General features: G+C 45.6%; 1 protein-coding gene across 1 annotated transcript; it reads right to left on the bottom strand.

The window, feature by feature from the left end:
- Positions 1 to 29,092: 29,092 nt before the first annotated feature.
- LOC137525495 (guanylate-binding protein 1-like) lies at positions 29,093 to 68,089 on the bottom strand. Its single transcript, XM_068246614.1, has 4 exons — positions 67,882 to 68,089; positions 62,586 to 62,688; positions 49,979 to 50,172; positions 29,093 to 30,220 (listed from the first exon to the last, which is right to left on the bottom strand). Exons 1-4 carry the CDS (start codon positions 68,056 to 68,058, stop codon positions 30,128 to 30,130), a joined length of 567 nt encoding a protein of 188 aa, XP_068102715.1. The 5' UTR covers positions 68,059 to 68,089; the 3' UTR covers positions 29,093 to 30,127.
- Positions 68,090 to 72,089: the final 4,000 nt, after the last annotated feature.

The raw sequence follows: 72,089 nt of genomic DNA, 5'->3' as shown, positions 1-72,089 counted from the left end.
ACACCAATTACTGGGTTTATACCCTTCTGGATCCACGGTACAAACACAATGTTCCAAAACTGCTTGAAGAAAGAGTCAGACAGGTCAAAATGGAAGAATACCAGCAGGCCCTTGTGGAGACTTTAGAGAGGAGATTGACATCCTCCCCCTCCTCTAGCCAGTTGTACGCCGACAGACTGACTTCCGCAAACCCAGGACGACCAGGAGGGCAGCAAACAACACAAGCCGCAGCTAGTGCCCAAAAGGGAATGGTATCGGCAGTGTCCTTGGAGTGGGAAAATTTTCTGACACCCATGCAGCAGCCCACAGAACAGCAAGCGTGCAGATCCACCTCCAACACCGATCGCCTGGAGAAGATGGTCAAGGACTACATGTCAGATGGCGTAGCTGTGTTGAACAATCCATCTGCACCCTTCAACTATTGGGTATCGAAGCTAGACACCTGGCACGAACTGGCAATGTTCGCAATAGAGGTGCTGGCTTGCCCGGCAGCCAGCGTTATTTTGGAACGCTGTTTCAGTACTGCCAGAGGCATCGTCACAGATCGGCGTATCCGTCTCTCCACAGAAAATGCAGACCGTCTGACTCAAATTAAAATGAATCAATCCTGGATTGGAAACGACTACGCAACACTCCCGGACCCCAACCAAGTAACATGAACAATGAACATCTGTGATGGGTTAGCGTTTCCGGTCCCTGTTTATTGAACCTCTCATCTGTATTACATTTATGACTGCATGGCGACAAAATGCATTGCTATTCGCACGCTTCTTGTCCTCATGCAAGGCCTGGGTTGCGCCTGAAAGCGTGGCCTTCTCCTCCTGCGCCTCCTCCAGTTCCATCACGTGTGCTGCTGCTGGGTTAGCAATACCGGTCCCTTTTCCTGGAACCTCTCATCTGTATTACATTTATGACTGCATGCCGACAAAAAGCAAATTGTTATCCGCACGCTTCTTGTCCGCATGCAAGGCCTGGGTTGTTGTATCTCAAAGCGTGGCCTTCTCCTCCTGCGCCACCCTCCTCCTGTTCCATCACGTGTGCTGCTGCTTGGTTAGCGTTACCGGTCCCTTTTCCTGGAACCTCTCATCTGTATTACATTTATGACTGCATGCCGACAAAAAGCATGTTACCTGTGCAAAGAAAACAGACATTTCCCGCATTTAAAAGACAGTTTTCCCTTTGAAACTTTAAAATCAATTTTCTCAAAATCTATAAGCTCTTTTTGCTATTTTTTTTTCCTCTTGTACCCACTCCCAAGGTGCACATACCCTGTAAATTTGGGGTATGTAGCATGTAAGGAGGCTTTAAAAAACACAAAAGTTCAGGTCCCCATTGACTTCCATTATGTTCAGAGTTCGGCCCGAACACCCAAACATCGCGGCCATGTTTGGTCTGTTCGGCCCAAACCCAAACATCAAGATGTTTGCCCAACACTAGTCCTCATCTGTACATGGCAAGGATTGATATGGCTGTATGAGATAGGGCTTGGACCAGTACAACAGAGTAACCAAGCAGCTCAGGGTGACCCAAACCACTCGGAATGTATAGGTGAATAAAAGGGACCAAAAAGACCTTCTACTAAAAAAATCAAAGCTTGGTGTAATTTTCCTTCTTAAAACAGAAGCAAATCTGCAATAATTCAGCTATAAGTGAACATTTGTTGTTACCCACAATGCACTGCTACTGAATATGCAAATTATCCCTCTTTGCCCTTGGTTTTATATGGCACTACTTCTTCTTCTTGCTTGGACCAGCCCCTTCTTATTGCTTGGACCGGCCCTGGGGGCAGGGCGCTACTTCTTCTTGTTTGAAGGTTGAGGCACTTACTCTATTATATATATAGATAGATGGGAAAGTTCGGATGTTTGGATGTTTGGATGTTTGTTACTCGATCACGCAAAAACGGCTGAACGGATTTGAATGAAATTTGGCACACACATAGTACATTACCTGGAATAAAGTATAGGATACTTTTTATTCTCATGACCAAAAAGAGACAAATACAAATTTCACTGGAAAATGTAAACTGCAGCCATTCTTACACTGTTACACTGGAGGTGTGTTTAGCTTCTAAGGGTAGAATGGTTAATTTGCATATATTCAGCAGTGATGCACTGGGAGACATCTCAAGCTCACTCCAACCTGAATTTTCGCAAATTCTTTCTGTTTTAAGAAAGCAAACTTTTGTTTTTCTTAACATCTTAGTAAGGGGGCTTTTAGGACCCTTACACACTCCAATGAGTTCTGGGTCACCATGAGCTTGCTGGTTAGTCTGTACCTCTCGGTGTTACAAGCCCAACTGCATAGAGCCAAATTAATCCATGCCATGCACTGATGAGGATCGGACAATCCGAGACAGTCTGTGGCTTCTAGGACTTTTGGCGAAGATCAGGTGGAGGATATTTACTTGGAACGAGGGGTATTCTAAGGGTCCTCCTTGTGGGGGCCCTGGATAAACGGGGAGAGGATGGCAGCTGCGTCGAGTGGAGGAGGTGGAGGAGGCATGCCAAAACTGCGGAACTCAATTCGCTTTGTCGTAAAGACGGATTGGAGGAGACATGGTCCGAAGGCGTTCATCGATAAGGTACTGGTGGAGGGGTTGAAGCTGAATAAGAGCAAGATGTTTGCAATACAAGATTTCCCAGGACAAGGGGCCAATGATATCACAATGCATAATGAGGAAGATGCGCTAAAAGTGCTGGCAGATTATAGAGAGAGCAGGGAAGATTATGTTAATTGGTTGGAGTCGGTCACGCCATTATTTAATGAAAAGGCGAGACAGATTTATGTGCATATGTACAATCCTTTCGTGGAGCCAGATGTGGTCAGGCTGTTCATGCTGCGATATTTTGAGGATGTGAGCTCTGCTGAAAAAATATACAATCACATAGGAGTATACAGAAGCAAAATGAAGTTTATTGTGAAGTTCAAGAGGCAGGAGGGGTGCTGGCATGATGTAGTTCACCCACCCCCTGTCTTCTCTATTGCCGGGGAGAGAGGTTATGTCACGTATCCTGGGCAGCCTCTCTACTGCCGGAGGTGCTATATGTTTAGGCATGGAACTGGAAGTTGTGTCTCGGAGGAGCGGTGCAGACATTGCAAGGAGCCAGTGCACCCTGGCTCCAGCTGCAAGAAGGTGAAAGTGTGTGACCTCTGTGGTGTGGGCGGCCACTTGGCCAAAGATTGTGAAAAGCGTGGTAAAACAAGGATTTACACGTATGCTGCTGCCGCTGGTTCTTATGGTAGGGACAGGAGGTGGTCACTGGCTCCCCGTGTGGAGCCCCGGGACTCTGAGGCTGTTACTGAGACCCCCCTTACTGATGCAGCTGGAGAAGGCACCAGTGTAGTCCATATGGGCCCAACCGCTGCTGAGACCCCCCCTGGCCCCCCTGTGGATGAAGTAACTGATTCCCAGATGCTGCAGGCAGAGGAGTTGCCAAAGCTGCAGCGAGTGAAGAAAAGAAAACTGGGTGAGGATGTGGATGAAAATGATGATGCTGTAGGGAGTGGGGGTGAAGAGGACGCCGTGCCTCTGTCTGCAGAGTTTCCCTCTGATGTGCAGAAGGCTGCCGGTCCTGCCTGTAAGAAGGCTGCCGCTGCCAAGTCTGCAGCGAGCAGGACAGGAGAGGCCGATGTATGTGCTGTGACTGAGGTTGCCCCGAGTCCCCCCACTGTGGAGAGTCAGGCTGGGGCTGTGCAGAGTGAGATTGTGGAGGAGACCCCCCCGGAGCAGCTCCCCGAAGATGTGCCCGGCTCTCCAGCAGAGCGGGATTCCCCTGGCGCTGGTGACGTCATCAGCTCAGTTTCTACTGAGCGGGACCCGCAGCGTGAGCCTGGAGAGTGTGCTGAGGCTTCACCGACCCCTGCCACCAGTACCGAAGCCTCCCCCGTGCTTCTCGTGAGCCAGGCAGAGGTTCCTGATGTCTGCACAGACCCCCAGCGGCCTGCCATGGACGCTAGTAGCCGCAGGTCTGCTGGGAGCAGTAGTGCCACAGTTCCTGGAGCCGGCTCAGCCGGCGAGAACAAGAAGAATGCAGGCGGGGAAACAGCTGTGCAGTCAGCTGATCCCCTGCACAATCCTAAGCCTGCCCCTTCTTCTGCTCTCTCGCAGAAGACTCTGCCAGCACATTCTAGCCCTGTGAAAAGCGCAGGGAAAAAGACAAAGACTGACACTGCTGTGGGGAGATCCCGGCAGGGGACTCCCTCACTTCCCTCCAAAAATAACAGCTCCCCAAATTCAAATAAAGGAGGGAAATCAGCCAGCATGATGTCAGAGGAGGTGGGAGGAGGTTATGCAAATGAGGAGGAGGAGTGTGAGATAGACATAACAGACCCTGGGAAGGTGGAAGGGGAGAAAGAGGTGGTGATAGAAGAGAGTGACAGTGATTATCCACTACCTTATCAAGAAAGAAAAGAGGCTGTGACAGAATCAGAGAGTGATGACACCCATGTGGCAAAAATGCGTATTGTCAGTGACATTTCTGAGGGAGAGTTAAAAGTTGACATGACGCAGTCTCCTGTACCCACTAGCTGGAAAAACACCAAACCAGCTAGGAGGATTAACCCAGAGGTGCCTGGGCCGAGTACTGCTGGAGATTCTGGTCCAGAGGACTGGAATATGGCGGAGTCAAAGAAACAAAAAAGAAAGAAAAACAGAAAAGGAAAGCAGGAGCCCGCTACAGTGGGCTTAAGGAAGAGTCCCAGGGCATCCAAGAAGTGATGATGGCTGAGTGTAGGGTGCATAACACGTGGTGTCTTTTGGTGATGGTGCTGTCCCTGCTGTCTGTAAATGTGAGGGGGATCGGCTCCTCATACCGCCGGGCTGCAGTCCTGCAGGACCTTGCAAATTTTAGGGCGGATATTTTTTGTCTGCAGGAGTGTATATTGAAGACGGTACCAGGCTCTGGGGAATGGGCAGGGGGCAATGCCATCTGGTCCCCTGCCTGCCAGAGTAGGAATGAGGGCATTGGCGTGCTGTTTAATAACCCAGGCATAAAGGTTTTGTCACATGCTGTCATCATTCCGGGAAGGATGATGGTTGTGAATTTTGATTTTTTTTTGGTTCCCAGTACCGTCTTTTTAACTGTTACGCTCCTGCAGACAAAAATGAGAGGGCGGAGTTTTTGGAGGTGCTCAAGTTCAATCTGCCAGGCCGCATTAAGACCATTGTGGCCGGCGATCTGAACTGTATAAGATCGGTTGGGGATCGAGTGGGGTCAGGAGAGACCAAGCTGGACTCCACCAGTAGGATCCTCAACCAGATTGTGACAGATTTTGGACTGCAGGATGCAGCTTTGGCGGCAGGCAGTAGGGACAGGGAATATACTTACTTTTCGGATGCGGGCACGGTTAAGTCACGCATAGATTACTTTTTACTTTCTAGGTATGTGTTGGTTTCTGCTGTCTCTTATCACCAGGTCACTTTTTCTGATCACAGAGCCATTCTTTGTTCCCTGGAAACGTCGGAGAGAGTGGTGTTTGGGAAGGGAGTCTGGAAGTTGAATGTGGAGTTGTTGGAGGATGTGGACGTACTTGAAAGATTTAGGGTAGAGTATGCAGGATGGGTGTGTAGGAAGAGAGGTTTTGTGGATTTGTTAGAATGGTGGGATTGGGCAAAGAGGAGGATTTCTGGCTTTTTCAGGAATCTGGCGTATGAGAAGAGGTGTTTGCAGAGAGAGGAGGAAGAGAAGTGGAAAGTGAGATTGCAGTATTTGGTGAAGATGAAGGAATGGGGGTATGAGGTGGAGGAAGAGTTGGAGGAGGCAAGACAGCGAATGAAGGGGATGTTGATGGAGCGTGGGAAGAGGATTGTGTATCAGGCGAAAGTGAGAGATTTGGAAGAGGGGGAGTCTTGCTCCCGGTTCTTCTTTAAGAAGGTGGTGTCCAGTAGGGATGTGTTAGAGTCAGTGGTGGTGGATGAGAAGGAAGTAGTTGGTTCTGAAGTGGTGGAAGAGGTGCAGAAGTTTTATGTGGATTTGTATGGAGGAGGGAATGTTGTGTCAGATGTGGAGATGGAAGAGTATTGTGATGAGGTGTTGGAGGAGTGTTTGGATCCGTTGGAGGTACAGCAGCTGAAAGAGTCGGTGGCCACGGTGGAGGTATGGGCGGCAGTGGGTGCCATGCAAACAGGCAAGACTCCAGGGAAGGACGGGCTCCCAGTGGAGTTTTTTAGGTGGGCCTGGCCTATCATTGGTGGGGAAGTGGTGGAGGTGGTCCAGGAGGTTTTTTCTTCTGGACGGTTGTCCCCATCAATGCGGGAGGGAGTCATCACCCTGATTTATAAGAAAGGAGACAAAAAATTGATAAAAAATTGGAGGCCGATTTCGCTGTTGAATGTGGACTACAAGATAGTGGCGAAATTGGTCGCAAACAGGTTAAGGAGTGTGATAGCATCTATGATTGGAGAGGGGCAGACCTGTGCGGTCCCCGGTCGAAGACGCGCCGATAACCTGGTTTTGTTAAGGGACATGATAAGTTTTTCACAGGAAAATAAAGTGCCGATGGTCATTGAGGGTATCGATTTGGAAAAGGCATTTGATAGAGTATCACACTCCTTCCTGTTCGGGGTGATGGCAAAATTAGGGGTCCCTGATTGTCTCCTAAAAGTTATTAGAAGTTTTTACACTGGAATTTCGAGCCAAGTCTTGGTAAATGGGGTTTTGTCCAGGTCATTCCCCGTTTTGTCCGGAGTCAGGCAGGGGTGTCCACTGTCGCCTATGGCTTTTATTTGTGTGGTGGAGCCTTTGCTGAGGTATGTCCAACGGGACAAGGTGGTGAAAGGATTTGTTGTGCCAGGTGGTGGTGGAGAGCAGGTGAAGTATTTGGCTTATATGGATGATGTGGCGTTTGTGGGTGGGTCGCAGGCTGATATTGATAGGATGAATTTGCATGTGAAGGTGTTTTGTGGAATGTCTGGAATGGCTGTGAATTGGGAGAAGTCCCAGCTGGTTTCCTTTGGGAGGCCTGTACCTTTGAATGTGGAGAAAGTGCCGGTGAGTCAGGAGATCAAAGTGTTGGGTGTGGTGTTTGATGCAGAGATGAAAGGTAGAAAGACTTTGGATGAGGTGAAAGGGAAAGTGGTAAGAAAGTTGAATTTTTGGAGGTTGCGGAAGTTGTCTTTTTCAGGGAAAGTGTTGGTGGTGAAAGCTGTGATATTGCCGTTGTTGTTGTACTTCTGTTTGGTCTTGCCTCCTGGCAAAAGATGGATGCAAGAGGTGCAGAGAATGTTGTTGGTCTTCTTCTGGGGTTCAAAGATGGAGAGGGTGGCACGGGTGACGGTTCACAAGGGTGTGTCTCTGGGTGGTTGGGATTTCCCTGATGTTGCTTCCTTTTTGTCTCTGCACTATCTGGTGTCTGTCCGTAGAGTATTGGAGTCAGAGGGGAGGGTGAAGGATTTTGTAAGATACTTGGGAGGATGGTTGTGGAACAAGTTGGGATGGGTTGCTAAGGACCTGAGCAAGCCTGTTGCATTCACAACCACGCTATGCTATCAAAAGGTCAAAGAAATTCTGTACAATTTCAATATGACAGGAGCAGGCTTGGCGGATATAAATAAACAGAACATAAAAAAATGGATCACAAGAAATGATATAATATGTTATATAAAAGGAATGACAAGTGCACAAGCAGAGACAATATGGAAAAGAATGAACATTAAAGGAACAACAAACAGACAAAAAGATGTGGTGTGGATGTCCCTGGTATCAGCACTCCCTACTAGGGTTTTTTGCAAAAGGAGGGGTATGACTCCCTCAGGAAGGTGCCCAAGAGAAGGGTGCGGAGGGGAAGAAGATGTGGATCACGTTTTTTGGGAGTGTGATTTTGCAAGGGATTTTCGGAGGAAGTTGGGGTTTTTTTTAGAGGTGGTGGTGGAGGTTAGGGGCACATCTCTTTTAATGGTGATGGGTGGAGTGTCACTGGGTGCAAAGGAAAAGGATAGAAAGAGGTGGATCGTGTTTTCTGTATTCAAGGAAGTTCTGTGGGATGCAAGGAATCTAATTGTATTCAAGAAGGAGCAGTTGTCATTGGAAGCAGTATGCAATTTTTTCTTGGCGAGATTGTATGTGGTGTATTTGGCAGATAAAAAAAGTGTTGGAGAGGAGAAGGTTCAGGAATGTTGGAAACAAAAAGAATGGAGCTCATTGATATAAAAAGTGAACAGATTTAATAAAGGCCGGTATGATGATTTAATTATGAAGGATGGGCAATATCGCTGCCAACCTGATGGAGAGATCCGCGTGATGGCTGGTTTTTAAGTGATTTTAATCTGAAAGGCCAAAAAAAAAAAAAAAAAAAAATCCTAAACAGTCTGTATGCATGTTGAGTTATCATGGCTCTGTACAAATTAACACGCTGACACATTATTGCATTCCAGCAGTTCTGGAGGTGTGTTTAGCTTTTAAGGGTAACAATGGTTCATTTGCATATATTCGACAGTGATGCATTGGGAGACATTTTAAGCTCACTCCAACCTGAATTATTGCAAATTCTTTCTGTTTTAAGAAAGCAAACTTTTGTTTTTCTTACACTGTTAATGGTTGGGTTCTCAAACTTTGCACAGTTGGTTGATTTTCAAGGGGAATATTTCTGCTATTCTTGCACTGTTAATGACACAAGCCTCAAACCTGCTATTCTTGCACTGTTAATGGCACAAGCCTCAAACCTGGTATAGTTGATCATTGGGTGACTGGGGTTCAATTTCAGAAAGGGGGTGGAGCCACAAATAGCCAATCAGATTTGTTTCATTCCAATGCAAATTATTGTTGCCAAACACCGCGAAGCTCACAAACTTGGTAATTGAGTAATTGATTAATTGTGTGTTAGGGTTAGAAAAGTGGGCACAGCCAACACCAGCCAAATACATAAGCGGGCAACGCCGGGTCATAAGTGGGCGGAGACAAATACAAATTTTACTGGGAAAATGTAAACAGCAGCCATTCTTACACTGTTAATGGTAGGATTCTCAAACTTTACACAGTTGGTTAATGGGTGACTGGGATTAATATTCAGAAAAGTGGGTGGAGCCTACAAAAAACAATCAAAAATTACCTATTGATTTTTTAGGGGAATATTTCATTGCTGCCATTCTTGCACTGTTAATGGCACAAGCCTCAAACCTGGTACAGTTGATCATTGCGTGACTGGGGTTTAAATTTATATAAGGGGGTGGAGCCCCAAACAGCCAATATGATTTGTTTCATTTGAATGCAGGTTATTGATGCCAAAGACCGCAAAGCTCACAAACTTGGTCATTGAGTAATTGTGTGTTAGGGTTAGGAAAAGTGCAGGCAATCCCAAAGGTAGAAGAGCCTGGATTAATAAAAGACCAAAAACTGTGAGAAGTCCACAACAGACACAGGCTAATGTTACCTCTTCCTGTGTCTCTGACTCAAGTGATGCATTCGAGTCGGATGGGACTTCCCAGTCTGTGGCACGTAGAGTGGCGCTATCACAACTACCCAATCAATCGAAGAAAAATGTTATAAAAAGACGGATAATGGAGAAGAGCTCCCCGGAACAGGCAGCTTTACAGGTGATTAACTTGTCCTCCATCCCTTTAACAAGCAATGAAATAAAGGTGTTGTCTAGGGGACTGTCCTTTGCACCCAATAATCAATTCGATGAATTTGAAATATTAAAAGATGTATATTTTTTCTGCAGACGACTCGCACTCAAAAAAATGTATGATCCTCGGTCCATACGAGACCAGGATATACTCGATCATGGACTGGACTTCAATGACCAACAAGTCCTTGAGGATCTTTTGGGTCTTCTAAATGAAGATGAGGAGCAGGTGAGTGATACAAATTTTAGACCCCCCTCCAAATTTCTACCCTATTTTAGTGCTGAAGTTAAGATCTTTTTTGAATTGGTTTGCAAAGATTTATGTATGATGGGTAAAAGACGAAGAATTACTGCAGATAATTTAACAAGAGAAGAACGACAAGCGATTAGATCCTTAAAAACCAGAAAGGACATACTTATTAAAGAAGCTGACAAGGGGGGCAATGTTGTCATCTGGCCTCTTGAGTTATATCTAGAGGAAGCCTACAGACAATTGGATAACCCCACCTTTTATCGCAAATTACGCAGTAACCCCATTGAGATTTTTCAGAGACAATTTAGGAGTATTTTGGACACTGCGGTTGATGAGGGAGTAATTACAGGTAAAGAATTTGGCTTTCTATGGAAAGAGAAACCAATTATGGCAACCTTTTACATGTTGCCCAAGGTCCATAAAAACCTTCAAAAGCCCCCTGGTAGACCCATAATTTCAGGCATTGGTAGCCTGACTGAACGAGCCTGCCAATTTATAGATCATTATCTTCAGTCATTTGTAGTGTCATTAGATTCCTATATCCGGGATACGGGTGATCTGCTCAATCATATTGATTGCCTAACCATACCAGAGGGTTCTTTGTTAGTCACATGTGACGTGGAATCTCTTTATTCTAACATCAGGCATGAGGATGGTATACGAGCCACAAAATATTTTTTGGAGATGGGCAACATTCCAGAAACTCGGAGATCATTCATACTCACTTTACTGGAATTTGTACTTGAACACAATGCCTTTGTATTTGATTCACGATACTACCTGCAGGTCAGGGGGGTGGCCATGGGTGCGAAATGCGCGCCTTCGGTCGCCAACCTGTTCCTTGGCTGGTGGGAGCGTGAGTGGGTATGGTCGGAGTCGATGGAGATGTTCCACCCCTACATTTTGGGGTGGTTCAGATTCATTGACGACCTGCTCATTATTTGGCAGGGGCCCCAGGACAAATGTATCCAATTTTTGAAACATTGAATCAGAATGACCTTGGAATATTTTTGACATATAACATCAGTGACAAGGAAGTGGAATTTCTGGACCTTAAAATCAGAAAAAATTTGGATGGAGAACTCTCCTCCACTACCGTCTTTCGTAAATCTACTGCTGTTAACAGCTTATTACAGTATCAATCACACCATATGGAATCAGTCAAATGTAACATACCAACGGGGCAGTTTGTGAGACTACGCAGGAATTGTTCAGATAATGGTGATTTCGAATTGGCAGCTGTGGATTTGAGAGAACGGTTTAAAGCAAGGGGTTACCCCAGAAAACACATTGAAAGGGCTATGAGGAGAGCTAGAGCCACCCCACGTGCTGAGCTATTACGTCCAAAGAAAAGGAATAAAGATGATAAGATTAGATTGACAACACCTTATAATACGGAATGGCAGGAATTACGTAAGATTATTGGAAAACATTGGAACATCTTGAAAATGGATAACGATATCAGTCCATTTCTTACAGATCACCCAAGTCTGACAGCAAAAAGGGCACCTACTCTGAAAAACATACTCTGCCATAGCCATTACGAGAGGGCGACTACTGGTGTGACAGTCAAAGGTAGCTATCCCTGTGGAATGTGTAACATGTGTAGCAATATGAGGAGGACCAGAACAGTGGTAAACCGGCACACTGGAAAAAGTTTTTATATCAATGACTTCATTAATTGTAAAACACATGCAGTAATTTATATGATGCAGTGTCCGTGTGGCTGGCAATATATAGGACAGACAAAAAATGCCTTGAAAATACGGCTCCAGAAACACTGTTCTGTAGTGAGATTAGCTGCAAGGGATAGAGAGAGAGGCAAAACTCTCACTACATTAGCAACGCATGCTTTGAATGCACATGGAGGCTCTCTTGCTGGTTGGCTATTTTGTGGTTTAGAAGCCATCAGAATGAATATGAGGGGTGGTGATGTTGTGAATAGATTATTAAGGGCTGAGTTGCGTTGGATTTACAGGCTGCAGACTAAGAGCCCGATGGGACTCAATGAGGATTCGAATTTTGGTTGTTTTTTGCCACAGTAGAAAGAGAGATATGGGACTGATGGATTCTCCCTTGGTATGTTTGTATGTGGTGTGTACTAATTAATGTTTTAATTTTGTGTCATCTACAGGACATATATATGAGAATGCTCACTGGAATCATGGGACTAGATATATACATACACTATATCCGTAGATGACAGTTCACTTGACTGCCACTAAACATATCCTGTATTGATTGACTTAGGCATTGTATAGAATTTTAGGTGAGTATATTTATTCAACTAAGAAAAATGTTTTGGGGTCACTTACTATTTCACTAGCACATGATTAGGATTGATTTCAAGTTCTTGACACTTATGAGTGGTCGTTGTAAGTACGACATAGTGTTCTTTTGCACATATTGTACATGCACTTTATTGAGCACGTATGCACTTTTGATGAGCACACATACATCCTGATGGATCCTTAGTGTGTAGGGATCACCAGTGGATTAGCTGTGTTCGAAATTGGTTCACTCCTTGAGCACTGTTTTGGTTATGTGTATGATAACACCAATATGGTTAAGAGCTCTGCCCACAGTAAGTATGGGCGATTGAGGTGATTAGTTTTCCACGTGTTGGATGGGGATTGTTTCAGAGTATGTTTTATAGTATAGGCATGCTCTTTAATTTCGATTGTTGTTTGTTTGGCATTCAGATTATGGCTAGTCTTCATATTGCACGGTCACTTTATGAGATGGAACATCATCCGCACTTTATTCACTCACTTTTGAAGAAGGACAATGACGATCACAAAGGATCAAGATTTATGAGAATGAGAATTATTTATGCACTTTATACTCACAATGATAAATATCAATTGTATATTTTGTATAGTTTTTAGTGTACTGATAAAATTCAATGTTACTATATTATGATTATTATTATCATTATCATTAGTATAAAAAACTTTTTTTTTTTTTTTTTTTTTATGATATTCACAGAGGAAGATATAGTTAAAGAATATTCAATGTCTATAGGGCCATTATTCAAGTATCCAGTAGATGTCCTCAGTATTCCTGCATCATATGAGAGCTAGAGTGCCATTTATTACTGACCATTAGGTGTCAGTATATTTATCCTAATTATAAGGATTTCTAATTTGCTTCTGTATTTATTGAATTATTATAGTCTTTATTATTATAAGAATTTGTGCATCATGAATAGTATTAGTTTATTCATTACACGCCAGCCGCCTTTCCACCTGTACGCAACCCCTTATCAAACATTATCCACGACGTGTGACGTCAGAGACGCACGATGTGGATTCGGGTAGGCGCCGTCTGCGTCATGCGTCATTATGTACGCGTGACGCGGAAGAGGCGTGGCCACGCCTCTTCAACTTGCGGCGGCGGGACATGATGTATATTTAGGCGTCTCGGTTTTTATGTTTTTATCTCCGAAGAAGCACCTAGGAGGGTGCGATACATGTGAGGTCCACACTGCCATTTGGACCAAGGGGTAACGGCGCTTCAGCTGGTAAGGCGGACATTCCTTTACATAGTCAGCACTGTATACTTTGGTGCAGCCCTCTGCATATTACTGGACATTTAGACGGATTGTCAGTTGCAGTAATTATTTGGAATAGGAGATCTTATTTATGCATGGTGACTGCAGCAGTGGTACTATCATATGAAATCACCTTTCACTTACCGGTTTGAGCATGTTAGGTTATTTATGATTGTATTTATATGCATGTATTATTGTACTCCTTCTTGCTCCTGTACCAGTTGGCAGTATAGTTGTTTTTATTGATATTGGGATACGTCCTTCAATAAATTACTCTTTTTTACCGCATTGATGCAATTGTGTCTGGTTGTGCAGATCATGGATTGCTTTTGTTGTTGAATAAGGGTTAGGAAAAGTGGGCGCAGCCAACACCAGCCAAATACATAATCGGGCAATGCCAGGACATCAGTAGGCGGAGACAAATACAAATTTCACTGAGAAAATGTAAACTGCAGCAATTCTTACACTATTAATGGTAGGGTTCTCAAACTTTGCACAATTGGTCACTGGGTGACTGAGATTAATATTCAGAAAAGTGGGTGGAGCCTACAAAAGCCAATCAAAATCCACCTATTAATCTTTAAGCGGAATATTTAATTGATGCCATTCTTGCACTGTTAATCACCTGTACCTGGTACAGTTGGCTATTGGGTGATTGGGGTTCAAATTCAGAAAATGGGTGGAGCCACAGCCAATCAGATTTATTTTATTTCAATGCAAATTGTTGATGCCAAAGACCGCAAAGCTTACAAACTTGGTCATTAAGTAATTTTGTGTTAGGGTTACAAAAAGTGGGCGGAGCCAACACCAGCCAAATACATACCTGGGCAATGCCAAGTCATCAGTGGGCGGAAACAAACACAAATTTCACTGGGAAAATGTAAACTGCAGCCATTCTTACACTATTAATTGTAGGGTTCTAAAACTTTGCACAGTTGGTCACTGGGTGACTGGGATTAATATTCAGAAAAGTGGGTGGAGCCTACAAAAACCCATCACAATTCACCTATTGATTTTCAAGGCAAATATTTAATTGCTGCCATTTTTGCACTGTTAATGGCACAAGCCTCAAACCTGGTACAGTTGACCATTGGGTGACTGGGGTTAAATATTTAGAAAAGGGGTGGGGCCACAAACAGCAAATCAGATGTGTTTCATTTCAATGAAAATTATTCATGCCAAAGACCACAAATCTTACAAACTTGGTCAATGACTATTGACAATTGTGTGTTAGGGTTAGAAAAAGTCGCCACAGCCAACAGCAGCCAACTACATACCCGGGAAACATTAGGACATCAGTGGATGGAGAAAATTACAAATTTCACTGCTAGAATGTAAACTGAAATTTGGCACACACATAGTACATTACCTGGAATAAAGTATAGGATACTTTTTATTCCCATAACCAAAAAGAGACAAATACTGGAAAATATAAACTGCAGCCATTCTTACACTGTTGCACTGGAGGTGTGTTTAGCTTCTAAGGGTAGAATGGTTAATTTGCATATATTCAGCAGTGATGCTCTGGGAGACATCTCAAGCTCACTCCAACCTGAATTATCGCAAATTCTTTCTGTTTTAAGAAAGCAAACTTTTGTTTTTCTTAACATCTTAGTAAGGGGGCTTTTAAGACCATTGTAGTCCCTTACACACTCCGATGAGTTCTCTGTCACCATGAGCTTGCTGGCTAGTCTGTACCTCTCGGTGTTACAAGCCCTATTGCATACAGCCAAATTAATCCATGCCATGTACTGATGAGGATCAAACAATCCAAAACAGTCTGTATGCATGTTGGATTATTATGGCTCTGTACAAATTAATAAACTGACACATCATTGCAGCCCAGCAGTTCTGGAGGTGTGTTTCGCTTTTAAGGGTAACAGTGATTAATTTTCATATATTCAACAGTGATGCACTGGGCGACATTTTAAACTCACTCCAACCTGAATTATCACAAATTCTTTCTGTTTTAAGAAAGCAAACTTTTGTTTTTCTTACTCTGTCAATGGCAGGTTTCTTAAACTTTGCACAGTTGGTCATTGGGTGACTGGGATTAATATTCAGAAAAGTGGGTGGAGCCTTCAAAAGCTAATCAAAATTCGCCTATTGATTTTCAAAGGAGTGGAGCCACAGCCAATTAGATTTATTTTATTTCAATGCCAATTATTGATGCCAAAGACCGCAAAGCTCACAAACTAGGTCATCCTTGAGTAATTGTGTGTTAGGATTAGAAAAAGTGGGCAGAGGTAACACTAGCCAATTACATACCCGGGCAACGCCGGGCGACCAGCTAGTCCATAATAAATGGGAAGGTTCGAATGTTTGGATGTGTGGATGTTTGTTACTCAATCACGCAAAAATGGCTGAACCGATTTGAATGAAATTTGGCACACACATAGTACATTACCTGGAATAAAGTATAGGATACTTTTTTTTCCCATAACCAAAAAGGGGGCGGAGACAAATACAAATGTCACTGGAAAATTTAAACTGCAGCCATGCTTACACTGTTAATGGTAGAGTTCTCAAAGTTTGCAAAGTTGGTAATTGGGTGACTGGGATTAATATTCAGAAAAGTGGGTGGAGCCTATAAAAGCCAATCAAATTTCACCTATTGATTTTCAAAGGGTATATGTAATTGCTGCCATTCTTGCACTGTTAATGGCACAAGCCTCAAACCTGGTACAGTTGATCATTGGGTGACTGGGGTTCAATTTCAGAAAGGGGGTGGAGCCACAAACAGCTAATCAGATTTGTTTCATTCCAATGCAAATTATTGATGTCAAACACCGCACAGCTCACAAACTTGGTAATTGAGTAATTGAGTAATTGATTAATTGTGTGTGAGGGTTAGAAAAGTGGGCACAGCCAACACCAGCCAAATACATGAGCGGGCAACAGGGGGTCATAAGTGGGCAGAGACAAATACAAATTTTACTAGCAAAATGTAAACTGTAGCCATTCTTACACTGTTAATGGTAGGTTTCTCAAACTTTGCACAGTTGGTCATTGGGTGACTGGGATTAATATTCAGAAAGGTGGGAGGAGCCTACAAAAGCCAATCATAATTCACCTATTGATTTTCAAGGAGAATATTTACATTGCTGCCATTCTTGCACTGTTAATGGCACAAGCCTCAAACCTGGTACAGTTGATCATTGGGTGACTGGGGTTTAATTTCAGAAAGGGGGTGGAGCTACAAATAGCCAATTAGATTTGTTTCATTCCAATGCAAATTATTGATGCCAGACACCGCAAAGCTCACAAACTTGGTAATTGAGTAATTGATTAATTGTGTGTGAGGATTAGAAAAGTGGGCACAGCCAACACCAGCCAAATACATAAGCGGGCAACGCTGGGTCATAAGTGGGCGGAGACAAATACAGATTTTACTGGGAAAATGTAAACTGCAGCCATTCTTACACTGTTAATTGTAGGGTTCTCAAACTTTGCACAGTTAATTACTGGGTGACTGGGGTTAATATTCAGAAATGTGGGTGGAGCCTACAAAAGCCAATCAAAAATTACCTATTGATTTTTCATGGGAATATTTCATTGCTGCTATTCTTGCACTGTTAATGGCACAAGCCTCAAACCTGATACAGTTGATCATTGGGTGACTTGGGTTTGAATTGATAAAAGGGGGTGGAGCCACAAACAGCCAATCTTATTTGTTTAATTTTAACGCAGGTTATTGATGCCAAAAACCACAAAGCTCAAAAACTTGGTCATTGAGTAATTGTGTGTTAGGGTTAGGAAAAGTGGGCACAGCCAACCCCAGCCAAATACATAATTGGGCAATACCGGGTCATCAGTGGGTGGAGACAAATACACATTTCACTGAGAAAATGTAAACTGCAGCCATTCTTACCCTGTTAATGGTAGGGTTCTCAAACTTTGCACAGTTGGTCACTAGGTGACTGGGATTAATATTCAGAAAGGTGGGTGGAGCCTGCAAAATCCAATTAAAATCTACCTATTGATTTTTAAGGGGAATATTTAATTGATGCCATTCTTGCACTGTTAATCACCTGTACCTGGTACACTTGGCCATTGGGTGATTGGGGTTCAAATTCAGAAAAGTGGTGGCGCCACAGCCAATCAGATTTATTTTATTTCAATGCAAATTATTGGTGCCAAAGACCGCAAAGCTCACAAACTTGGTCATTGAGTAATTAAGTAATTGTGTTAGGGTTAGGAAAAGTGGGCGGGGTCAACACCAGCCAAATACATACCCGGGCAACATTGGGCGTCCAGCTAGTAATCAATAAAAAATATGCTTATGCATGCAGATTTGCATAAAAAAAGCCTGCAAATGCACACAAATTTGCATACACATGCAAATCTGCAGGTGTTTTTTTCTGAGTGGATTCACTTAGGTATAGTGAAAACGGGCCCTTAGTGTATGAGCTTATCATCAATTAGAGCCTGTTTCCACTACACGCGGATTCTGGATGCAGAAAAACTGACTCCAATGAATGTCTATGGGCCTGTTTCCACTAATATGTTCATTGTATGGGAAACAATGCATGATGCAGAAATCTGCAAATCACGTTTAGTGGAAACAGGCCCATAGGCTTTCATTGGAGTCCGTTTTTCTGTATCCAGAATCCCTGTGTAGTGGAAACAGGCACTAAATAGCCACATCCAGAAATCTCGATGCAGAAAAACGGATGCAGAACTAGAGGAAATAGGCCCTAACTCATAATTGTGGATAATATATGCAACCTTTATTCAGTTATTGAATTTCTAATAAAATATTGTATTTATAATTTAACACCGTATACTGGCACAGTGGTGTAGCTAAGGAGCTGTGGGCCCCGATGCAAGTTTTACAATGCCCCCCCCCCCCCCCCCCCAAGCACTCTATACATATCAATTGATGCAGCACATGAAAACCTGCCAATGGCAGCTCCAGTGTCAGAGTTGCAAGAATGGGATTGGGAACACTTTGTTAATGATTACCACTATTCAAAGTATATATAGAAGTGACAGGGGCGTAACTAGAAATCACTGGGCCCCCCTGCACAACTTTCGATGGGGCCCCCTCCCACCAAAACAAATCTACAAATCTAAAAAAATGTATGATTCCTTATCAGTGGCTGAGCAGATGCAGTCATTAGAACAATTATGCAGAGAGCAGAAAGCTTTTTCTATCCTTTCCCTTAGTCGTCAGTCTCTCAGGATGAGGCCCCCTTGTGGTTTCTGCCCCCCCCCTGCTGCTGCATCCCTTGCAGGGTTTATTGTTACGCCCCTGAGAAGTGATTATTACCGGCACAGGACCAAGAAAGCTAATATTGTAGTTGAGGGAAGGCCCTTCAGGGCCCCTCTGTCCCAAGGGCCCCGATGCGGCCGCAACCTCTGCAACCCTTATTGCTACGCCCCTGGATACTGGTGTCTGTGGTGTGTTTTGGTGTTTGAATTTGGGCATGCCTGACAGTCAGTGATATGATTTTATAGTCCATGTAGCGCCAGGGCCGGATTTGTACTTTTTACCGCCCCAGGCCAATTAATGGTCTGTATGGTTGTTATCTCCGTGTGCCGCAATGAGAATTCTACTTACATCATTGGATGTCACAGACAATAACCATTTCAGTAATACGCGTATAAATTATAAGTTATATTTTCCTTAAGAACTTTTATGTTATGTTTGCCATCTCATTAATGATGGACCCATTGTGCCACCATGTGAGTTAGGCTGAAGTGTACCTGTAGGAAAGATCTAACAGGTCTTGCAGGGATGACACAAGTACACAGGACAGAGAGTTCAAAGGTTAAAGCTGTCCATGTAGATAGGGATGGCTGCATGGAACAGCTTTACTGTCCCTCACTGAGCCGCCCCTAAATTTCTAGTGCCCTAGGCCATGGCCTATGAGGCCTTGCCAGAAATCCGGCCCTGTGTAGCGCTGTAGAAAATGTCAGCACTATATCAATGCACAATATTACAAGTACTAGTAATACAAATTTGCTCCTGGCACTGTAAGAGTAAATACGTTTTACAAAATACGCACTACCCACATACATCAATAATAAAATAAAATAAAATACTGTGTGAAACATGCTGGATTGCGTACCAACCTGTATAAGCTATAACAGCGATGTCAGTTGCTGTACTATATAGTAAAGATTAGGGATGGGACGAATCCACAATTTCTTCGAATCCGAATCCGGATCCGAATCTAAAAAGGTTCTCGAATATCTCGAACCTTTCGAATCCCGAATCTAACGAATCCTGCACATAAGAAATGTGCGATCCATGGTATAGTTGCCCGCAGTATAGGTACCCAGGCATAGGTAGCGAGGTAAAGGTGCCTTCAGTATAGCTAGCTAGGTATGGGTGCCTTCAATATAGGTAGCTTTCAGTACAGGTAGCAAGGTATAGGGGCCTTCAGTATAGGTAGCAAGGTATAGGGGCCCTAAGTATAGGTAGCAGGGTATATGGGCCTTCAGTATAGGTAGCAGGGTATATGGGCCTTCAGTATAGGTAGCAGGGTATATGGGCCTTCAGTATAGGTAGCAGGGTATATGGGCCTTCAGTATAGGTAGCAGGGTATATGGGCCTTCAGTAAAGGTAGCAGGGTATATGGGCCTTCAGTAAAGGTAGCAGGGTATATGGGCCTTCAGTATGGGTAGTTAACTAGGTATAGGGGCCTTCAGTATAGGTAGGTAGGTAAAGGGACCTTCAGTATAGGTATATAGGGTATAGGGCCTTAAGTATAGGTAGGTATGTAGGTAGGTATAGGGGCCTTTAGGTAGGTAGGTATAGGGGCCTTTAGGTAGGTAGGTATAGGGGCCTATAGGTAGGTAGGTAAAGGGACCTTCAGTATAGGTAGCAGGGTATAGGGCCTTAAGTATAGGTAGGTATGTAGGTAGGTATAGGGGCCTTTAGGTAGGTAGGTATAGGGGCCTTTAGGTAGGTAGGTAAAGGGACCTTCAGTATAGGTAGGTATGTAGGTAGGTAGGTATAGGGGCCTTTAGGTAGGTGGGTAGGTAGGTGTAGGGGCCTGTAGGTAGGTAGGTGTAGGGGCCTTTAGGTAGGTAGGTATAGGGGCCTTTAGGTAGGTAGGTGTAGGGGCCTTTAGGTAGGTGGGTAGGTAGGTGTAGGGGCCTTTAGGTAGGTAGGTAGGTAGGTATAGGGGCCTTTAGGTAGGTAGGTATAGGGGCCTTTACGTAGGTAGGTAGGTAGGGGGGCCTGTAGGTAGGTAGATGGGTGGGTAGGTAAAGGGGCCTTTAGGTAGGTAGGTAGGTGGGTAGGTAGGTATAGGGGCCTGTAGGTGGGTAGGTAGGTATAGGGGCCTGTAGGAAGGTATACGGGCCTTTAGGTAGGTAGGTATAGGGGCCTTTAGGTAGGTAGGTATAGGGTCCTGTAGGTGGGTAGGTATAGGGGCCTGTAGGTGGGTAGGTAGGTATAGGGGCCTGTAGGTAGGTAGATGGGTAGGTAGGTATACGGGACTTTAGGTAGGTAGGTATAGGGGCCTTTAGGTAGGTAGGTAGGTATAGGGGCCTGTAGGTGGGTAGGTAGGTAGGTAGGTATAGGGGCCTGTAGGTGGGTAGCTAGGTATAGGGGCCTGTAGGTAGGTATACATTGTGATAGGGACATAATTTAAATGGTGAAATAACCGTGACAAATGGGCAATAACAATACGTGGGTTTTAATTATGGAGGCATGTATTATTTTAAAACTATAATGGCCGAAAACTGACAAATAATGAATTTTTTCATTTTTTTTCTTATTCTTCCTGTTAAAATGCATTTACAGTAAAGTGGCTCTTAGCAAAATGTACCCCCCAAAGAAAGCCTAATTGGTGGCGGAAAAAACAAGATATAGATCAGTTCATTGTGATAAGTAGTGATAAAGTTATAGGCTAATGAATGGGAGGTGAACATTGCTCGGATGCATAAGCTGAAAACGACTGAGATGTTAAGTGGTTACATAGATATTTAAAAAGTTTAGACCCTTAGGTAAATATTTATGGTTTTTTTTATTGTAATGTTTGTTTGTTTTTTTTTTGTTTTTTATTAAACATTTTATGTGGGTATTTTTGGTAGGGTGGGATGGCAATGGTATTTTTTTTTGTAAATATATGTGTATTTTTTTGTTACATTTAGATGTAGTTTTACTTTTTGGCCACAAGATGGCAGCCATGAGTTTGTTTACAATGACGTCACTCTAAGCATAACATGTACGCTTAGAGGGACGTAGGGGGATGTAGGAAGCAGAAAAAGCGAAGCTTCTGAGAGAAGCGGTCACTTTTTCTGCGGGGGAGAGGAATTAGTGATCAGGCACCATGGCCCGATTCACTGATTCCCTGGCTAACGAACCGTGGGCCGGAAGTGCGCGTGCACGTGAGCGATTGGCCGCGGGAGCACGCGGGAGCACACATGGCCTCCCGGACGTAGCTTCTATGTCCAGGAGGCGAAAGTAGTTAAAATGCATGCAAAATAAAATAATTCTTAGGGTAAAAGTACCAGCCAAAGTAAGCTGAATTTGTGACAAAAACAATATGTAGATCCCGTGTTGGGATAAGTAGCAATAAAGTTATTGGTAAATAAATAGGAGGATAGTAGCATGATGTGAAAATTTCTCTGGTTTTGAGGTAAAAAAAAAAAACTGCCATTGGGAAGTAGTTAACATACCCCTGTATCAAAGAAAGCTCAATGTGTGGCCAAAAAAACAATATTAAGATTATTAAAGACTATGACTAGGGGCAGATTATAGGCCCGATACGCGTTAGTTGATCCTGTGATTTTATTGCACCTTTTTTTGTCATGTCGAATTTTCTAATAAAGAACAAACATTTTTTCATCAAGCCAAGTCTGGTCTGCGGATCCTTCTCTCAAAACAAATGAGAGTGTATGATGTGAAAATTGTTTTGGTTTTTGAGTGGAAAAAACTGTGGGTGGGGAGTGGTTAAAGTACCCCTGGACCAGGAAAAACAAACTATTGATCGATGCCCATGGTATGCTAGATTACCTCCTCCTGAGTGTGCTTCCACTGCTTGTTTGCCTCTTGGTGGTCCCCCCTCCCCCACACACACACACACATTCCCGTATCTGGTCCCCTTATTTCTGCAGAATCTTGGAAGTTCCATCAAGTGGAGCAAAATGATTCTGACCTGTGCAGGAATGAGTTTCAAAATGTGTCTGCGCAGTGCAAGAAAGCGCTTGTGTATGAATGCTTGCTTTAGTTGCTACTTATAACAAATAACCTTATCAATGAGTCGTGTGGGGCGCAGGTGCCTTTTAGATTAATAAGGTTATTTGTTTGTATTGACCTAAGGAAGCGGGCTGAGACCCGTGAAACGCGTTGTCTACAATATAACCGTTCCATAATAAAGACTCCTTAATTCCATCTGAGTGAGTCTTCATTGCAGGTAAGATGCCTCTTTCTATATTACTGTATAGTAACTACATTGAGACCTAGTTAGAGGCGCTAGGCATACACTAGACACTTTGCTGTGTGATACTCCTACTCTTTATTGCCTGTGGAAGAAGGAATATACCTGCGAAATGCGTTGCTTGTACTTTGGAGTATGTGAATACATTTATTTTGATGAAAACTTGACAGCTTCATGTCTGCTTGGGGGAGGCGAGTCCACCGCTACCTCCTCCACAATTTTTTAACATTTTTAGTATATTTTATCCTTTTGCCACCTCTGTTCACCTTCTACGAATCCAGTGTCCACCCCGGGTGGAGGGGTGATATACCCTTATTTCCTGAACTACAGAGAGCGACATCTTAACCCTCATTGGGGACAGGTCTTAGACTCCCCACCTGCATTTACAGTGGTTGCCCAAGCGGTAACCCTGGTTTGTGAGTATTATTATTACTTATGTTCATTTTTCTCTAATTCCAATACATACTACGCTATATTGGGCTCTCGGTTCTCTTTCTTTTGTACATTGAGACCTAAAGAGGCGACCACAGCTGTGACTGCTGCAGACTTAGGCACTTTGTTATTGACCTGAGGAAGCGGGCTGGTACCCGTGCATCATCAAAAACTTTTACTCATATGGTTTGTCCGTTTATGGAATTACTCCTATACCATATGATTTAAGATAATTATATTCTGGGCGCCTCCAACAAGTTTTCTTAGTTACATTAAGACACACTATAATAGTTGTTCCAGGCACCTCCCCAAACCCTCAAACCAGTTGTTACCCACACCTCCAAAAGGGGTGCTACCACTATCCACTCGTGCACGGAGTTCACCAGTGGAAAGGGCCACAGGAGGAGAGCGACCACCCAGTTCTAGAAGGTTCCGGGATAGCGAGCGGGAACGGTTATTTTCCGCATGCCTATATGGTGGTTGCAGGACTGCAACCCATCCTTGTGAGTATAATTTACCCAAAATCCCCCACCGATTTATCTGGCTAAAGGTACTGCACAATTGGACTCCCGGTCTCCCTCTCTCTACAGGCCCAAGGATCTCCACTCCCATTGTGAAGGGATTTCTAGACCAAAACTATAGACAAATATTGCTCACCATTATGCTTTGAAAGCTATGGCATTATATATATATATATATATATATATATATATGCTTATGATTATTACTTATTCATATGGCACCAACATCTTCTGTGCTGCTGTACAGAATACAAAATAGACAATAGTGGGGATCACGGATAGTGCAGGCAAACATCTGGCAATACAAAAAGCAAACAGGGTTCATGTGCGGAGTAAAAAAGCAGCTAGAAAACACATTCAGTAGTACAGATACATGTTTATTTGGTAAAATAAGTACATCAGAAATGATAAACACTAGAGGGAGGTCCCTGGTCATCAGGGGCATAGCAATAGGGGGTGCAGAGGTTGCGACCGCATCGGGGCCCTTGGGCCAGAGGGTCCCCAAAGGGCCCTTCCTCAACTACAGTATTAGCTCTCTATTGGTCCTGTGCTCATAATAATCACTTCCATAGATACTTTGAATAGTGGTAATCATTAACAAACTGTTCCCCATCCCCTTCTTGCACCTCTGACACTGTGGTTGCTGTTGGCAGGTTTTGGTGCGCCATATCAATTGTTATGTATAGAGTGCTTGGGGGGCCCCATGTAAAACTTGCATCGGGTCCCACAGGTCCTAAGCTACACCACTGCTGGTCCTAGAAGTTTACAATCTAGAGCAGGCATGGGCAAACTTGGCCCTCCAGCTGTTACGGAACTACAAGTCCCACAATGCATTTGCCTTTATGAGTCATGACTGTGGCTGTCAGACTCCTGCAATGCATTGTGGGACTTGTAGTTCCATAACAGCTGGAGGGCCAAGTTTGCCCATGCCTGATGTAGAGGGTAGTGGGGAGGAGGCCATCATGCAGGTTTTGTTTCTTACCTTGTAAAATGTCACACTTGCCCACAGCTATTTCACTAGATAATGAAGTGGGGAATACCCAATACCTCCCATCACCCTTTCAAGGATGAACAGTGACTTTCTGATGGGAGTGAGATGTTTTTTTTCAACATACGCTTTACATTTGGGGAGGGAGGTCATTAAATTAAAGGACCACTATCGTGAAAATGTTTAAAATGTAAAATACATGTGAACACATACAAATAAGACGTATGTTCATTCCAGAGTAACATGTGCCAAAAATTACTTTCCTCCTATGTTGCTGTCACTTACAGTCGACAGTAGAAATCTGATAGAATCGACAGGTTTTGGACTAGTTCATTTCTTCATGGGGGATTCTCAGCATGGCCTTTATTGTTTATAAAGATATTCTCTGAAAAGGATGTATACAAAGATGCTGGCTATCGACCCTGCTCGCTGCAAACTTCTTTGGCAGCTGGAAAGAGCAACTGCCATTCAACAAGTGCTTTTGGAAATAAAGAAAACCCTGAGAATCTCCCATGAGGAGATGGGCTAGTCCAAAACCTGTCGGTTCTTTCAGATTTCTACTACCTACTGTAAGTGACAGCAACATAGGAGAAAAGTAATTTATGGCTCATTTTACTCTGGGAGAAAAATACTTCTTATTTGTAGGCGTTCACATGTATTTAAAATTTTTGAATTAATAGTGGTCCTTTAATGAGTGATGGACAGGGCCAGTGCACACCTAAAAGCACCAGCGTAATCGCAAACACTCAGCGCTTTTTGAAGTGATTTTTCTAGGTGATTCTAGGCATGTTCCTAGCGATTTTCTAATCATGCCTAGCGGTTTTTGGAGCATTTTGGTGTAGTGTATTTTTTTATTTTTGGTTACAGTACAGCTGGAAATGAACAGCTTCTGGAATAAAAACGCTTGGAAAATCACTCTGATCCAACCAGTGGCATGGCTAGAGATCATAGCGCCCCATAGCAAAACTTTCATGGGGCCCTCAGATGCAGGTCCTCTTAAACAATGTGATCTCTATCTATCTATGGATATGAGTTAATTGGGCAATTTACATTCTCATACAATCAACACTACAAAAAGTTCATGGGCACTGAGACAAAGTCAGTGGGTGGAGGAACACAATACATTTAATGGTGAATACATTAGGTACCACCTGGGCCCCCTTACGCTCCAGGGCCCCATTGCAGGTGCTATAGCTGCTATGGCTATTGCTACACCCCTGGATCTAGCACTTTTTAGAGCGATTTTCCATTTTCCTATACTGAACATTGAGGCTGAATCGCCCCAGAAATCACATCCCTCTGGTGTGCTCCATCCCATTCAAATACATTAGAATGGCGTTTTTAAATGTGTTCAGAAGCGCTCTTGGTGTGCACCAGCCCTTATAGCAGTTCTTCACATTAGGAAGGGAGTTATTTTGGAGAAGTGGAAGGTTTTCTGGACATAACATATATTATATTTGGAGGGGGGTGGGGGTGATATAACACAATGGGGAGATAATGTTTTGTGTGGGAAGGGAGATTATGGCTGAGCTGAGGGGCTTTTGCTGACAATACAGTGCACGGAATTGAACTGACAGTTACATTGTTAAAGAGAAACTCCAACCTAGAATTGAACTTTATCCCAATCAGTAGCTGATACCCCCTTTTACATGAGAAATAGAATGCTTTTCACAAACAGACCATCAGGGGGCGCTGTATGACTGATTTTGTGCTGAAACCCCTCCCACAAGAAGCTCTGAGTACTGCGGTACTTTTGGCAGTTTGTTACAATGTAACAAGGTTGACAGACAGGAATTAGCTGTTTACAGCTGTCTCTAACAGCCAAAACAGCTAGGAGCAGCTACATAACCTGCCCACAGTAAAAATGTCACCATGTAATAAATGTCAGAATGTAAATCGGGGAGAGGAAAGATTTTACAATGAGCAAACACTGACTAAATCATTTATACATAATTATGGTAAAAAATGAAGCACTTTTTTTCCTACATTATTTTCACTGGAGTTCCTCTTTAAGCTGTCAAAAGACAATATGGACAATATGTATAATAAGTATGCAGCTAATTAAAGGGACTCTAAAGCTAAACTAAAAAAAAAACAGTACTTACCTAAAGCGAAGGGAAGGCTCTGGGTCCTATAGAGCCTTCCTGTTCCTCTCACGGTCCCCGTTCCAGCACTGGCACCCCTAATCAAACCCCCCACTGCGGGAGGCTTCTTAAGCCTTGGGAAGCCCGAGTGCTCAGGCGGATCCTTACTGCACATGCACGAGTGCACGAGATTGCTTGCTCGCACATGCCCAGTATGAAGCATCCTGTCTTGGGAACACTTGGGCTCCCAAACACTTCTGAAGCCTCCCGCATCAGCGGAGAGCAGTCTGTGACCCATTGGTCGGAGAGTAATGGGAGACACAGCACTAGAACGAAGGGACTGTAGGAGGAACGGGAATGCTCTATAGGACCCAGAGCCTTCCCTCTCCTTAGGTGAGTATGTTTTGTTTTTTGTTTTTATTTTACTTCCCTTCAGACTCACTTTAATGGGAACCTACAGTAAAAAGGATGTGGAGATTAACATTTATTTTCTTCTAAAGAGATGAAAGTATTGAAGAAGAAAAAAAAGGCAGATATTTACCTCAGTAAGGGGAAGCCTCTGAATAGTCCAGAGGATTCCTGATCCATTCATTAGTGAATATTTCCTGCTCAGATTCTCTCTGAACATGTCTGACAAGAAGTTATATTTTCTCCTAGCCACACTCTCATCCCTGTATGAGAAAAGCCATACTGCCCATGTGCACGTATGGTCAGTGCTGGAGCAGTAGCATGAAGCCACTCATGCACTGTTTTTTCCTCTGTGCTGGTGCGGCTTTATCCTATTGTGCAGGCTTGGACCATACTCGCACCTGCACAGTATGGCTACACTCATACATGGACATGAGTGTGACTGTAAAGAAGCAGTAGAGGCTCCTGACTAGGGATAGCCCTGCTTAAGAGAACTCATGGAGAAGCATGTGATCAGCAGTGGCGGCTCAAGGATTTTTTTTTAGGGGGTGCTATGCAGGTGCTGGACCAATTCCCGGGGGAGCTGACGACCTGCGGCTCGCGAAGTGCGCCACGGGGAAAATGGGTGTGGCTACAACATATGGGCGTGGTCATGACCGGATGAGGGTGGGGCTAACTGTAATTTAAAGTGAACCCAGGGTGAGAGTGATATGGTGGCTGCCATATTTATTTCCTTTTAAACAATTCTAGTTGCCTGGCAGCCCTGCTGATCTATTTGGCTGCAGTAGTACTAGTGAACTGAATTACACCAGAAACAAGCATGCAGCTAATCTTGTCAGTTCTGACAATATTGTCAGAAACCCCTGACCTGCTGCATGCTTGTTCAGGGTCTATGGTTGAAAGAATTAGAGGCAGAGGACCAACACGGCAGCCAGGCATCTGGTATTACTTAAAAGGAGATAAATATGGCAGCCTCAATATTATTCTCACCTCGGGTTCCCTTTAAAAGTGCAACGCAGAGACAGAGGGCCCAAGTTTTGGTGACCCTTTTCCCAGAAAATTCACATAATTGTGCAGGTTTTCTCAAGAAAATACACGTAATGTGAGCAGATTTGAACAAAAAACACGTTCAATGACCCCAATATATGCACAATCGTTATCAGATATGACCCCAATATATGCACAATCGTTATCAGATATGACCCCAATATGCACAACTGTTATCAGATATGACCCCAATATGCACAACCGTTATGATATATGACCCCAATATGCACAATCTTTATCAGATATGACCCCAATATGCACAACCGTTATCAGATATGACCCCAATATGCACAACCGTTATCAGATATGACCCCAATATGCACAACCGTTATCAGATATGACCCCAATATGCACAACCGTTATCAGATATGACCCCAATATGCACAACCGTTATCAGATATGACCCCAATATGCACAACCGTTATCAGATATGACCCCAATATGCACAACCGTTATCAGGTCTGACCCCAATATGTACAATCCTTATCAGATCTGACCCCAATATGCACAATCCTTATCAGATCTGACCCCAATCAGCAGCACCACCTGAAAAAGAAAAGAAAAACCCATTTACTCACCTAGTCAGAAGACCTCCTGTTCCGACCTCCTCCTCTTCCGACCTCCTTGTGGCGCGCAGCTCAGCTCCCACGATCCTCTTCCTTCCTGGAGCAGCCTGCATCCGGCGAGCAGGGCTACGGGAAAATGGCCGCCCGAAGCCCTGCCACTGCAGACTTCAAGTCTGCAGAGCAGGGCTTCGGGTGGCCATCTTACCGTAGCCCGGGCTGCTGCTGTGAACTGACTCGGCGTCTCTTAGACGCCTGAAGTCAGTTCACGCCAGGGGGTGCTTTGCGGGTGCTTGGACAAATTTAGGGGGTGCTTGAGCACCCCCAAGCACCCCCCTGGCGCCGCCACTGGTGATCAGTTTGATCAGCTAATAGATTTGTAAGGTTCTGATTTGCTGGTCCTGATCATGTGTTAAACCAGGAAGTCATCACAGCAAATCAGGACCTTGCAAATGTATCAGCTGATCAAACTGATCACATGCTTCTCCATGAGTTCTCCTAAGCAGGGCCATCCCTAGTCCTGACCAGCAGAAGTGAGGGGGGTTGGAGGACATAGGAAGCCTCTGGCTTATCCAGAGGCTTTCCACTACTTTGGTTTTTTTTAGCTAAACTTTACTTTTCTTACTACATACAAGTTTGCCTTAAATAATACACATTTCCTGGCTGTTCTGCTGATGCTCTGACTCAAATGCTTTTAGCCATAGACCCTGAACAAGCATGCAGCAGATCAGGTGCTCTGACTGAAGTCCGGCTAAATTAGCCACATACTTGTTACAGGTGTGTGATGCAGACACTACTGATGCTAGAAAGATCAACAGGACATCCAAGCAATTGGCATTGTTTAAAATGAAATATATGTATGACAGTCCCCATATACCTCTCACTTATGGTTCCCTTTAGCCCAGATCACTTTCTCTGTATACTTGATTATTTAGAAGGTACAAGATGTGAAGGATTAGTGCAACAGCCAGACTTGTGGTATTTTTGAAAAATAACTTGGCACTGGCACCTTCCATACATGCTGTAGGATTTCTTTATGGGGCCTTGAGTTGAACACAATAGAATATTTCTCAGGGCAAGCATCTTCCAAGGGTTCTCTCTGGTGCTCTGTTGAATGAGTAATACAGGCGAGTGCCACAGCAAGGATAGATGGAGACGTTGCAAGGGGACAATAAATCTGTTGTTCTTCTCCTGATCACATCTGTAGCTAGAGGAATGACGGTCTGTCTGAACCCTCCAACAATACATTGAAAATGTCTCTACAAGTATATCTATTGCTGTCTTATTACAGCTTTTTCTTTGAGTCTTTCCTGTTGTTATTTCTTTTGTTGCTTCTTCAAGTCATCAATCTGTGCTTGGAATATCTTGGCTTGTTCTTCAAGTCCCTGTTTCTTGTACAAGTCCCGCTCCTGTGAAGAGAAGAGAAGTAAGAGAAGTGTTGGGGGGAGACAACACTTATGCTGAGAAAAATCCTGCCCATGCAGGTCAGCTCTATGCGGTGCAAGGAATAATGACAGAAGTGCTTCAGTTTACTCAGCTTGGGGGCCAGAGCCAGCCTTAGGTTTCACAGCGCCCTGAGCGAAATCTGATTTTTGTGCCCCCCCTTCAACTGCTTTGTGCGTGCCCACACACTTACGCATGCACGCACGCACGCACGCACACACACACACACACACACAGGCCCATATGCAATTCAACTTCTCTCCTGAGTTAACTCCTAGGGCAGTGGTTCCCAACCTTTCTGAAGTTGTGACACATCATGCCAAATGCTCAGATCTCCTTGCCGCATCACATATGTATAATAGAAAAAAAAATATTAATAACCACAAAATGGATGGAAAGAGTGCATTATCCTGAATAAACTTAAAAAAATGAAGGCTAGAACCTTTCAGGAATATTAATAAAAACAATCAGTGTTATTCTCCCCCAATTTGGAATTGTAGCACAGCACCAACAATTAGCACCACACGTTATTGCCCAGCGCGCCCCCCCCCCCCAAATAAAAACACCCTCAGACTCAGTATAAGTAGGTAGCCAGGTATAGGTGCCTCCAGTATAGGTAGCTAGGTGTTGGTGCCTTCAGTATAGGTAGCCAGGAGTAGATGCACTCCCTCTGTATAGTTAGCCAGTTATAGGTGCCCCCCTTGGAAGCAGGCGCCCTGAGCGACTGCTCCGGTCACTCATATCAAAGGCCGGCTATGCTGGGGGCATATTCACCAAATGCAGGTGAAATTACTGTCCTCAAGCTGTGTATGGCTATTTTACTAGTATTTATGCAACTGATGTAGCACACTTTGTATACATAGCTAGGGATGGTCAATGAGATGTAAATAATTTTGAGTTGATGCAGGATTATCTAAATTTTGCATGCAAATGTATGCAGCTTGAAAATTGAACAATCAAATTTTACCTCAGCAGGATTTGATTGGTTAATTTTCAAGCTGCATCCATTTGCATACAAAATTTGCATAATGCTGCATCAACTTGAAATTATTTGCATTTCACTGACCATCCCTATACAACTCACATTATTGAAGTATCATGAGTTGTGCTACATAAGCAAAGAAAGATACGCTAGTTGTGTAATTTGCCGCCATTTAGTGAAACCAAAAGTCACAAGTAACTTGTATAGATAAAGGTGTTTATACACGAATCCTATGTAGAACTTTATTTTTTATATTTTCTATGTAAGACTTAATAACCTTGGTGCTATGAACCTGAGTCTCTCAGCAGTCTGGTAAAGCAGAACTGAAGCAAGATTCCTCCCGATAAGAGATAATGAACCTTGTAAGTGATGGTATAAAAATTACTGACAACAGGGAAGAGATAAAAGTTCAATAAATCCTCATAACAACCAGAAAGGATGAATTTAATCTTCAAACTAGAGTTTTAAACTTTGGAGGCAAAATAAGAATATGAGAACCCATGATAGTCCAGGGTTTTTTCTACACTATACATTTTTGTCATCATAAGTTTATTTTAACTTTACCTCAATTTGTGCGCATATAAAATAAAAACCAGTGGGGTATATTCAGCTGATAAAAAGTGTGTGTGTGTGTGTGTGTGTAAAGGGGGGGGGGGGTGAGGTGTCACCCTAAACCCCCAAAAAAACACCGGAAAAGGGAGCCCAAATGGTGCAGTACATCACACTCAATAGATGAAATAATAAATAGTATACAGAGGGTACTCACAAAGGGAGGTTGCAATGGAGCAACATACCTCTGCAGGCAGGTGAAGGTCAATAAACCCAACTCCACTCGAGGGTCCCAGTCAGCCAGAAATGGTCGCACCTTTCAAGGAAAAAAGTGTCCTAGAGACCTGTAGATGGGGTCCAAGGGTATCCCCTACCCTGAGACGGGGTGGTATTAAATGCACAAACAGGATGAAAAGCCACCCAAAGGATAATACAATTAATTAAAATCTATAAAACTTCCTCAGGCCAAATCAAGTGCCTAGAATTGTTAGCAAAAAAAAGTGCTAAACTTTTATTCTACAGAGCGTTTTAGTGCTTTTTATGTTAACAATTCTAGGCACTTGATGTGGGCGGAGACCCACGAAACGCATTGCCAATGCTATTAAACATTATTCATTTATATATGAATTTGTCTTCATTGAGGTAAGCCACCTAAAACCTTATTTATTTTAGAGAATGTAATTCATTTTATTATCAACTAGCTGATTGCCCGGCGTTGCCCGGGTATGTATTTGGCTGGTGTTGGCTCCGCCTACTTTTTCTAACCCTAACACACAATTACTCACTGACCAAGTTTGTGAGCTTTGTGGTCTTTGGTATCAATAATCTGCATTGAAATGAAACAAATCTGATAGGCTGTGTGAGGCTCCACCCACTTTTGTGAATTTGAACCCCAGTCACCCATTAACCAACTGTAAGGTTTGAGGCCTGTGCCATTAACAGTTCAAGAATGGTAGCAATTAAATATTCCCCTTGAAAAGCAACAGGTGACGTTTGATTCACTTTTTTAGGCTCCACCCACTTTTATGAATATCAATCCCAGTCACCCAGTGACCAACTGTGCAAAGTTTAAAAACCCTGCCATTAACAGTGTAAGAATGGCTGCAGTTTACATTTTCCCAGTGAAATTTGTATTTGTCTCCACCCACTGATGACCCGGCGTTGCCCGGGTATGTATTTGACTGGTGTTGGCTCTGCCCACTTTCTAACACTAACACACAAACACTCAATGACCAAGTTTGTGAGCTTTGGGGTCCTTGGCATCCATAATTTGTATATTCCCATAGAAATTAAACAAATCAGATTGGCTGTTTGAGGCTTCACCCCTCTCCAGCATTTGGACCCCAGTTACCCAATGACCAACTGTAGCAGGTTTGAGGCATCTGCCATTAACAGTGTAAAAATGGCAGCAATTGAAATATTCCCCTTGAAAATCAACAGGTGAATTTTGATAGCCTATTATAGGCTCTACCCACTTCCCTGAATATTAATCTCAGTCACCCAGTGAGCATCTGGGCAAAGTTTGGGAACCCTTCCATAAACAGTGTAAGAAGGACTGCAGTCTACATTTTCCCAGTGAAATTTGTTTTTGGCTCCGCCCACTTTTTGTAACCTGGACTCTCAGTCACCCAATGACCAAGTTTGTGAGCTTTGGGGTCCTTGGCATCAATAATTTGTATATTCCCATAGAAATTAAACAAATCAGATTGGCTGTTTGAGGCTTCACCTCCTCTCCAGCATTTGAACCCCAGTCACCCAATGATCAACTGTAGCAGGTTTGAGGCATCTGCTATTACCAGTGTAAAAATGGCAGCAATGCAAATATTCCACTTGAAAATCAACAGGTGAATTTTAATTGGCTATTATAGGCTCCACCCACTTCCCTGAATATTAATCTCAGTCACTCAGTGACCATCTGGGCAAAGTTTGGGAACCCTGCCATAAACAGTGTAAGAATGGCTGCAGTTTACAGTGAAATTAGTTTTTGGCTCCGCCCACTTTTTGTAACCTGGACACAAAGTCACTACTCAATGCCCAAGTTTGTGAGTTTTGGGGTCCTTGGCATCAATAATTTGTATTTTGCCAGGAAATGAAACAAATCTGATTCACTGTTTGTGGTTCTGTCCCCTTTTCTGAATTTGAACCCCAGTGACCCAATGACCAACTGTACCAGGTCTGAGGCTTGTGCCATTAACAGTGCAAGAATGGCAGCAATTTTAATATTCTCCTTGAAAAGTGACATGCGATTTTTAGGCTCCACCCACTTTTCTGAACATTAATCCCAGTCACTCAGCAACCAGCTATGCTAAGTTTGAGAACCCTGCCATTAACAGTGAAGAAGGGCTGCAGTTTACAATTTCCCAGATAAATCTGTTTTTAACTCCACCCACATTTTGTAAGCTTGACACACAGTCACTACTCAATGACCAAGTTTGTGAGCTTTTGGGTTCCTGGCATCAAAATTGTGCTAATGGAAGCAGTTTATCCAGCAAAGAAATCTGGCTGTTTTTAGCTCCACCCCCTTTACTGAATTTGAACCTCATACACTTAAAGAGAAACTCCAACCAAGAATTGAACTTTATCCCAATCAGTAGCTGATACCCCCTTTTACATGAGAAATAGAATGATTTTCACAAACAGACCATCAGGGGGCGCTGTGTGACTGATTTTGTGCTGAAACCCCTCCCACAAGAAGCTCTGAATACCGCGGTACTCCTGGCAAACTGCCACAATGGCAGGAAATGGCTGTTTACAGCTGTCTGTAACAGTCAGAACAGCTAGAAACTGCTACATAACCTGCCCACAGTAACAATGTCACCATGTAATAAATGTCAGAATGTGAATCTGGGAGAGGAAAGATTTTACAATGAGCAAACACTGACTAAATCATTTATACATAATTATGGTAAAAATGAAGCACTTTTTTTATTACATTATTTTCACTGGAGTTCCTCTTTAACGACCGACTGTAGCAGGTTTGAGGCCTCTGCTATTAACAGTTTGAGAATGGCTGCAGTTTCAATATTCCCCTTGAAAATTAATAGGTGAATTTTGATTGGCTCTTGTAGGCTCCACCTACTTTTCCAAATATTAATCCTAGTCACCCAGTGACCAACTGTGTGAAGTTTGAGAACCCTGTCATTAACAGTGTAAGAAAAGCTGCAGTTTACATTTCCCCATGTAAAAAGTTAGTTGTTTTTGGCTCCGCCCACTATTTCTAATCTTGACATACAGTCACTTAATGACCAAGTTTATGAGCTTTGGGGTCTTTGGCATCAATAAGTTGCATTTTACCATTGAAATTAAACAAATCTGATTGGCTGTTTTTGGCCCGCTCCTTTCAGAATTTAAACCCCAGTCTCCCAGTGACTGACTGTAGCAGATTTTAGGCCTCTGCCATTAAGAGTGCATGAATGGCAGCAATGTAAAAATTCCCCTTGAAAATAAAAAGGTGAATTTTGATTGGCTGCTGTAGGCTCCACCCACTTTTCTGAATATTAGTCCCAGTCACCCAGTGGCCAACTGTGTCACGTTTGAGAACCCTGCCAATAACAGAATGGCTGAAATCAATCTAACAAATCTGATTGGCTGTTTGTGGCTCCACCCCTTTAGTGAATTTGGACCCCAGTCACCCAATGACTGACTGTATCAGGTTTGAGGCCTCTGCCACTAACAGTGTAAGAATGGTAGCAATGTGAATATTCCTCTTGAAAATCAATAGGTACATTTTGATTGGCTGTTGTAGGCTCCACCCACATTTCTGAATATTCATCCCAGTCACCCAGTGGCCAATTGTGTCAAGTTTGGGAACCCTGCAATGTAGAAAATGAAGTTGTTGGCACCGCCCACTTTTTCTAACCTTGAGATACAGTCACTCAATTATCAAGTTTATCAGCTTTGGGGTCCTTGGTATCAATACTTTGTATATTCCCATTGAAAAATAAACAAATCTGGCTGTTTTTGGCTCCGCCCCCTTCCTGAATTTGGACCCTAGTCACCCAGTGACCAACTGTACCAGGTTTGAGGCATCTGCTTTTACCAGTATAAGAGAATGGTAGCAGATGAAATTTCCCTTTGAAAACCAAAAGGTGAATTTTTATTGGCTGTTGTAGGCTCCACCCACCTTCCAAAATCTTAATCTGTCACCCAATGACCAACTGTGCAAAGTTTGAGAACCCTGCCATTAACGGTGTAAGAATGGCTGTAGTTATATTTTCCCAGTAAAAGTTGTTTTGGCTCCGCCCACTTTTTGTAACCTTGACACAGAGTCACTCAATGACCAAGTTTGTGAGCTGTCAGGTTCCTGGCATCAAAAATGTGTGAATGGAAGCAGTTTACCACCAAGGAAATCTGATTGGCTGTATGTGGCCCCGCACCTTTAGTGAATTTGGACCCCAGTCACCCAATGACCGACTGTAGCAAGTTTGAAGCCTCTGCCATTAAAAGTGTGAGAATAGCAGCAGTTTAAATATTCCCCTTGAAAATCAATAGGTGAATTTTGATTGGCTGTTGTAGGCTCCACCCATTTTCTTGAATTTTAATCACATTCACCCAGTGACCAACTGTGGCAAGTTTGAGAACCCTGCGATTAACAGTCTAAGAATGGCTGCAGTTTACATTTTCCCATTTAAAATGAACGGCTGAAATTTGATTGGCTGTTTTATGCTCCGCCCACTTTTCCTGGATTTGTAATCTCGGTCACCAAGTGACCAACTGTGCCAAGTGTGGGGACTCTGGCTTGATTACTGGCAGAATGGCAGCCTTTTACATTTTTTCCATTGACTTGAATGGGTGGAATCTGATTTGCTGTTTGTAGCTCCGCCCAGGTGTGCAGGGGAGACCCGAGACCCCCAGAACATATCATCCCAGGTAGTAAGGGATCTGTGTACCAAGTTTCATTCAAATCGGTCAAGCCGTTTTCGCGTGATCGCGGCACATACACACACACATACACACACACATACATACATACATCCGATTTTATATATATAGATTTGGTGTCTTTTCATCCTGTTTCAGCTGATGTTGGTAAATCTGCTCAGAGAAGGCAGGGCAATTTTACCGGTACTACCGATAGTGAAATAGTGGGCATTGTGCTAATAGCAAAACCTGCATTAACTAGGTTATGCAAACCTTACCAGGGAACCACAAATGGCACTATTGAGTATGTCTTGAAAGGCTTCAATTAGTGTTGGGCGAACAGTGTTCGCCACTGTTCGGGTTCTGCAGAACATCACCCTGTTCGGGTGATGTTCGAGTTCGGCCGAACACCTGATGGTGTTCGGCCAAACCGTTCGGCCACATGGCCGAACGTTCCCCGAACGTTCGGCTAGCGCTGTGATTGGCCGAACGGGTCACGTGGTTCGGACCCGAAGACGCTCTGATTGGCCGAACTGTCACGTGGTTCGGGTAAATAAATACCCGAACCACGTCATATTTCCGCCATTTGTCTGTGGGTTTAGCTTTGGGTAGGCAGGCAGGGTAGTTCGCGCTCCAGCCACGCTAGCCAGGGTCCCCCCAGTCATTGTGTCGCTGCTGGGAATAGTAGTACACCGCTCGCTCAGCCACACTATATAGCATTCTGTTTACTGTTCTGTGTCTGCTGGGAATAGTAGTACACCGCTCGCTCAGCCACACTATATAGCATTCTGTTTACTGCCACTCTGTGTCTGCTGGGAATAGTAGTACACCGCTCGCTCAGCCACACTATATAGCATTCTGTTTACTGTTCTGTGTCTGCTGGAAATAGTAGTACACCGCTCGCTCAGCCACACTATATAGCATTCTGTTTACTGTTCTGTGTCTGCTGGAAATAGTAGTACACTGCTCGCTCAGCCACACTATATAGCATTCTGTTTACTGCCACTCTGTGTCTGCTGGGAATAGTAGTACACCGCTCGCTCAGCCACACTATATAGCATTCTGTTTACTGCCACTCTGTGTCTGCTGGGAATAGTAGTACACCGCTCGCTCAGCCACACTATATAGCATTCTGTTTACTGCCACTCTGTGTCTGCTGGGAATAGTAGTACACCGCTCGCTCAGCCACACTATATAGCATTCTGTTTACTGTTCTGTGTCTGCTGGGAATAGTAGTACACCGCTCGCTCAGCCACACTATCTATATAGCATTCTGTTTACTGTTCTGTGTCTGCTGGGAATAGTAGTACACCGCTCGCTCAGCCACACTATATAGCATTCTGTTTACTGCCACTCTGTGTCTCCTGGGAATAGTAGTACACCGCTCGCTCAGCCACACTATATAGCATTCTGTTTACTGCCACTCTGTGTCTGCTGGGAATAGTAGTACACCGCTCGCTCAGCCACACTATATAGCATTCTGTTTACTGTTCTGTGTCTGCTGGGAATAGTAGTACACCGCTCGCTCAGCCACACTATATATATAGCATTCTGTTTACTGTTCTGTGTCTGCTGGGAATAGTAGTACACCGCTCGCTCAGCCACACTATATAGCATTCTGTTTACTGCCACTCTGTGTCTGCTGGGAATAGTAGTACACCGCACGCTCAGCCACACTATATAGCATTCTGTTTACTGCCACTCTGTGTACCTCGCTCAGCCACACTATATAGCATTCTGTTTACTGCCACTCTGTGTCTGCTGGGAATAGTAGTACACCGCTCACCCGCCACTGTATAGCATTGTGCTCTGTGTCGCTGCTGGGAATAGTGGTACACTGCTCACCTGCCACTGTATAGCATTGTGCTCTGTGTCGCTGCTAAGAATAGTGGTACACCGCTCACCCGCCACTGTATAGCATTGTGCTCTGTGTCGCTGCTGGGAATAGTGGTACACCGCTCACCCGCCACTGTATAGCATTGTGCTCTGTGTCGCTGCTGGGAATAGTGGTACACCGCTCACCCGCCACTGTATAGCATTGTGCTCTGTGTCGCTGCTGGGAATAGTGGTACTGTATAGCATTTCTGTACTGCCACTGTACTGCTGCCAGTCAGCGTGTACTGTAAGGATAAGTGAAATGAGGAAGAAATCCGGTGAAAGAGGAAGGGGCAAGGGAAGAGGTGTTTCCCCTGACGGTTCACGTACAGGCCACAGGGGAGCACCCAAGAAAACCCACTCAATACCGCCCATGTTGTCCAGGACAACAACCCTCACAAATCCAAAAGAACAGGACCAGATAATTACTTGAATGACCTCTCAAGCGTCCAGCAGTGGGTTAAGCAGCACCAGCACATCACGCACGAGGTCTGAGTCCTCAGCCAGTTACAAGGAGCCAGTGGGCACAAAGCTGAAACAACTGGCAGCGACACCACGCACACAACTGCCAGATAACCAGTCCGATGAATTACCTCAGGACACAATGGGGTATTCGCAGGAGCTATTCCCAGGCCAACAAACTTCCACCTTTGAAAGGTCAATGGAGGAACAGCCAGAAATGTTGTGCCCGGATTCACAACCATTTAGTGTGGGAAATGCACCGGGCACTGAAATACAAGGCGAGTCCGAGGACTTTGTAACCCAAATCCCAGAGCAAGTTGGGCAGGAGGGGTTGCAATTGCAGGAGGTCGGCCGAGAAGCTCTGGAAGACGACGTTGGAGTGAGCTGCGCAGAGGTTGTTCTGGGGAGCTCTACTCCACGGCGGCGGCCCCCCACAATGACATATGACGAGTTTGAGGAGATGGAAGAGGAGGGTATGGACAATGTGGACATAGACCCAGATTTTGTTTGTGAACATCGCCGTCGTAGCAGCAGCACAGATGAGTCTGTTGAAGAACCCACTGCTGCACGTGCACGAGTTCGCCTTGTGCCACAAGGTAGGCGGCGTGCAATTTCAGGCACCACAAGCGTGGAAGTTCAAGTGAGAGGCAAAAGAGGCGCAAACAGAAATCACCAGCAAGGCAGGTGCTCCAAAGCATGGAGGGGAATAAAGGAACAGACGGATTTGTGGCTGGCACCGCTGGACCTGAAACCGGGCATGGTTGTGTGTGATAATGGGAGTAATCTCATTCGCGCTTTAAGGTTGGCTAAGCTGACACACATCCCTTGCCTGGCGCACGTGATGAACCTAGTAGTTCAGCGGTTCCTGAGGACGTACCCAGGCGTGCCCGATCTTCTGTTGAAGGTGCGGCGAGTGGCCAAACATTGTAGAAATTCCAGTACTGCTTCGGGGGCACTCGCCAAGATGCAGGAGCGCTTCAATCTCCCCCACCATCGCTTGCTGTGTGATGTCCCTACGCGCTGGAATTCTACGCTGCACATGCTAGCCCGCTTTTGCGAGCAGAAGAGTGCAGTGGTCCAGTACATGACGGCGCAGTACTGAGGCGCATCCGGACAGCTGCCAAGCTTCTGTGGATCCGATTGGGCCAACATGTTGGACCTCTGCCAAGTCCTCCAAAATTTTGAGCAATCCACGTTGCTTGTGAGCAGTGACAACTCTTCAGTCAGCATTACCATACCACTGCTGTGTTTACTGAAGAGGTCAATGTTGAAAATCAAGGAAACAGCTGTCATGATGCAACTGGGGGAATCTGAAGGAGAAAACGATCAGCGTGATGGTACCAACATCAGGCCATCCGCCTCAGGAAACGCTGGCCCCAGCAGCAGCTATGACGAAGAAGAGGAGGAGGAACAGCTGGAGTTGGAGCAGGAATTTCCTGCCACCACTGACGAGGGCCAGAGCGGTGCACGTTGGACTTCCACAATTCAGCGCGAATGGTCAGCAGAAGCAGACCAGGAGGAAGGTGACGACTATGATGCATCACAACAACTATCACAACGCTCACAAGAGGATGATGAGGATTTTGGTAGGACTCTGGCACACATGGCTCAATTCATGCTAGACTGCATTGAGTAGTACACCGCTCGCTCAGCCACACTATATAGCATTCTGTTTACTGCCACTCTGTGTCTGCTGGGAATAGTAGTACACCGCTCGCTCAGCCACACTATATAGCATTCTGTTTACTGCCACTCTGTGTCTGCTGGGAATAGTAGTACACCGCTCGCTCAGCCACACTATATAGCATTCTGTTTACTGCCACTCTGTGTCTGCTGGGAATAGTAGTACACCGCTCGCTCAGCCACACTATATATATAGCATTCTGTTTACTGTTCTGTGTCTGCTGGGAATAGTAGTACACCGCTCGCTCAGCCACACTATATAGCATTCTGTTTACTGCCACTCTGTGTCTGCTGGGAATAGTAGTACACCGCTCACTCGCCACTGTATAGCATTGTGCTCTGAGTCGCTGCTGGGAATAGTGGTACACCGCTCACCTGCCACTGTATAGCATTGTGCTCTGTGTCGCTGCTAAGAATAGTGGTACACCGCTCACCCGCCACTGTATAGCATTGTGCTCTGTGTCGCTGCTGGGAATAGTGGTAAACCGCTCACCCGCCACTGTATAGCATTGTGCTCTGTGTCGCTGCTGGGAATAGTGGTACTGTATAGCATTTCTGTACTGCCACTGTACTGCTGCCAGTCAGCGTGTACTGTAAGGATAAGTGAAATGAGGAAGAAATCCGGTGAAAGAGGAAGGGGCAAGGGAAGAGGTGTTTCCCCTGACGGTTCACGTACAGGCCACAGGGGAGCACCCAAGAAAACCCACTCAATACCGCCCATGTTGTCCAGGACAACAACCCTCACAAATCCAAAAGAACAGGACCAGATAATTACTTGGATGACCTCTCAAGCGTCCAGCAGTGGGTTAAGCAGCACCAGCACATCACGCACGAGGTCTGAGTCCTCAGCCAGTTACAAGGAGCCAGTGGGCACAAAGCTGACACAGCCGGCAGCGACACCACCCACACAACTGCCAGATAACCAGTCCGATGAATTACCTCAGGACACAATGGGGTATTCGCAGGAGCTATTCCCAGGCCAACAAACTTCCACCTTTGAAAGGTCAATGGAGGAACAGCCAGAAATGTTGTGCCCGGATTCACAACCATTTAGTGTGGGAAATGCACCGGGCACTGAAATACAAGGCGAGTCCGAGGACTTTGTAACCCAAATCCCAGAGCAAGTTGGGCAGGAGGGGTTGCAATTGCAGGAGGTCGGCCGAGAAGCTCTGGAAGACGACGTTGGAGTGAGCTGCGCAGAGGTTGTTCTGGGGAGCTCTACTCCACGGCGGCGGCCCCCCACAATGACATATGACGAGTTTGAGGAGATGGAAGAGGAGGGTATGGACAATGTGGACATAGACCCAGATTTTGTTTGTGAACATCGCCGTCGTAGCAGCAGCACAGATGAGTCTGTTGAAGAACCCACTGCTGCACGTGCACGAGTTCGCCTTGTGCCACAAGGTAGGCGGCGCGCAATTTCAGGCACCACAAGCGTGGAAGTTCAAGTGAGAGGCAAAAGAGGCGCAAACAGAAATCGCCAGCAAGGCAGGTGCTCCAAAGTCTGGGCTTTCTTTGAAGACTGCACTGAGGATGTTACCATGGCGATTTGCAAGGTGTGCAAGACCCGCCTGAGCAGGGGGAAAAGTATTAACAACCTCTCCACCACCAGCATGAGCCGCCACATGCTATCCAAACATCCCACTCTGTGGGCAAACGCGGCAGGACAGGGTACAACCAGCAACACTGCCTCCCTTGGGTTCACCAGACTCACCACCAGACCCGCCTCAGCAGCAGCAGTAGCCCAGCCATTGCGTGGTTCACAACATTCGCAAACATCAGACGACGCTGACACTGTCACTTTCCAGAGTAGTGCTCTTGAGGTCTCCCAGTGTTCATCATCAAACACAACAACCAACAGCCCTTCAGTGTGCAGCCCTACGGTTCAGTTGTCTGTGTCGGAGATGTTTGAGCGCAAGAGGAAATTGCCAGCAAATGACCCCCGGGCCGTGGCAGTAACAGCCAGCATAGCCAAGCTTCTGGCCTGCGAAATGCTGCCATATCGAGTGGTGGAGACAAACAGCTTCAAGGGCATGATGTCAGTGGCCATCCCACGTTACGTGGTTCCCAGCCGCTACCACTTTGCGCGCTCTGCAGTGCCTGAGTTGCATGAGCACGTGGTCAGCAAAATAACCCGAAGCTTGAAGAATGCCATTGCCTGCAAGGTTCACCTCACCACTGACACCTGGACGAGTGCGTTCGGCCAGGGTCGATACATCTCCCTTACCGCGCACTGGGTGAACCTTGTGGAGCCTGGCAGCGATTCCTCACCTGCTACGGCGCGGGTGTTGCCCACGCCGCAAACAGCTGCACCGCCGTCCCTCTCACTGGATAACAACAGCAGCACCTACCTCTCTGACTCCTTCTCCTCCAACGCATCTCAAAGCTGTACCTCATCCGGAAACGCTAACCCAGCAACAGCAGCAGTAGGATCGTGGAAGCAGTGCAGCACAGCTGTTGGCATGCGTCAGCAAGCGTTGCTGAAGCTGATCTGCCTTGGGGATAAGCAGCACACAGGGGAGGAAATTTGGAGGGGAATAAAGGAACAGACGGATTTGTGGCTGGCACCCTGGACCTGAAACCGGGCATGGTTGTGTGTGATAATGGGAGTAATCTCATTCGCGCTTTAAGGTTGGCTAAGCTGACACATATCCCTTGCCTGGCGCACGTGATGAACCTAGTAGTTCAGCGGTTCCTGAGGACGTACCCAGGCGTGCCCGATCTTCTGTTGAAGGTGCGGCGAGTGGCCAAACATTGTAGAAATTCCAGTACTGCTTCGGGGGCACTCGCCAAGATGCAGGAGCGCTTCAATCTCCCCCACCATCGCTTGCTGTGTGATGTCCCTACGCGCTGGAATTCTACGCTGCACATGCTAGCCCGCTTTTGCGAGCAGAAGAGTGCAGTGGTCCAGTACATGACGGCGCAGTACCGAGGCGCATCCGGACAGCTGCCAAGCTTCTGTGGATCCGATTGGGCCAACATGTTGGACCTCTGCCAAGTCCTCCAAAATTTTGAGCAATCCACGTTGCTTGTGAGCAGTGACAACTCTTCAGTCAGCATTACCATACCACTGCTGTGTTTACTGAAGAAGTCAATGTTGAAAATCAAGGAAACAGCTGTCATGATGCAACTGGGGGAATCTGAAGGAGAAAACGATCAGCGTGATGGTACCAACATCAGGCCATCCGCCTCAGGAAACGCTGGCCCCAGCAGCAGCTATGACGAAGAAGAGGAGGAGGAACAGCTGGAGTTGGAGCAGGAATTTCCTACCACCACTGACGAGGGCCAGAGCGGTGCACGTTGGACTTCCACAATTCAGCGCGAATGGTCAGCAGAAGCAGACCAGGAGGAAGGTGACGACTATGATGCATCACAACAACTATCACAACGCTCACAAGAGGATGATGAGGATTCTGGTAGGACTCTGGCACACATGGCTCAATTCATGCTAGACTGCATTGAACGCGACCCACGCATTGTGCGCATTCTGGACAACACCAATTACTGGGTTTATACCCTTCAGTATCCACGGTACAAACACAATGTTCCAAAACTGCTCGAAGAAAGAGTCAGACAGGTCAAAATGGAAGAATACCAGCAGGCCCTTGTGGAGACTTTAGAGAGGAGATTGACATCCTCCCCCTCCTCTAGCCAGTTGTACGCCGACAGACTGACTTCCGCAAACCCAGGATGACCAGGAGGGCAGCAAACAACGCAAGCCGCAGCTAGTGCCCAAAAGGGAATGGTATCGGCAGTGTCCTTGGAGTGGGAAAATTTTCTGACACCCATGCAGCCGCAGCCCACTGAACAGCAAGCGTGCAGATCCACCTCCAACACCGATCGCCTGAAGAAGATGGTCAAGGACTACATGTCAGATGGCGTAGCTGTGTCGAACCATCCATCTGCACCCTTCAACTATTGGGTATCGAAGCTAGACACCTGGCACGAACTGGCAATGTACGCAATAGAGGTGCTGGCTTGCCCGGCAGCCAGCGTTATGTCGGAACGCTGTTTCAGTGCTGCCGGAGGCATCGTCACAGATCGGCGTATCCGCCTCTCCACAGAAAATGCAGACCATCTGACTCAAATTAAAATGAATCAATCCTGGATTGGAAACGACTACGCAACACTCCAGGACCCCAACCAAGTAACATGACCAATGAACATCTGGGATGGTTTAGCGTTTCCGGTCCCTGTTTATTGAACCTCTCATCTTTATTACATTTATGACTGCATGGCGGCAAAAAGCATTGCTGCTATATCCGCACGCTTTTTGTCCTCATGCAAGGCCGGCGTTGTTGTGTCTCAAAAAGCATGGCCTTCTCCTCCTGCGCCTGCTCCTGTTCCACGTGTGCTGCTGCTGCTGCGTTAGCGTTGCCGGTCCCTGTTTATGGAACCTCTCATCTTTATTACATTTATGACTGCATGGCGATAAAAAGCATGCTATCCGCACGCTTCTTGTCCTCATGCAAGGCCTGGGTTGTTGTGTCTCACAAAGCGTGGCCTTCTCCTCCTGCGCCTCCTCCTGTACCATCACGTCTGCTGCTGCTGGGTTAGTGTTGCCGCCCGGTCCCTGTTTATTGAACCTCTTATCTTTATTACATTTATGACTGCATGCATGGCGGTACAAAGCATGCTATCCGCACGCTTTTTGTCCTCATGCAAGGCCTGGGTTGTTGTGTCTCACAAAGCGTGGCCTTCTCCTCCTGCGCCTCCTCCTGTGCCATCACATCTGCTGCTGCTGGGTTAGCGTTGCCGCCCGGTCCCTGTTTATTGAACCTCTTATCTTTATTACATTTATGACTGCATGCATGCATGGCGGTACAAAGCATGCTATCCGCACGCTTTTTGTCCTCATGCAAGGCCTGGGTTGTTGTGTCTCACAAAGCGTGGCCTTCTCCTCCTGCGCCTCCTCCTGTTCCATCACGTTTGCTGCTGCTGGTGCTGGGTTAGCGTTACCGGTCCCTTTTCCTGGAACCTCTTCTCTGTATTACACTTATGACTGCATGGCGACAAAAAGCATGTTACCTGTGCAAAGAAACATGACATTCTCCACATTTAAAAGACAGTTTTTCCTTTGAAACTTTACAATCAATTTTCTCAAAAACTATAAGCTCTTTTGCAAATATTTTTTTCCCCTTGTACCCACTCCCAAGGTGCACATACCCTGCAAATTTGGGGTATGTAGCATGTAAGAAAGCTTTACAAAGCACGAAAGTTCGGGTCCCCATTGACTTCCATTATGTTCGGGGTTCGGCGCGAACACCCGAACATCGCGGCGATGTTCGGCGAACGTTCGCGAACCCGAACATCTAGGTGTTCGCCCAACACTAGCTTCAATGCAGATATTCTTTGGATTTTCATGAAAATTTTGATGTCTGCCATAAAAATGATTATGTAGAAAATAATCTGTCAAACCTGTAGAATGAATTAATTTCTGCCAAAATTGGGCAACAGAGTTTGGAGGAACTTTGTGAAGAACATTTAATTGTCATCTTAGAAAGAATAATGCAACTATATTCATAATCAGAACAGAAGTTATATCTACCAAAGGTGGTTATTTTGAAGAGTCAAATGATTTGTATGCATTTAGGTTCATGCATGGATTCCATGTTTTTTTTCCCTTGTTTTTTTGTTTTTTTCTGCAAATGTTTATTTATTCTAAGTTTTTATTTCAGATTATGATGAGACATTGATCATTTATTTTTCCATGTTATCCAAAATGATTCTCTGTATTGTGTGCATTGTACTTCCAGTTGGTAAGCATGCTTTTGCAAAACCAATGCAAACGCACCATCTGCTGTTCAGAAGAGGTGAACATGTAGAAGTGGTGATTTGGCAAGAAGACAAGGGCCACCATGCAATTAGCTTTTTCTCCTGAGTTTTCACCTAGGTGATATTTTCACAACGTGTCAAACATTGCCAGTTATGCCACCAGCAAGCAAGAAAGTAAGAAAGTATTCAGAATAATTTTATAGTACTTTTTCTTTTACAAAAGTTTTATTAATGGAGGTTAAGTTAGTCAGTACAAGTATGCAATTTTGGCATAGATAAAACAGTAGTAGTGTTTGTACAAAAGAGTATCAGTAAAGTCATTAACCTGCTGGGCGGTCTGGACGAGCTCAGCTCGTCCAGTACCGCCGGAGCCTGCCGCTCAGGCCCTGCTGGGCCGATTTGGCTCAAATAAAGTGCAGCACACGCAGCCGGCACTTTGCCAGCCGCGTGTGCTGCCTGATCGCCGCCGCTCTGCGGCGATCCGCCACGAGCAGCGGCGAAAGAGGGTCCCCCCAGCCGCCTGAGCCCAGCGTAGCCGGAACAAAAAGTTCCGGCCAGCGCTAAGGGCTGGATCGGAGGCGGCTGACGTCAGGACGTCGGCTGACGTCGATGACGTCACTCCGCTCGTCGCTATGGCGACGATATAAGCAAAACAAGGAAGGCCGCTCATTGCGGCCTTCCTTGTTTATTCTGGGCGCCGGAGGCGATCGGAAGAACGCCTCCGGAGCGCCCTCTAGTGGGCTTTCATGCAGCCAACTTTCAGTTGGCTGCATGAAATAGTTTTTTTTTTATTCAAAAAAAACCCTCCCGCAGCCTGCCTGGCGATCTTAATAGAACGCCAGGCAGGTTAACAAACAACTGTATTGTGAGTTTACGAGAGCATATATGGTAACATAAGCTGTATCGAAATTTAACCTATTAAGCATGAAAGTGAAGGATGAAAATTGAGCACGTCCTCATCAGATGCAATGTCGAATGGATATTTTAAGCATCTGTAAACATTTTAGAAACGGACCAGTCGTCCCAGTGATAATGAAATTTGGGCAAGGTATGGTGTAATGTATGATAAATGAGGTCCATAGTCCTAATATCTTCAACTCTAGATATGACTTGGTTAAATGGGGTATCAGACCCTTTCCAGTTTCTGGCTACCATCCAGAGAACTGAGCAAATAAATACATTGTAAACTCTTTTCCATTTACGGGGGATTTCAGAGTTAGGGGCAAAAAGTAAAGCTTGAGAAGGTGTTAGCGTGATCTCTTTTTCTATAAGGGCTCGCAGTCCAGTCCTGAGTTTATCCCATACAACCATGATTACAGGGCAATTCCAAAATATGTGCAATATGGAACCTTCTGCTTGGCATCCCCGAAAGCAGAGTGGGGAGATGGATGGAAAGATTTTATTAAGCTTAAGTGGGGTTCTGTACCACCTGGTGGCAACTTTCAAAGCAGTATCTTTGATTGCTTGAGTTTTAGTGGCTATTTGGAGATTCTCCCAAATTTTTACCCAGTCTTGGGGTTCAAGTGTGATTTGGAGTTCTGTTTCCCACTCAAGCATATATTTTGTTTTGGTGTCTATATCTTGAGTGATTAAATGGGAATAGATCCGAGAGATAACTCCCGCAGGCTGAGTGTGAGTAAGGAACAAACTTTCATAGAAGGTGCGGTTTGTGAGACCTTCAGGACTGGAGGCTTGGGTAAAGAAGTGACGTATTTGTGTATATGTGAAATATTGGGACCATGGTAGCTCTTTCGTAAACCTTAACATTTCAAAAGAAACAAATTTACCCCCGATCCAGAATCGGTTTGAATAAGTGATTCCATTGTTGATCCACCAAGAAAAAGAAGAACTATCTCTAAATGCAGGAGCAAAATTGGGGTGTCCAATAAGGGATAATCTAGGAGGTTTGGGTGAGCATAGTTTAAGTTTGTACCTGTAGGTGTACCAGAGAGCAAGATTTTCGTGCACTATAAGATTTTTGCTTTTGAATTCTTTCAGGTGAGAGATCTCCAGATATGGGATAGAGGTGATATTAAAAGGTAGTATTGATTCTTTTTCAAAATTCACCCAGAGATTTGTGGACTGGTCATCAAACCAGGAGAGGGATTGTGCAAATCTAGTTGAGAGTAGATATAACCATAGATTTGGTGCTCCCACGCCTCCATCTGAAGTTTTACGGTATAGATAAATGTTCTTAAAGAGAATCTGTATTGTTAAAATCGCACAAAACTAAACATACCAGTGCGTTAGGGGACATCTCCCATTACCCTCTGTCACAATTTCACCGCTCCTCGCCGCATTAAAAGTGGTTAAAAACAGTTTTAAAAAGTTTGTTTATAAACAAACAAAATGGCCACCAAAACAGGAAGTAGGTTGATGTACAGTATGTCCACACATAGAAAATACATTCATACACAAGCAGGCTGTATACATCCTTCCTTTTGTATCTCAAGAGATCATTATACACAGGCAGTGTGCATAGAGGGGCCAGGAGGGGGGAGATGCATTACAGAACCACAACACTGAAGAACTTGGCAGCCTTCCAGACACAGGCTGACAAGTCTGACAAGAGAGGGATAAGTTGATTTATTACAGAGATGGTGATAGTAGAACGTGCTGCAGTAAGCCAGAACACATTAGAATAGATTTTGGAACTTGTAGGATGATAAAAAACAGGATGCAATTTTTGTTACGGAGTCTCTTTAAAGCGGGCTGGTTTACCTGTCCAAATGTATTTATTAATCAACTTCTGGAACTTATTTATAAGAGTGCGACCAGGATTTAAAGGTAAGGCTCTCATTAAGTAAAGTAACCTGGGTAGGATGACCATTTTAATGGCAGTGATTTTGCCTAACCATGGTATTTTATACGAATTCCAGTCGTTGAGGGTATTCTGCACAGATCTATATAATGGCAGATAGTTTGCGTTGACCAGGCGGGTATAGTCAGAAGTGAGCTTAATGCCCAGATATGACAATTCAGTAGACACCCATTTGAATTCAAAGTTGGCCTGATAAAGTTTGATTACTTTAGGGGGGAGATTCACTGCCATTGCTTGTGATTTGTGCACATTTACCTCAAGGCCTGATATTCTGCCAAAATGTTCCAACAGTTGGAAAAGTGTTGGCATAGAGGTGATAGGTTGTGTTAAAAATAACAGAGCATCATCTGCGTAAAAAATTGCTTTATGTTCTTGATTAGCATGAAGATAACCTTTAATATCAGAGTTGTTCTGGATGGCAAGTGATAATGGCTCTATAGCCAGTGAAAATAAGAGGGGGGAGAGAGGGCAGCCTTGCCTAGTCCCTCGCTTAATTGATAGCGGTGTAGATAAAATTCCTGGGATCCTTAGTTTAGCTTGTGGGTTGTTATAAAGAGCTAAGATTGCATTGACTTTATAGTACTTTTTCACGTACATTTTAGTACTTTTTTAATTGTAAGCTGCTGAAAAATGATCTCCTGTTGAAAAATGATCTTCTAGGAGAAAAATCAGGAGAAAAGGTTAGTTGCATATGGGCCAAGATATAAAATGTAATACCTTCTCCTTCTCCTTGATGGCTTGATCCAATTTCTCACTCATCAGTTTTCTTTCTTCTACCATCTGCTTTTCCAACTCGCTAAGGGTCTTCATGAGAATGGCCTTTGTTTCCTCCAACTTCCAAGTTTCTTCAGCCTCTTTCTGTTCTTGGATTTTTGCTTCCATATCCTTATTTCTTTTCCTAATTTCTTCCTCTAAAAAAAGGGGAGGGGAGCAGTATAAATGATATTACTATTCTTTATTATTTATTGTATTTATAAAGTGCCAACATATTAAGTAGCGCTGTGCAATAGATAAGGATACATACAATGTAAACAAGGGGTGATAGACAGAGAGGTAGCAAATGGTTATACACCATAGCACAAGGTTATCCATCCAATGGGGATATAAGATGCATGATCATGTGATTTTATAGAGACCCAACAATGCAAGCCTGAGTTAGTCCATGGGAAGTGGATGTGTAGGGTGATCAAAAAGCACCCTAAAGTGAAAAAAGAACAGAGACAATGGGAGCCCCAATGGTGTAGTAGGTAACAACAATGTGTAGGATAACGTAATAAATGGTGGTACTCACAAAAGAGGGTTGCAATTGGGCAACCAATCACTGAAGGCAGGTGGAGATGAACAAACCTGACTCCACTCGCGTGTCCAGATGAACTTGGTCACTTTCTAGGTAAAAGATTCCAGATGGTTGTAGAAGTGTAGAAGCTACTTCTAAGTAGCCTCCCTGGTGGTAATGACGAGGCTGACTCGTTGTTAAAAAACTTGCTACAGTCAGTATAGACAAAATAGGTTCGTCCACACTGAAAACTGGCCTGGGAAGAGTTATAATGGTGTATGTGCACCTAAAGAAGTTTAAGGGGCGTTTGTTGAACAGCAAAAAGGATACGCACCAATAAAGGGAATAAAATAGATTCAAACCCTATCCACAGAATCTTGCTGCTATCTCACCACATTGGAGTACCCCTATCTCCAAACTTCAATCAAACCATCTATATAGAAAATTGTGAGAAGCTCCAAAGATTACCATAAAAAGAACACCTTTTATTTATCAATTGTTGCTAGATATTACAATACAAAACCTTGGGGTTTTGTGCAAAACCTTGGGGTGATCCTGGATGGAAATCTAAAACTCAGACAGCAGGTATCAGCTGTAAATCTTCCTTCTTCCATCTAAAAACTATAGCGAGAATCAAACACCTTATCCCAGCTGAAGACCTACCTGCCCCGGTTCATGCATTTGTATCCTCCCGCCTAGACTACTGCAATGCCCTGTTCATCAGATCTACAGATAAGGTTCTGCACACCTTACAACTAGTACAGAATGCTGCAGCCAGACTCCTAGCCAATGTCCCCCGCAGCTCACACATCTCCCCAGTACTGCAATGCCCCCCCACAGCTCACACATCCCCCCAGTACTGTAAACTCTTCACTGGTTGCCAGTAAAATGGAAAATCCATTTTAAGTTCTGCCTGCTGACATTCAAGGCTCTAAACCACATGGAACTTTATGCCCCACCACGCACCCTCCATTCTGCCAACAAGATGGATCTGGTTATTCCCAGGACACACTTAACATTTGGTGCTCGGGCCTTTTCCTATGCAGCCCATACTCTATGGAACTCACTTCCACAATCAGTGCGAGAGGCTCCTTCTCTGGACAGCTTTAAAAAAAGGCTAAAAACCCACCCCTTTTCCCGAGCCTTTGAGACTGCATAATGCAGGGTCACAGCACTTTGAGTCCCCAGGGAGAAAAGCGCTATAAAAATATTATTGTTGTTATTGTTATTTGAGGAGGATTTTTATATTTGTGATTAAAAAGTTTATTTTAGAAATTTTAATTAAAATTGTTGACATCATTTTGTTTTGAAACTTTTATTGTACTCAAAACGCATATTAGACCCCCTGCTTGATGGATTTTAGTAAGTTGCAAGCAAAAATTCCACAAAAAATAATTGAACAACTTTTTGCACAGAAATCCTGCAGAAATTGAATGCTAGGGAGGTTAAAAAAATAAACGACTTTTAACAATAACAATAACATTTGTATTATGCTTTTCTCCGATAGGACTCAAAGCACTTAGACTCTCTCAGTCAGATTCAGTAATTGGAAGTAGGATGAAGTGTTAACACAACAAAATTATATTTCTGCAAATGCCAAACTAAACAGGTGGGCTTTCAGTCTGGATTTAAATACGTCCAGAGATGGAGCTGTCCTGATCTGTTGAGATAAGGAGTACCATAATGTAGGAGCGGCATGATAGAAGACAGAAGTTTTCAGGTGGACTCTGGGTATGAGTGCTACACAGCTGCAACATTTCTTGCAAGTATCCAGGGCCCAGATTATGAAGTGACTTAAATGTCAGTTGTTGTGTTTTTATTTCATTTAACCCGTTGTGGAAATGGGTAAGGGGTACTTTGTACCCCTATACTCATTTCTCCAGGGAGGGAGGCGTGCATCTGGGGGTCCCCTTCTTAAAGGGGAATACCAGATGCCACCATGAACTTCCTCCCCATGCATCGGTAGCCCCCTCTTGCTCCTGGGGCACAGGAGGTAAGGAAGAGCTCCTTGTCCATGAATTGGACAAGGGCTCCAGAGGAGAGGGGAAGGCTTTGCTGCCCCTCTCTCCCAAAGCCCCCCCCCCATACCATGAACCATGCGGGCTGGTATAGCTCAGGGTGTTAAGCCACACTCGGCTGGGGCTCCGCATTCTGGCTATCTCAGCCTGCATGGGGGACGAGGGGTTAAAGAGGCTTGGTAGGGGGACCCCGCATCATTTTTCTTTTGATATATGTAAATTTACACTACCGTTAGGTTTGCTACTATATCTGTCATTTACCACATTTAAATGTATTATTTTTTCCTATGAAACTTTAAAATCAATTTTCTCAAAACCTATAAGGTCTTTTTGAAAAAAAAAAATCCTATTGTACCCACTGCCCCCCTCCACATACCCTGAAAATTTGGTATCTTTAACATATAAGGGGGCTTTGCTATTAACTGGTAAAGTTGGTGGCCGCTTGCCTTCCAGTAAAGTCTATGGGAAAACTGTGATTGCAAATTTAAACTAAAAACATTTTTTGGGTTAGATGCAAATTTCGAGCACCCCTTTTTTTTGCTGCAAACTATTTTCAGCAGAACAGTTTGGCCCATCTCTAATAATAAGATGATGAAGAATGGCCCCTAGTGGGCCCCTCTGATCCAAGGGCCCCAGTGTAGTCACAACCTCTGCACCCCCTATTGCCATGCCACTGATCACTGGCGTAACACTAGGGCCTGCAGCCCCTGCTCCCGTTGGGGGGCCCGCCCCGCCCCCCCCCCCCCCGGGCCCGCTCGGGGCCATTTTGGGGGCTGGAGGGGTCGCAGCATGAGGGGAAAGCCGTGGCCACAGTCAGTGGGGAGGGGAGACGTTCCCCCCCCTCCCTCAGCTCGGGGCTCTCCACTTAAAGAAGTGTCCGTGGGCAGTGGCGAGCAGCGGCGGGCAGCAAACAGATACATACCTTCTGTGCGCTCCAGCCTGCGTTCCTCTCGCTAGCCTCTGACGCAACTTCCGGTATAAAAGGAAGTCGCATCAGAGGCTAGCGAGAGGAACGCAGGCTGGAGCGCACAGAAGGTATGTATCATTTTGCTGCTCGCCACTGTTCGCCACTGCCCACGGACACTTCTTTAAGCTGGAGGGGAGCGCAGAGGGGAGAGCCCCGAGGTGAGGGAGGGGGGGAACATCCCCCCTCCCCACCGACTGTGGCCACGGCTTTCCCCTCATGCTGTGACCCCTCCAGCCCCCCAAAACGGCCCCGAGCGGGCCCCAGGGGGGGCGCTCTGAAATTCTGCAGGGGGGCTACTGCAGAGGCAGGGCCCTAGTTACGCCCCTGCCACTGATCAGAATAAAAGCATACATTTTTAATTAGATCCAGGCCAGATTTGATGATGATCTCATGTGCCATTCAATAATTATACAATGTCTTTGTAAATCAAATGCCATATTTGTTTTGGCCCTTAACATAGTTTTTTTTTTTTTTTTTTTTTTTTACGTGGCGTCATTGTTTTCAATCCCAACACTAAAATGGCTGAGAAAAACAACTCCAATGGAAAATATGAAAATTTTACAATATCCTGCAAACATCAAGCGAATGGGCAGGAATTTTCCTGATTATATCCTGGGATACATGCAAAAAGGGTGCACATGCACAAACAGTTGGGTGCCCAGAAATAGGCAACAGTAGAATGTTGATAACTTTACCAATATTCTATTCTTTTACAGTGCTAATATCCATGGCTGGATTTCAGGCAAGGCCTCAAAGGCCATGGCCTAGGGCACCAGGAAAGCAAGGGGCGGGCTGTGGGCAGCAGGGTGGCAGAAGCAGTTAGCCTGCCAAACATTTGTCCTGCTTCACAGAGTTTGCACAACAGAGGTGAGCAGCTACCGACAGCCAGAACTGGCTCTCGGGGGATGAAGGGGCAGCGAACAGCCACTTACAGTGATCTATGAGCTGCCTGTCACTCACCGAATGTGCTGCTTCCCAAAGAGCTTACAATCTAATCCCTGCCATCATGTCACTAAATGTTCTCAGAGACTCAGAGGCGCTTATAATGTAATCCCTGCCATCACTTCACTAACTGTCCTCAGAGGAGACTACAGTCTAATCCCTGCTTTGTTTGGGGGGCGAGGGGGGGCTGGGGATAGTGGGTCTTAGGCGGTAAAAAGTACAAATCTGGCCCTGATTAGTGATGGGCGAACATTTCCCGAACACTTACTGTTCGGGTTCGGGTGACGTCATTGAGCGCGGCTGCCCCCTCCCGCCACCAGGGGGTGCCGGTCCTCCCGAGAGCCGGCCGGCCCCTCCACAAGCCCCCCCCGCGCCCGCTGTATCATGGCGCGGGGGGGGCTTGTGGAGGGGCCGGCCGGCTCTCGGGAGGACCGGCACCCCCTGGTGGCGGGAGGGGGCAGCCGCGCTCAATGACGTCACCCGAACCCGAACAGTAAGTGTTCGGGAAATGTTCGCCCATCACTAGCCCTGATAATAATAAAATGTCAGTAAATTATACTGATATTTTACTGCAAATGTCAATTTGTTAATGTAAATAAAAATTAAGACAAGATTATAATTTTTAGATCACCAGTTTTATCACAATGGTTTTCCAAGTTGAAAAGATAAAAGCATACATTGAAAAAAGCCACAAGTTTAAAAGGGTGCAGGATAGTGGAAATACAATATCGGTAGAGTTACCAATATTCTACTACAATAATATAGTAAAATATTGGTAATATTTACTGATATTTGTAACGATCGGTGGGCGCAGAGAGTATCTGATTACCGGTGATCTGCAGTATCACCGGAAATACAGATATATACCAGATTATAAGTGATCTGCAGTCTCACCGATAATCCGATATACAAACTAACCTCTGTACACCCGAGTAGAGCGTAGTGTTTGGTGTAACAGTAATACAGAGGACAAGCCTCAGTGCAGCAAGGAGTACTGCACAGATTCCTTCCACAGGTCTGAGCTCTCCAAAACGGGAGGAGTCAGACTGACAGTGGGAAGGAAAGTCCGAAAGTGACACTCAGGCGCAAGTGTCACTAACGGGACAAGGAACCGCCTCCAATCGTGAGGTCGGTTCTCGAGGTCGGGCAAGCCAAGTCGTAAACACACAGACAGATAAGGTACAAGATCAGCAGACAAAAGGCAGAGTCAAAGTACAGGCAGGGTTCGGCAACGGGGTATCAGATATATCGGGGTACAGAATCAGGAGGCAGAAACAGAGTCTAGGAGCGAGCCGGGGTTCGGCAACGGAGTATCAGAAATAACGAGGTACAAGATCAAAGTTCAGAAGAGTAGTCAAGGCAGGCAAGAAGTCATAACAGATAATCACAATCAAACTAGTACTTTAAGCTATCAACGGAATCTAGCTTAGTGTAGGATTACAGCTCCAGCTGGTCCCGGCACACTAACGGATCTGACTACGGATCTGGGTGCTCCCACATGTGTGATCGCACGCCAGACAAAGAGCAAGTGAACAACCAGCAGTATATATACTCTAGGACCTTTCCAGGACCTCCCTAATTGCTGGTCCAATGGGAGCAGTGGAATTCGTCAGCTGACCCAGCTGGTCAGCCGACACCCCTCTAACTGCTATTCAAACTCTGCCTCTGTGCTCGCGCGCGTGTAAGTCTGAGTCTTGGTGGACTACCAGTCCCAGCCACACCAGTACTGTCATGCAATGTATCTAATGCGGGGGCCGCCTCAGATGCGGATTCCGCCGTTACCAATGCGGATTCCGCCGCTCTGCCTGGACGGCTTGCGGCGGTTTTTCCGCGTTGAGACGCGCTAGTAGTATTGCCATGCGGACAATCTTCCGCGTCCAATGCGGACCCCACCGCTCTGCCCATGCGGCATGCGGCGGTTTCTTCGCGTTGTGCCGCCATGTCAGACGCAGAAACAGCCGCCTCCCTCTGAGTGCCAGCGGCGGCTTTTCCGCGTTTCCTCACAGTACCCCCCCCCCCCGAGGAGTGGACTCTGGACAACTCCCACCAGGTTTCTCGGGATGTGAGGCATGAAATTCTCTCCTTAATTCGTCTGCATGCATGCGCGTCCCTGGTACCCATTGCCTTTCCTCAATGCCGTACCCTTTCCAGTGTACGAGATATTGTACTGAGTTTTGCACAACACGTGAATCTAAAATCTTTTCCACCTCATATTCAGGTTGATCATCTACCAACACAGGGGGAGGAGGAGCGGAACCCACCTGGACCGCAGGTTTGAGTAGGGACACATGAAACGACCTTACGCCCCGCATGCTGGCAGGAAGATCAATGGCGTAAGTCACGTTATTGATTCTTTTGGTTACTGGGAATGGACCCACAAACCTGGGACCCAGTTTGGTAGAAGGCTGCTTCAGGGTCAAGTGACGTGTAGACACCCAGACTAACTCCCCTGGCTGAAACTTCCATTCCACGGATCGTCTTTTGTCTGCCTGACCCTTCTGACTCTGGAACGCCTTCTGCAAATTCCCCTTAACAATTCCCCAATTGTCCCTAAGTGATCTTTGCCAATCCTCCAGTGCTGGAAATGGGGATGACACGACTGGAAAAGGGGAAAATGTGGGTGATCTCCCTGTCACAATCTGGAATGGAGAGAACCCAGATGAGGAATTCTTCAAATTATTTTGTGCAAATTCCGCGAAGGGCAAAAACCTCACCCAGTCAGTCTGTGCTTCCGCAACGTAACATCTTAGGAATTGTTCCAAAGACTGATTGATACGTTCCGTCTGCCCATTAGTCTGTGGGTGGTAGCCCGACGAAAAAGACAACTTCATGCCCATCTGGCGACAAAATGCCCTCCAGAAACCAGAGACAAATTGGATTCCCCTATCCGACACAATGTCTTCCGGAATGCCATGCAACCGGAAGACGTGAAGGATGAACAACTCGGCCAGTTCCTGAGCCGAGGGGAGTCCTTTCAGGGGCACAAAATGGGCCATCTTGCTAAAACGGTCGACTACCACCCAAATGACCGACATTCCTTCAGACCTGGGCAATTCTCCCACAAAATCCATGGACAAGTGGGTCCATGGCTCACTCGGGGTGGGCAAAGGCTGCAGCTTACCTACAGATGCCAGCCGGGAGGGTTTACTCCTGGCACAGACCGCACACTCTCTGACGTACTCTTTGCAATCTGTTGCCAAAGAAGGCCACCAAGCACACCTGGCAATCAGATCCTGCGTTCTAGCAGCTCCCGGATGACCAGCATTCTTATGGGCGTGAAAGAGGTGCAGAATTTGTAAACGAAAGGGCAAAGGGATGAACATAACCCCTTCGGGTTTTCCCTCAGGAACGTCCTGCTGAAATGGGCCCAAAACCTCCGTCCAATCCTCCCAAGTCTCTGTTGCGGCTAACACTAGTTCCCGCGGGATGATAGACTCAGGAGCGGGTGGCTGTGCCGTTTCTGATTCAAAACACCTGGAGAGGGCATCTGCCTTGACGTTTTTGCTGCCTGGGGTGTACGTGATTATAAATCTAAACCTTGTAAAAAACAAAGACCATCGGGCCTGACGGGGACTCAATCTCTTCGCCCCCTCGATGTATTCCAAGTTCTTATGGTCGGTGTAAACTGTGATTGTGTGTTCTGCCCCCTCTAACCAGTGGCGCCACTCCTCAAATGCCAACTTAATAGCCAGAAGTTCCCGATTGCCTATATCATAATTTTTTTCTGCAGGTGAAAACCTGCGGGAAAAATAAGCACATGGGTGTAATCTGCCCTGCAACCCAGACCGTTGCGACAGCACCGCCCCCACTCCAACTTCTGAGGCATCAACTTCCACAATGAAGGGAAAGGACGTGTCAACATGCCTCAAAATTGGAGTTGAGCAAAATAATTTCTTCAATAAAGCAAATGCCGTCACGGCTTCAGGAGACCAGTGGTTGGTATCCGCCCCTTTTTTTGTGAGACTGGTAAGGGGGGCGACTAAAGTGGAGTATCCCTTGATGAACCTCCTGTAATAGTTCGCGAACCCCAAAAACCTCTGCAGGGCCTTCAACCCTACTGGCTGTGGCCACTCCAACACGGCTGTGACCTTGGCAGGATCCATTGAGAGGCCCGAGGTGGAAATTACGTATCCCAGAAACGTGACCGTGGTCACTTCAAATATACATTTTTCCACCTTCGCGTAGAGCCTGTTCTGTCTTAATTTGTTTAGGACAAATTTTACATGAACCCTGTGTTCGGCGAGGTTATTGGAATAAATCAGTATGTCATCGAGGTATATCAATACGAATCTACCCAAAACCTCCCGGAATACCTCATTGATTAATTCTTGGAAGACGGCTGGCGCATTGCACAACCCGAAGGGCATCACTAGGTACTCGTAATGCCCGTCGGGTGTGTTGAAGGCCGTCTTCCACTCATCACCCTCTCTGATGCGGATTAGATTGTACGCCCCCCTCAGATCCAATTTAGAGAAGATCTTTGCGGCTGTGATTTGCGTAAATAAATCGTCTATCAAGGGTAACGGATAGCGATTCTTTATCGTGATCTTATTGAGGCCCCGATAATCAATGCAAGGTCGGAGACCCCCGTCTTTCTTTTTAACGAAAAAGAAACCGGCCCCAGCAGGCGACCGGGAGGGCCGGATGAACCCCTTGGCTAAGTTATCACGAATGTATTCCTGCATAGCCATCTTCTCTGGACCGGACAAGTTATACAGATGACCCCTAGGAGGCATACAACCAGCACGGAGATCAATGGGGCAATCGAACGGGCGATGAGGGGGTAACTGATCAGCAGACTTAGGACAAAATACATCAGAGAATTCTGCATACTCTTCGGGAACCCCCTCCACAAGAATCTTGGTCCGACCCAATGTCACCTTCCCTAAACACCGTTGGTGACAATGATCGGACCATCTGGTTACCTGACCCGTAGCCCAGTCTATGTGCGGAGAATGGATTTGCAGCCACGGCATGCCTAGGATAATAGTCGAGGTAGACATGCGTAACACAAAAAATCGTAACTGCTCCCCATGCAGTACCCCTATGACGACCTTCACCTCCGGGGTCTGTGACAGGGGGCGATCCCGTTGCAGAGGGGAATCGTCCACTGCCGTGACCTGAATGGGGGGACTCACTGGAGTGAGGGGAATACCCAACTCCTGAGCGAAATCAAGATCCATAAAATTAGCCGCCGAGCCAGAATCAACAAACGCTTCAGTGGCTACAGACTTATTCTCCCATGTGATAGTACAGGGGAGAAGCAATTTTTTCTCTTTAAGAGGTGAAAATTGTGTGCCTAGGGTGTCACCCTCCACTACTCCTAGGCAAAGTCGTTTTCCCGACTTGATAGGGCAGTTTCGCACCCTATGCCCTGCTGCTGCGCAATACAGGCACAGCTGTTCCGTCATTCTCCGCCGTCGCTCCACCTGGGTCAACTTCGAACGACCAATCTGCATTGGTTCGGGCGGAGGCAAGGCCGGAGAGGGTGAGACAGGCGGAGAAGGTGTCACTAGGGGTGTAGCGGATGGTGCCGCGTAAGATGTCACCCTGTCGCGGTGAGTACCCCTAACCTGCTTCTGATGGCGTAACCTACGATCAACTCGAATGGCCGATGATATGGCCTCATCGACTGTCTTGGGCTCGGGTATAGTCAGCATTAGATCAGAGACTTCCTCCGATAACCCAGACAGGAAGTAATCCATCAGAGCAAAGTTATCGAATCTAGCGGTGACTGACCACCTACGGAACTCTGCTGCATAATCCTCGACCGAGCCTCTGCCTTGCCGCAAAAGTTTGAGCTTCCGCTCAGAGGACGCGGCGAGGTCAGGGTCGTCATAAATTATGGCCATGGCCTTAAAGAATTCCTCCACCGAGGTCAGGGCAATATTGGTAGGAGGCAGGTTGTATGCCCAAGACTGGGAGTCCCCAGTCAGCAAAGTTTTAATAAAGATGACCCGTTGGGTCTCCGTCCCCGAGGATCGGGGTCTCAAGTCAAAATACGACAACACTCTACTCCTGAAATTCCGGAAGTCAGACTTGTGGCCGGAAAACTTATCAGGTACAGGCATACGTATATCAGTACTAGGAGAGGATCGCACTGAATCAACTGACGTCTGGAGGGTTTGCACAGAGCCTGACAGGACATTAATCATAGTCTTGTGGCTACCCAGCACTTGGTTGATGTTTTCCACCGAAGTGGCAAGTGCGCCCAGACGGTCAGTGTGTGCATCCATTTGCATTTCTGGTCTGGCGTTCTGTAACGATCGGTGGGCGCAGAGAGTATCTGATTACCGGTGATCTGCAGTATCACCAGAAATACAGATATATACCAGATTATAAGTGATCTGCAGTCTCACCGATAATCCGATATACAAACTAACCTCTGTACACCCGAGTAGAGCGTTGTGTTTGGTGCAACAGTAATACAGAGGACAAGCCTCAGTGCAGCAAGGAGTACTGCACAGATTCCTTCCACAGGTCTGAGCTCTCCAAAACGGGAGGAGTCAGACTGACAGTGGGAAGGAAAGTCCGAAAGTGACACTCAGGCGCAAGTGTCACTAACGGGACAAGGAACCGCCTCCAATCGTGAGGTCGGTTCTCGAGGTCGGGCAAGCCAAGTCGTAAACACACAGACAGATAAGGTACAAGATCAGCAGACAAAAGGCAGAGTCAAAGTACAGGCAGGGTTCGGCAACGGGGTATCAGATATATCGGGGTACAGAATCAGGAGGCAGAAACAGAGTCTAGGAGCGAGCCGGGGTTCGGCAACGGAGTATCAGAAATAACGAGGTACAAGATCAAAGTTCAGAAGAGTAGTCAAGGCAGGCAAGAAGTCATAACAGATAATCACAATCAATCTAGTACTTTAAGCTATCAACGGAATCTAGCTTAGTGCAGGATTACAGCTCCAGCTGGTCCCGGCACACTAACGGATCTGACTACGGATCTGGGTGCTCCCACATGTGTGATCGCACGCCAGACAAAGAGCAAGTGAACAACCAGCAGTATATATACTCTAGGACCTTTCCAGGACCTCCCTAATTGCTGGTCCAATGGGAGCAGTGGAATTCGTCAGCTGACCCAGCTGGTCAGCCGACACCCCTCTAACTGCTATTCAAACTCTGCCTCTGTGCTCGCGCGCGTGTAAGTCTGAGTCTTGGTGGACTACCAGTCCCAGCCACACCAGTACTGTCATGTAATGTATCTAATGCGGGGGCCGCCTCAGATGCGGATTCCGCCGTTACCAATGCGGATTCCGCCGCTCTGCCTGGACGGCTTGCGGCGGTTTTTCCGCGTTGAGACGCGCTAGTAGTATTGCCATGCGGACAATCTTCCGCGTCCAATGCGGACCCCACCGCTCTGCCCATGCGGCATGCGGCGGTTTCTTCGCGTTGTGCCGCCATGTCAGACGCGGAAACAGCCGCCTCCCTCTGAGTGCCAGCGGCGGCTTTTCCGCGTTTCCTCACATATTTTACTATGACCTAACCTCTCCCTACTCTAACCCTTAACCCCCCTTGGAAGTGCCGAACCCTTAACCCCACCCCTAGTGGTGCCTAACCCTTAATCTCTACAGCTACAAACAACGGCTACAAATTGTAGTAGCGCTATACATAGAAAATATCAGCTAAAAATAGTGGCGACACGTTAAAAATAGCAGCTACAAATAGTGGCTACAAAATGTAGCTGCTGTTAAAGCGAGTGCCAATTGAATACTGTCTGCGCCAAGATTTCTGTATAACCGCTATAATCTGGCTGGATGGTGTAATGGTTAAGGGCTCTGCCTCTGACACAGGAGACCTGGGTTCGAATCTCGGCTCTGCCTGTTCAGTAAGCCAGTAATTCAGTAAGGAGCTCTTTGGGCAAGACTCCCTAACACTGCTACTGCCTGCTGAGTGCGCTCTAGTGGCTGCCTCGCAAGTGCTTTGAGTCTGACAGGAGAAAAGCGCTATACAAAAAAAGGTATTATTAAAGTGGAGATAGCTGTGCCCTCTTCAAATGATCCTAGATAAAAAATGTGGTTTTCTAAGATGGAAGATGTGGGGTCAGGGAATGCAAAACCCATTATTTTAGCCATCAATCATGTGTGGAAAAAAACAGCTTAGTAAGGGAATCACTTACGTTCTTTTGCCTTCTCTACCTTGCCAAGAGTTTTATCTGCCACTAGTATTGTGGCTCCAATTTCTTCTTTGGAATTTAGGTATGTAAGTAACACCTCTTCAGCCTGCAAAGCATGATTAACATAAGTATTAAATAGAAGTATTTTAAAAGAAAAACAGAGCAAAGCTTCCAACGTGCTCAGGCCAAAATACATTTTGACATGAAGGCCTGAGCAAAGGCACAAGTGCTTAAAGTGGACCTGAACTCTTGCACAGGACAGAAGGTAAACATAGAAATGCACCCTGTATGTATTTAGAGAGTTTAGCCTGTCTAATTCCCCCTCCTCTGTGTCTAATCAACAGTGAAATTAGATCTCTCAGCTGTGTCAGCTCAGGAATCTCCTCTGCCACGACAAATCAGCTAATTTGTAAACAAAGGATGTTAACAATACGTCATTTTCCAAGAAAGCAGCAAGTGGACACACTGCAGATTTGTTGCAGGATTTGTATCAGCTGTAACAAAGAAATGTTTTTCTTTAAAGCTTGTTATGCTGTTGCATATATTTTAGAGCAGAGTGGAAGTTCTGAGCTCAGGTCCGCTTTAACACTAAACTCACCTGAAAGAAAAATGTGCAGATTTCATTAAAATTTTAGATTTCACACTCTTCCCACAGTGGACACTTTCACTCATGTATCCAAGGGGAATTTGGCATTGTTCTTTGTTGCAAAAAAAAAAAAAAAAAAAACCTTACAGTGAATTTGCCAGTTTTGCTGCAAAATCAGTGTTGGCAAATTGTGTGTTTTCCACTAATAATATATAAATGTTATCCACAAGTAGAATACACTTTTGTGTTCTCATATATGAGCTTCTATAGCAGTGGTCCTCAAACTAAGGCCTGTTGGCCGAATATGGCCCCCCAAGGCTTTTTTCACTGGCCCCCAAATACAAAATGTATAACTTATAGATGTGGCCCACTGCACCTTTAAATATCGGCGGCCCACATATAGAATAGCAGTGCAGGCACCACCCATCCACATACTGTAGAAGCCAGTGAGCAGTAATTTGCTGGCTTCCAATTCAATTCCGTATCAGGTGAAACTGCTGTCCAAATGAACCGTAGGTTGTCACCTGGGTATGCTTCACTGTCTGGTGCACAAAGACGTTCTTCATGCACCGCATGACTGAATGGCTGCTGCTGGGAGGACTCATCCAGGTATGATTGGGTAGCAGGAAAAAAGGGTGCCGGCTGAGGGTGGGCGAAAAGGGCACCGCCATAGACTTTAATGCAATTATCGTTAATACGGCCAAAAAAGCAGAAAAAAGGGAGCCGCAACAAATTTCGTTAACAACATTAGAACATTATAGTTTTTGAGGTAGTTATCGTTTTAGAAGTATACGTTATCGTTTTTGTCATATTATTTTGTTAATAAGTACAGATTTTACATTTTCAAAGGCATTATCATTATTATTGGTAAAAGGGTGTTTCTGCAGAGGGAGTGGTTAGGCACCACCAGGTAGAGTGGTTAGGGTTAAGCCACCTAGGCGGCGGTTAGTTTTAGGGAACGCTAGGGGTTGTGATTAGGGTTAGGCACCACCAGGGTGGTGGTTTTGGTTAGGCACCACCGGGGGGGGGGGGGGGGTTAGGCACCACCTAGGCGGCGTTTAGTTTTAGGCTTAGGCAACACCAGGGGTAGTGGTTAGGGTTAGGCACCACCAGGGGGGAGGTTAGGGTTAGGCACCACCAGGGGAGTGGCTAGGGTTAGGCACCACCGATGGATGGTTAGGCATCACCGGGGGGTGGTTGGAGTTAGGCACCAACGGTTGGGTGGTTTTGGTTAGGCACCACTAGGGGAATGGTTAGTTTTAGGCACCACCAGGGGAGGGTTCTTTGTGAGGGTAGGGTTGGGTTAAGCAGTATTGCCGAAAAAACGCAACGACATTTAACGTTAATATTTATTCATTATTATATCTCGCTTGTTTTTTTGCAACAGTAAATATCGTTAATAAAGCTTGACAATGATGGTTCTCATTATCAAATTTCGTTAATACCTGGTGCCAAATTCGTTAATAACTCGGGCCCTTTTTTCACGGCGCCCTTTTTTCATGCACGCGATTGGGGGAATCAGTACCTAGATTCATTGGAATGTTTTTCAACATCATTTTATGTATGTTCCAGCCCCTCAGCAATCTGAAATATATTGACCCGGCCCTTGACCGAAAAAGTTTGGGGACCCCTCTTCTATAGCTTTAAAATGAGCAAATTAAGAGTTAACATTAAGAGAGGGGCCGCACGGTGCTCTTGCCTTGCAGCGCTGGGTCCCCGGTTAGAATTCCAGCCAAGTCAACACCTGCAAGGAGTTTGTATGTCCTCCCCGTGTCTGCGTGGGTTTGCCCTGGAAACTCCGGTTTCCTCCAACGTCCCAAAAAACATACAGATAAATACATTGTCTTCCCCCTAAATTGGGTCTAGACTACAATACATACATAAACATAAGACTATGGTAGGGATTAGATTGTGAGCCCCTCTGAGGGACAAATAAGTAGCAATAAACTCTGTACAGCGCTGCAGAAGATGATGGCGCTATTTACAGTTAAAATTAAATAATAAACAATAAAAATAATTAAAAAAAACTCCCCTTTAGTTACAGTGTTACCTCCAGGACTTAATTCAATTTCAAAAAATGTTGTACGATTCCTTCCCCTGACCTTGCAATGTTCCTGTACCTGTAAACAAGGGGCTCACAGTGATCTCCTAGAAAGTCCCCTATAGCACTGAACTTTTTTTTTTTTTTTTAGATAAAATAATATATATATATATATATATATATATATATATATATATATATATATATATATATATAACAATCAGATCTCTAGTTCAGGCTTCCATTATTAAATGCATACCACTCACAATAATGAATTAGCAAAGTAGACAATTTTCTGCATTGCACACCTTTATTTGTTAAAATACTTTACTGAAAGAACCTGCCCGGCTTGGTCCTATAGTTCCCTTCTGCCATGACAGTGGGAGTTTACCCAACATAAAGCATATCATCTCACCCTACCATCCTCTCACTCTGTCAAGGGAGATCAGCTGTTTATGGACTACACTCCAGGTCCACAGTCTCACTCACTTCCAGTAACCCAAGAGCAGAGCACAGCTAGGTGAAGGGGGGCGTGACCAGCTGGGCCCAGAGCTGGACTGACCAGAACTAGTGTTGGGCGAACACCTGGATGTTCGGGTTCGGGCCGAACAGGCCGAACATGGGCCAGATGTTCGGCATGTTCGGCCCGAACGCCGAACTCAATGGGAGTCAATGGGACCCCCGAACATGCCCATTTTGGGGGCCCTATGGGGTCGCAGGCATAAGGGGGGAGCATGCCCCGGTCGCGGGGGGGGGTCGGAAATTCCCCCCACCCCCTCCGCTAGCGCTCCCCCCCTCTGCCCGCTTCTCCATACAAAAAGTTTGAAACAAGTTCAATAGTACCTGGCTGGTGGCACTGGCTGGCAGTGGAGTGAGGAGGAGGAGGAGTCCGAGTAGCAGAGTGACGTTGAGGCCGGGCAGCGGGCGGTTCAGCGCTAGTACCCTTGTGGTACTTCCGCCCTTTCTCTGACCTCACGTCCTCTGCGTGATGACGCATACGAGGGTACGCGTGATGCGTACCCTCGTATGCAGAGGACGTGAGGTCAGAGAAAGGGCGGAAGTACCACAAGGGTACTAGCGCTGAACCGCCCGCTGCCCGGCCTCAACGTCACTCTGCTACTCGGACTCCTCCTCACTCCACTGCCAGCCAGTGCCACCAGCCAGGTACTATTGAACTTGTTTCAAACTTTTTGTATGGGGAAGCGGGCAGAGGGGGGAGCGCTAGCGGAGGGGGTGGGGGGAATTTCCGACCCCCCCCCCCGCGATCGGGGCATGCTCCCCCCTTATGCCTGCGACCCCATAGGGGGCATAGGGGGGCAGTATTCGGCCGAACAGGGCCCTGTTCGGCCGAACAGGGGCCCTGTTTGGCCATGTTCGGCCATGCATTCTGCAGTTCGGGCGAACCCCGAACAGTTTGGCCGAACACCACCAGGTGTTCGGCCGAACTCGAACATCACCCGAACAGGGTGATGTTCTGCGGAACCCGAACAGTGGCGAACACTGTTCGCCCAACACTAACCAGAACGATAGGGTACCCACCAAGGTGTGAAACTAAGGTGGAGTGTGCTGGCCAGGGCACTATAACACTGTTCGAGCTTGAAAGCTTCTTCCGTCTGGATTCATATAGAATACTGCAAATTTTTCCCACCCACCCTACCCTTTGCCGCTTTGTAAAGGATGGCAAGTGACAGCTTGGTTGTTGGGAACACAACCTAACAGAGCAGCTTTTGTTGTATCCTAACAGATTTGTTACAGCTGGAGACGGGTCCTTGACAATACCATCTCTTAGGACCTAAGTTCTCAACATGTGGTATGCGTACCCCAGGGGGTACTTCTGATGGTCTCAGGGGGTACTCAAGCTTGATATACTTAACCAAGAAGAAATTTTGAGTTTTAGAAAATGATAAATCTTATTTAAACAACACCAAATTTGTTTTTTAGCTAATTAGAAGCAATAGTAAATGCTTGGAAATTGTTTATAACCAGTTATCATGTATGACAACAATTAAATATATATTTGTCAAGGGGTATTTGTGATAATATTTGCTATGCTAGGGGGTACTTGGTGAGTACAGGGTTTTAAAAGGAGTACATACCAGCAATCAAATGTTGAGAAACACTGTCTTAGGACCAGGGCCGGGCCGAGGCATAGGCTGGAGAGGCTCCAGCCTCAGGGCGCAGTTAAGGAGGGGGCGCACAATTCATTCACCTGTCATTCCTAATTGTGTTTGAAGCAGAAAGAAATAAGAAAAGGGGATACATAGCAGTGACTGCAAGCCAGATAACTAGATATTAAGGTGTTGGGGAGGTTGTGGGCCCTGTGGCGCCTCTTAGTATAATAGCAATCAGTGTATGATGGCTGGGGTGGCAGGGATGGAGGGGCGCACTTTGGTGTCTCATCCTTGGGTGCTGGAGGACCTTGTCCCTCCTCTGCTTAGGACAACGAGAAAAAGAAGTACCCACCGAGCTGGCATAATGAATTATTTATAACCCTTCCCATACTCCACACTCCCTCAGTGTGCTCTGAGAAGCCATATGACAGGTACCATTCCCCCCCCCCCCCACCCTCTGACATGAAAAGCACCCTCACCGGTACCCTGTCAGTCCCTGACCCCCCACGCATGCTGCACCAAATGTTGAGCGTCTTGAAAATAAAATCTTAAATTTCTGACCTTTACTTGCTTGCCACATTTCTCCTTGAATTTTTCTTCTATGGTCTTCAGTTCTTGCTTAAACTTTGCATGTCCACCCGGGTGGAGGTATCCTCCATCTTTTAATTGTTTTTCAAAGCCTTCAGAAAGGTCATTAATACGAGCTTGACAATCTTCCTGAGAATTCTGCTCATTCATAGAGGAAAACTCTGCTTTCTGATGACTTATAGTTTCCTGGTAAGAAAGAAAAGCTTTATATTTATGTTGTAACACATAATGTTTCACAAGACCTTCTTCAGACTGACTTAATATCTTAGTACAGTCAGTCAGTCATTCAATGAATTATCCTGGGCAGAGGCTCTGTGGATTTGCCTTATGGCCATGCACTGCAAGTAAAGAATAGAGATGGCCCGAACGGTTCCAGGCGAACTTCGGGTGGTTCACCTTCGCCGGCGAATCGCCCCATAATGCTCTATGAGGGTCAACTTTGACCCTCTACATTACAGTCAGCAGGCACATTGTAGCCAATCAGGCTACACTCAGCCCTGGAGCCTTATATAAGGCAGGCTCCGCCGGCCATTACAATCACTCGCGTGGCTGCAATAGTCAGAGTAAGGCGAGCTGCTGCAGATTGTTTCTCCTAGGGAAAGATTAGTTAGGCTCTTAGCTTGTTAGCTTGCTCCTGGCTGAATCTTGTTGCTGTAATAGCACCCCACAACAGCTCTTTTCAGAGCTAATCCTGTTCTTGTGATCTATTTTTTTTTCTTCTGTGTGTCCCACTGACACTTGTGTTGCATACACAGCCTTGATAATTCATACTGTGTGTGTGCCACTGCCAGCGGCCCAGCACATTCAGTGACTACCTGTGTGTGTGAGACAGGGAGCTGCACATTGTAATACCCAGTACTGCATATACCCAGTACCTGTTGTGTTTAGTTAACCCACCTCATCACTGCATATACCTACCTTTTGTGTTGAGTGAACCCACCTCACTGCATCTACCTACCTTTTGTGTTGAGTGAACCCACCTCACTGCATATAACTACCTTTTGTGTTCAGTGAACCCACCTCACTGCATCTACCTACCTTTTGTGTTCAGTGAACCCACCTCACTGCATATAACTACCGTTTGTGTTCAGTGAACCCACCTCACTGCATATAACTGCCTTTTGTGTTCAGTGAACCCACCTCACTGCATATAACTACCTTCTGTGTTCAGTGAACCCACCTCACTGCATATAACTACCGTTTGTGTTCAGTGAACCCACCTCACTGCATATAACTACCTTTTTTGTTCAGTGAACCCACCTCACTGCATATACCTAGCTGTTGTGTTAAGTGAACCCACCTCACTGCATATAACTACCCTCTGTGTTGAGTGAACCCACCTCACTGCATATAACTACCGTTTGTGTTCAGTGAACCCACCTCACTGCATATAACTACCTTTTGTGTTCAGTGAACCCACCTCACTGCATATAACTACCATTTGTGTTCAGTGAACCCACCTCACTGCATATAACTACCTTTTTTGTTCGGTGAACCCACCTCACTGCATATACCTAGCTGTTGTGTTGAGTGAACCCACCTCACTGCATATAACTACCTTTTGTGTTGAGTGAACCCACCTCACTGCATATAACTACCTTCTGTGTTCAGTGAACCCACCTCACTGCATATAACTACCTTTTGTGTTCAGTGAACCCACCTCACTGCATCTACCTACCTTTTGTGTTCAGTGAACCCACCTCACTGCATATAACTACCTTTTTGTGTTCAGTGAACCCACCTCACTGCATATAACTACCTTTTGTGTTCAGTGAACCCACCTCACTGCATCTACCTACCTTCTGTGTTGAGTGAACCCACCTCACTGCATATAACTACCTTCTGTGTTCAGTGAACCCACCTCACTGCATATAACTACCGTTTGTGTTCAGTGAACCCACCTCACTGCATATAACTACCTTTTGTGTTCAGTGAACCCACCTCACTGCATATAACTACCTTTTGTGTTCAGTGAACCCACCTCACTGCATATACCTAGCTGTTGTGTTAAGTGAACCCACCTCACTGCATATAACTACCTTCTGTGTTGAGTGAACCCACCTCACTGCATATAACTACCGTTTGTGTTCAGTGAACCCACCTCACTGCATATAACTGCCTTTTGTGTTCAGTGAACCCACCTCACTGCATATAACTACCGTTTGTGTTCAGTGAACCCACCTCACTGCATATAACTACCTTTTTTGTTCAGTGAACCCACCTCACTGCATATACCTAGCTGTTGTGTTGAGTGAACCCACCTCACTGCATATAACTACCTTCTGTGTTCAGTGAACCCACCTCACTGCATATAACTACCTTTTGTGTTCAGTGAACCCACCTCACTGCATATAACTACCTTTTGTGTTCAGTGAACCCACCTCACTGCATATACCTAGCTGTTGTGTTGAGTGAACCTACCTCACTGCATATAACTACCTTCTGTGTTGAGTGAACCCACCTCACTGCATATAACTACCTTTTGTGTTCAGTGAACCCACCTCACTGCATATAACTATCTTTTGTGTTCAGGGAACCCACCTCACTGCATATAACTACCTTTTGTGTTCAGTGAACCCACCTCACTGCATATACCTAGCTGTTGTGTTGAGTGAACCCACCTCACTGTATATAACTACCTTCTGTGTTCAGTGAACCCACCTCACTGCATATAACTACCTTTTGTGTTCAGTGAACCCACCTCACTGCATATACCTAGCATCCCCCCCGAGATGGACAAAATGGACAAACCAGGTAGAGGAAGAGGTAGAGGCAGACCCAGAGGAAGGCCACCTGGCACCAGCCGGTCTGTGTGAGGTCGTGTTGATGTGATTTCGTGCGGCCCTGGCCCAAAGTACAGTGCTCAGGAGAAGGCACGTGCCATCACTTCCAAGATTGTCAGGACGTGCTTGACTATTTAACACAGAACACCTCATCTCCCGCAGCCACCAGTGCTACTACAAGCACCACATCCGCTGCATTTGACACTTCGCAGGAGTTATTTGGTGTGGAAATCACTGATTCACAGCCAGGGCCGGATTTAATGCTCATGAGCCTATAGGCACAGAAGTTCTGGCGCCCTAAACTCCGCCCCTTAGCACAGGCCACACCCTCACCCAGTCGTCCCCCCATCCCTTATGAAATAAAACCACACAAGGTAATGCAGATATTGCCAAAGACAAGAATACCAACAATATGCAGATATTACTAATGACACACACAATTGACAAAATACTGTATAGGCCAACATTTCCAACAACAACCAGTTAATACCAAGGCAGACAGTGAATGGTAGATATTTAGTACTAAGCAGGTAATAACAGTTAGGTGACACACAATTAGTAGTAGTAGGTGGTTGCTGCCCAGTTTGCCCTGCATGGTCAGTATAAGATGTAATCCCCAGGCACTACGGTGGAAAAAGGGAGGGGGTGTCACCTCTTCCATCCCATCCAAACAGCAGAGTGGCGGAGCACAAATACCTACTCAAAGTCTGCTTACTCTGGTCTCCTATTCACTGCAGCCATTCAGCATGCAGCAATGTTTCTACATAGGCTCCCAATGTCACATGACATGCATTTCAAACCCCAATGGAGGAATGCAGCAGCATGAATGGCAGCAGTGAAGAAGACAAGAGGACCCAGAGCTGAAGTTGGTATTTATTCTCCGCTGTTCTGAATTTGGATGGGGGAAGAGAGGTGGGCCATCTTAGTCTTCAGGCCTCACTGCAGTCACAGGACTAGTGGAGGTAATGGTTACACCATTGTCTGCCTGGGGCCTAGATGATACCTGCGCCTTATAAAGCTTTACTGTGGCCTAGGCAGTATCCCTCTCCCCTGCCTGTTAAAGTACAGGCCCAGCTGCCTGTCATGAGCACGAGTATACATGCAAACGCCAGCCAGCCTGTCCTTGTGTACCTCTTGCTTTATCCCTGCTGTGAGTGCCCTCTGTAGTGACACAGGCTTTAATATAACCAGAGACACAGCAGGAATGAAGCAAGATACTACCATTCTCGTGGCAGGTAGCAGGACCTTTTGCATGCCAGTGCCACCCTGTATAAACCCAATACCCTAGACAAGAACCCCCCCATAAAGCCTACCTCCTTCGAACACCCTTTCTCTCTTAGGGCACTAAGTTAGCCCCAGGCCTAGGCTATACCTCCCCCCCCCCCCCCACACACACAC

This window comes from Hyperolius riggenbachi, chromosome 7 (genome assembly GCF_040937935.1).
Source record: "Hyperolius riggenbachi isolate aHypRig1 chromosome 7, aHypRig1.pri, whole genome shotgun sequence".
Taxonomy (NCBI): Eukaryota; Metazoa; Chordata; class Amphibia; order Anura; family Hyperoliidae; genus Hyperolius; species Hyperolius riggenbachi.
This window is presented reverse-complemented; position numbering and strand designations above follow the sequence as displayed.

Bases quoted from the DNA above. Each gene is read 5' to 3' on its own strand.
- LOC137525495 (XM_068246614.1), bottom strand. From the start codon at position 68,058: ATGAATGAGCAGAATTCTCAGGAAGATTGTCAAGCTCGTATTAATGAC. The intron at 62,689-67,881 runs GTCAGAAATTTA...CATGCTTTGCAG, and splicing joins AATGTGGCAAGCAAGTAAAG to GCTGAAGAGGTGTTACTTAC. The intron at 30,221-49,978 runs GTATTACATTTT...TTCTCTTCACAG, and splicing joins CCATCAAGGAGAAGGAGAAG to GAGCGGGACTTGTACAAGAA.